The sequence below is a fragment of the Bidens hawaiensis genome, unplaced genomic scaffold (assembly GCF_021521415.1).
Source record: "Bidens hawaiensis isolate Kalapana, Puna unplaced genomic scaffold, B.hawaiensis_p1.1 tig00000001_1, whole genome shotgun sequence".
Taxonomy (NCBI): domain Eukaryota; kingdom Viridiplantae; phylum Streptophyta; class Magnoliopsida; order Asterales; family Asteraceae; genus Bidens; species Bidens hawaiensis.
In genome coordinates this window covers 111,414-183,502 of record NW_027491014.1, presented here as the reverse complement: position 1 = coordinate 183,502, position 72,089 = coordinate 111,414, and positions in this window count along the sequence as shown.

The window sequence follows — 72,089 nt, the reverse complement described above, 5'->3', positions numbered from 1 at the left end:
AATCAAAATCCCATTTTCTCGGAAGTTTGTTACAAGTTAGTTGAAAAATCCTTTGGTTTTCGGCCACTGGTAGTTTTTGGCAACCATCAGTTCTCGGCAATCATTAGTTTTCGGCCACAGGTAGTTCTCGGTAACCAACAGTTCTCGGCTCATAACAGTTCTCGGTCAAGGATTGGTCAACACCAGCGTTCTCGGTCAACTCTTAGTTACAACTTGAGTTTTCGGTCAAGTTTTGGTCAACCTCAGTGTTCTCGGTCAACCTGTTTCAACGTATTCTCAGCCCAGTCTGTTGGTTTGGGCTTGTTCTCCTTGGACTTGGACTACTGGACAGAATTCTCAATTAGACTTAATTTAATTGTACTTAATTGAAATGGCTCAGTTAACTAACACTAGTAACTCAACCAACTCGTCACATCATTAGGAACTTGACTCCATCATGGGAACTTCCACTCGTATACCCTACTTATTGTCCCATGAGGGGTTCAATGAATGGAAATTTCGTTTTTAACACTATGCTAAGATGAAAGATTCAAAAATTTAGAAAAGTATTGTAAGGGGACCTCAAAGGATCACCTACCAAAGGGCTGGTTCTAATGAGGTTCTTGTGAAACCAGTTGTTCAATATGATGATGATGATTTTGCAAAGCTTGAAGATGATGAGAAAGCCCTCTCTACTCTAACCATGGTACTCTCACCTGAGATTGCCCTTCAATTTAGAGAACTTCAATCTGCTAAAGAGTTGTGGGCTGCACTGATAGAAGTTTATGAGGGATATGAAGATATGAAGAGAAGTCTCCAAGATCTGCTGCGACAAAAGTTTAATATGTTTAATCATGTTTTGGGAGAGACATTGGAATCTCAACTTCAAAGGTTCATATCACTTGTGACTGAAATGTGAACTGCAGGAATTTATTTGCAAACATCAGAAATTAACAATAAGTTAGTGAACTCTATGCCGAAGAGTTGGGACATGAATGTTACTGTTATCAAAAAGACTAAGGATCTAAACAGAATAAGTACGAATAAAATGATAGCCACCATTAAAGCTTGTGATATTGATGATAAACAGCGGGCAATAAATCATGCTAGTTCTTGCAGTGCTGCTGGATACAACGTTGCATCTAACAGTGCTCTTATGTCTTAAGATGGTTTTTCACTGTTCAAGCTGGCTCAACAACCACCTCAGGGAAACTTCCAAATGTTCTCATCTACTCTAGGTCAATCCTCATAATCCAATTCGCCCAAACCAGCTCCAATGTTTCTTACCAAGTCTAGTCAGTACTCTAATGACTCTGGTAAAACCACTCCAAGTCAGAACTTCAGCCAGATTCCCACCATACCAAAAGAGACTCAAGAGAATATAGCTCTAATGGCGGGATTTATGAACTGTTATCATGCCTTTCTAGCCGGAGACTTGGTTCAACCTGTGGTTGCTGCTGAATTAGATCAGATTTATCCTGATGATGTTGAAGAAATGGACATCTCGTGTCAGATTGCCAAGGCAGTTTTCCGTGCAAAGAATTTTACTAAAAGAACAGATAGAAATAATTGGAACATACCTAATAACCAAAAGGTGGGTTTTAACAAAGAGACTCTCAGATGCTACAATTGTCACGAGCCAGGTCATTTTGCTCGTGAATGCACTAACCTAGCTAAGGATAGAAATACGGAAAGGGCATTAGTTCCAGTTTGGAATGCTCGGGGTGAAGCTGGAGGTAGTTCGGGTAATGGTGAAAGAAGTATGGTTGCTCAAACATTCTCTTGGGAAGATCAGATGGCTGCTCTTAACATTGGAGATCAAACTGCAAATTTTGCAACTGTTATAGACTCTGAGAAGAAAACACTGGTGAGGAGAAGGTCAATGAGCTCCAGTTTGCATACATGGCATTCACTTCTCCGGATTTATCTGAGGTACGTTTTCAACCATGTTCTTTAAATTGTGGTGAGAAAATAGAAATGTTTAAGCTTCATAATAACAGTCTAAGTAGAGATATGGAAAGAATAAAAGTAGAGAATTTTAAACTTAAAAAAATGAAAAGGGTTTTCTAGACAAAATAGAAGCTCAAAACAAGGATATTAAAAAACTTAAGTCTGATCTTAGTATAAAAGGTTGTCATTATCTAGATGCCCAACAAGAAATTGCCGAGTTAACTGCTCAATTGGAAGCTTCCAAGTTAGAAATTTTAAATCCAACTAATAAGTTTGAAAGGGCTGAACTTGATTTTAAAAAATTCGATGTTTCCAGTAATGTAGTTAACTCAATGATAGAGAATCAACTATGGTGGAAAGAAAATGAAGGTGAGGGAATAGGATACAGTCAAGTTCCCCCACCTTACAATAATAATTATGTCCCTACTACTGTCACCAAGGAAAAGGAGGAAAAGATAATAGATATGAAGTATGGTAAACAAGACAAAGGTAGTGAGCCCAACTATGCGAGTGCTGGTCCGTCCACCTGAAATATGAACGATTCTAATGCATCTACTTCATGTGCAGAAAAAGTAATTGTGAAAGAGTGGACTGATGAGGATGACGACACTAATTTTGATTTTGACAATAACTCTGTTTCTGATGTTCCTTTAAAACTTCCTGTTATGAATTTTGTTATTTCAACTGTTTGTGTGGGCTCTGTTTTAAAGAGCAAGGATTCTTGTGTGGTTGATTCGGTTGAAACTTTGAACTCTAAAAATGTGGTTTCTCATAAAAGTAAAAATTCAAAAAAATCGAAAAAATACGTTGCACCTAAATTTGTCAAGGAGGGATGCTCCAATGACAAACAAGGTGACAAGTTCAAACATGAGAACAGGAGTTCTCGCAAATTTGAGTAGACTGGTCCACACAACCAGTCCCGACAAGGAGTTGCCCAAAACGATTTTTTCATAAACGTCAAACTTGTTTTAAATGTGGCACTCCTGGTCATATTTCAAGAAATTTTCCCCATCGTCCATACGTTCCTTACTATGGATTTTATCAGAGGAATATGCCATATATGTCTCACAGCACTTACAGGCAAAGATTTAGGCATTATCATGCCAGTTCTTCTAACGATGATTTGAACCGAAGCAAATCTGGCAGGTTTAGTCCTCATCAGACCAAACCCAAAATGTTAAAAAGAAGGGACAGAAAAGGTGTTTCGAATTCGAATTCTAATCTGAACACCAAGACTAGACTAAAACCGGAGAAAAAGGCAGACTTGGCTCCATCTTCATCAAAAACACCGGAGGTTACGACAACCATTCATACCTACAACTCCAAATCATACAAACATAGATGGTTGCCTAAATCTCTGACGAAAGTTGCCACGAATTCTATGTTCGATGATCAACAGGACATGTCATAGCAATCTTTGACAACTATAGATGAATCCGGATCACCCAGTGTAAATATGGACTGGGTACCAAAATCAAATTAATCCCGCATTTGTGCAGGGACAACTATGGATGAATATCATCAGACATTGGTATGTTAATAGTGGTTGTTCTAGGCACATGACAGGGGACATTACCCAGCTACACGACATTCAAAAATTTAATGGTGGGTACGTGTCTTTTGCCGGAGGAGAGAAAGGAAAGATCACTCAAATGGGTACTCTAAGTAACGGTGTTTTAAAGTTTGAGAATGTTAATTTTGTTCCAGAATTGAAGCATAGTCTTTTGAGCGTGTCACAAATTTGTGACAAAGATTTTTCAACTCATTTCACTAAAAAGGAGTTCTTAATTCTGAAACCTGGTATAATCATACCAGAAGAGTGGATTCTTGTTCGATCACAATGAAAAGATAATGCATATGTGATCGACATGAACAAAAATGTTCCTGACGAAATAACTTGTTTGTTTTCAAAAGTGTAAGAACATAATGCAATGCTTTGGCATCGTCGATTTGGTCATGCTAATACTAAAAACATGAATCGTCTTGCTAAAAATAATTTGGTGCGTGGTTTACCAATCAAGGATTTTGTAACTGTTGAAAAGTGCGTGGCTTGTGCTTTGGGTAAACATCATCGAAAATCTCATAAGCCTAAATTAATTAATACCATCTCGTCAGTTTTTCAGTTACTTCATATGGACCTCTTTGGGCCGGTTCATGTCCTAAGTTTTTCTTGTAGCTCTTATTGTCTCGTTATTACTGATGATTACTCACGTTTTACATGGGTATTTTTCTTATTAAATAAGAGTGAAACTGCAGATCTGATCAAGAATTTTGTGGTGTTAATGGAGAATCAACTGAATGTAAAGCTGAAAGGAATTCGTTGCGACAATGGTACAGAATTCAAGAATGCAGTTTTGAATCATTTTTGTTCTGAAAAGGGGGTGCTTCATCAGTACAGCGCCCCATGGACACGTCAACAAAATGGCGTAGCTGAAAGAAGAAACAGAACTCTAATCGAGGCAGCAAGAACGATGTTGTGCGACTCAAAACTTCCACTGTTTTTCTGGGCAGAAGCTATCAATACGGCTTGTTATGTTCAGAATCAGGTGATAATCAACAAGTCCAAGATGAAGACTCCGTATGAGATTGTTTATGGTCATAAACCCACTATCGCACATTTCAGATCCTTTGGGTGTCCGTGTGTCACACCCTCAAAATCCACTAACGGAGTTTTACCGTCAGAGGGTGTGAACTAACAGGATCGGAATCATCAGTTATAATCAAACCATAAAAACGTTTAAATGAAAATAAGTGCGGAAGCGTAAAACCATAGAGAACAATGTGACATCACGCATGACGATTTAAAACCAATGATAACAGTTAAAAGTAAGTTTGCATAGTTAAAAGTTTATCAAGCAATGCATGTTCCTAAACCGCGCGCCCGCCTCGGCTACCTGAGAATAACATACAAAAAGTGTCAACACAAGGTTGGTGAGTTCACAAGTTATATAAAAATAAATCGTTTAGCGTTTGCGTTCAGCGTTTTGCGTTACAGCGTTACAGTGTCACAGCGTTTTGCGTTACAGCGTTACAGCGTCACAGCGTTTTGCGTTATAGCGTTACAGCGTTACAGCGTTTTGCGTTACAGATAGTGTTATGTCAATTATATATCGATAGGTAGCAAGTCTATACAACAAGTATTACTAAGTGTTTGACAACGAAGCTGACTCGTTTATTAAGTGCCTTGTCACCAGGTCCTCCAGACCATGGTACATGTTAGCCAAAATTACACCCGCTCGACCTCCAGTCGAGTTTAGCGTTGGGTGGGGTTTGTCAAACCCAGTAGTACTACTCAACAGTGACTCGCTATTCAAAATGTTAACCGGTTTGATGTGTAGGACTTCAAATGTTTCGTTTGCCACTTAGCCTTTACAAGTGATATATAATTTATAACAAAATCTTAAATGCGTTGTGGAGTATGTTATCTCCCCCAAGTGAAAAACGTTTGAAAACAGTTTAAAGAGGGGAAAGTGAAACTCACTGTTTGCGAAGAATTTCCCAAATTAAATCACCAAGATGTGCGTCACCGAAAAACTCTCTCTAGCGTTCTAAAACAATAAAGAGATTTTTCTAAGTGTCGGAATATTATCGAGTCTCTAGACCCGGCACATAATACCTATGCACATAACATGTTTCGTGTTTCGTTTGTGAATTGTGTGTGACTTTAACAAGTGTATTTGTGACACATTACATGTGTAGGCAATCTTATACGTGTCGTGTATTCATAAAGTACATAACTAGCCATTATTTCCCGTAAGGGCAATTTGGTCAACACTTAACAATTAACTAGCAACTATTCCCCGCGAGGGCAATTTGGTCAAATCATTACAATCAATTGGCTATTATTCCCCGCAAGGGCATTTTGGTCAAAACACGACATTTATCTTGCAATCATTCCCCTCAAGGGCAATTTGGTCAAAACATGATAATAAATTAGCAAGTATCATGTTTCATGCAATTTCACAAAACTCAGCAGCTAGTTTCACCGAGACAGAAATCCTACTTGAAAAACTGTACTATTCCACCGATCATAGCATCTCAATTAATTTACCAAAAATCATCACAGAAGCATATATGTCTTAGGTTTCCAGAACATATTTTATTACATTTTTATTCCTCATAGTTTTCTCAGAATCATCAAATCATTACAGCAAACTCATAACAGTCAAATTCATGCGCAACAGAATGTTATTTGCAATTCCCGTTAAACGAAAAATCCAATAAATGCAAGACCACTTGGGTTAGATTTCTAACTCAATAAGTCAACTTTCAGAAGTGTAACCAACCCAATTGGTCTCGTAGTTCATGAGATATATCATTTACAAAACAACCTAAAAGCAGGTCTAACAGCTTAGCTTTGCACAACGTTTTTGTAAAATCATAAAGTTAACTTCTACTTGTCCAAAAATTAAAAATTTATACTTTATAGAAACTAAAATCAACCTAGTTTACTGTAGTACCAATAATCTCAACCAATTTTCATGTTTACACTTTGTTACTGTCACTTAAACATCATATACACATTCTGTCCAGAAACTGTTTGCATCCAAACTCAACATAATAACAATCTATGAACTATCATGCATTCATATAACACTCTAGACTCCATAAACACCATCCATGCACATCAATTACCCATTACATACATGATTAGGGTTTTTGTTTGAACTCAAATCATAGACACAACAATCAACATGTAACAACATCAATACTAGTTATCAATCATCATTAATTCAACAACAATCATGTTAACACACACCATACAAGAAATCGGAAGCTTAGGGTTTGTTATTAACCCAACAAACATCAAAATCAAGTAACAAGGATGTATAGGATAATCAATTATACCTTCCTAGCACCTAGTTCTTCAATCAAACACTTGATTTCTTGCTTGTATGTGTGTGTATAGTGGACGGCAGCCAAGGGAGCAAGGGAGGGAGGGGCCGATCGGACTTGTGGGGTTAATAATAATGAGTTAGGGTTGATTGTTAAGGATATATTTATAAACATACAAGTTACACTCAAGTCCCTCCACTATCAATGTTGTTTTTCTAACCTAACTAACTAGTTTACATCTTGAGTTAACGTTTATAACCATGTTATCACATAACACATAAGTCTAACACATAATTATCACATAATTACTGTTTTGACGTTTTTCGTTTATTCATCAATCGTTTGCGTCAACTCGTTTGTGTTTCGGTGCAACTCCCGAAAGACTACACATGTTGTAAGTGTTAAGCGTCATTTAAACCCTAGTTTAAGTGTAATGAAGTGTGCGCTATAGATTCAGTGATCTTATGTTTGAATTGACGGAGTTGAGTTAACGGAGTTAACCTAAAATTGACGATTGTCACATCATTCCCATGTTAAAGAATTTTCGTCCCGAAAATTGAGTCAAGTCGTGATGAGTGTCTGAAAGGATAAGAAAAAAAAATTCAGTTTGTCATACCGTGTAACTTACTAAATCTAGAAACCACTCCAAAGTTTGGGGCCGCAGGAGATGAGTGTTAATTCGTTGGATATGCGGGAAATACAACCTATACGGTCTACAACAAGTCAAACAAGCAGATTCTAGAGTCTTATGAAGTTCGTTTGTTAGAAGAAAATGAGACTAACGCCCGTGTTGGTCCCGATTGGTTATTCGATTACAATGAACTCTTCAAACCTTTTAATGTGTCTCAAGTTCTCAACACGAATCTTCAAGTGGTCCCACAGTGGAAGCTGCAGAGGAAACTCCACAGACAGTATCCCATATTTATCCACTAATAGATGATGATGTTGGAGAGTCAACTAATGATTCACCAGTTGCTAGTACTCAGTCCAAGAAATCTCTAGAACCAGAATGCTCGCCAATCAGGTCTGAAAATGCTGCAAATGGTGAGGGGGAGACATCTATCCGTCAGATCTTCGGGAGCACATTATTTCCCGATGACATTCCAAATGAATATGTCGTCGGCACCTCCTACTCCCATAGTACGGCGACATCTGGATGGAAGAACCATCTTACTGATTTCGTTAAGAACGTGACAAATCTTCAACATAACAATGATGTTTATGATCATTTAATTCCATCAAGAATCCAGAAGAATTATCCGATTGAAAACATCACAGGTCCCATTGAAGCAGGTGTGTCCACCAGAAGTCAGACCGGACACATAAACAGTTTTATGTTTTCCTGTTTCATTTCCCAATCGAGCCAAATAATGTTGAGATGGCTCTTCAGAAACTTAGTTGGGTTGATGATATGCATGAAGAACTGAATCAGTTTGATAAGTTAAAGGTATGGAGATTGGTTAAACTGCCGGAATGAAAGAAAGCTCTCGATACAAGATGGGTTTTTAGAAACAAGCAAGATGACACTGTGGTTATTGTTTGAAACAAGGCACGACTGGTAGTTCGCGGATTTCGTCAGGTTGACGGGTTAGATTACACAGAGGTCTATGCTCCAGTGGCAAGACTTGAGGCATTTAAAATTTTTCTGGCCTATGCATCATATATGGGGTTCACAGTATATCAGATGGATGTCAAGACTGCGTTCTTATATGGTGAGGTTAAAGAGGAGAATTATGTCGATCAGCCACCGGGTTTCGTCGATTCTAAGAAACCAAATCATGTCTACAAGCTAGACAAGGCCTTGTACGGGCTACATCAGGCTCATCGGGCGTGGTATGCTACACTGACTGCACACCTTCTTGATCATGGCTACAAGAGTGGAATAATTGATCAAACATTGTTCCAAAAAACTGTCAGGAAAGATTTGATTATGGTCTAGATCTATGTTGATGACATCATCTTCGGATCCACTAATGTTGATTTGTGCAAAGAATTTGAGGGTGTAATGAAGAAAAGATTTGAAATGAGCTCGTTGGGTGAAATGACAACATTTCTGGGTTTACTGGTTCGCCAAAGTCCGACAGGAATTTTATTGCATCGAGGAAAGTATGTTGAAGATATGCTGGCAAAGTTTGAACTTCAAGATTCCAAGAGTGCTAACACTCCAATGGCAGAGAGACCGCTACTGTCATCTGATCCTGAAGGGAGTCCCGTAGATCAAACGTACAATGATTCGATGATAAGGTCTCTGATGTATCTCACAGCTAGCCGTCCTGACATCATGTTTGCCGTCTGTCAATGTGCTCGTTTCCAGGCTAACCCTAAACTCTCTCATTTAATTTCTGTTAAACGTATTTTTAGATATCTGAAGGGAGAACCAAAGCTATGTCTTTGGTATCCAAAACAATCAGAATTTCATCTTTATGCTCTTGCTGATAGCAATTATGGTGGAGATGACATAGACAGGAAATTCACATTAGCCGGTTGTCAGTTTCTTGGAGATCGCCTTATCTCATGGCAGTGTAAGAAACAACAAACGGTGTCCACTTCGACCGCCGAAGCAGAGTATGTTGCCGCATCTGCTTGTTGTTCTCAGGTTATCTGGATGCAAAACCAGTTGCTGGATTACGGTTTGGAATTTCTTGACACTCCTATTTTCTTTGATAATGATGCGGCCATTGCAATTGTGAAAAACCCTGTCCAACACTCTAAAACCAAGCACATCGATATTAAAATTCATTTAATTCGTGACTGTTTCGATCGGAACTTGATTCATCTTGAACAAGTCCACACCGACAACAATGTGGCGGACTTATTTACAAAACCGGTCGGAACAACAAAATTTAATGTGCTTGTGGGTTTTCTTAAAATGCTTCGTTTCGAGGATTGAGTCTTTTTGGGATAAATTTGTACATATTTGATTAATTCTTGCACAAATTTATGGGGAGAAAAATCAAAAATTCAAAAATAGTGTGTGTATGTTTTTCTTAATTTTTTTAAATAAAAACTACAAAAAATTAATTTTCAAGATTCATTGTCGCTTAAAATTATGTCGATTGCTCAAGTCTGAAGGACATATACCTGTATGTGGTTGGTCGGTGTTCTACTTGTAGAATCACATGATAGCCACTTACCTAATGACTGAAAGCACTCGGGGTGACTAGGATGTGTTTTGTGTTTCGTATTCTTTCACTTAAAATTATGTCGGTTACTCTGAGCTGAAAGGACATGTGTTTTCATGCATGTATGGTCTGGTTAACCATCTGTGGTTACAATGGATAGCCATTTACTTGAAGGTTTAGAGCGACCGGGGTGACTGATTTCTTAACACGTGTGTTTTATTCAACTCCCATTGGAAGTGATATTACTATTCAGTTAAATGCTTTTTAGAAGCCTCAAAATCTTTCAAAATGAAAATCGATCCAACCTTTGGAAAATGATAGATAATTTTTTTTTGTGTTCCTAACGGGTGAATTTATTAAGCTTAAAGGGCTCTATAACAGTCATTGATGTGTATGGTAGCTTTCCATGATGCGTAAAAGTTAAAGTGATATAAACTAAACTTGCTAAACTTAATGTGGAGAGTCATTTTGAAGATATGTGCATGTCTCCAGATACATCTCTCCGAATGATAGGCAAAAAACAATTACCCAGTCATACACGAGCCCGTTAGTGTCTTGATCACCAAAAATATTGTAATGTCAACCAAATATTTCTATTACTATTGAAGTAAAAAAAAAATAATTAATAAATTAGTGATTCCGTTTACTCATTATTATTGAAACTCTTAAGGTTATTTTATAAACAAGGCTTAAAGGGTCAAACTAGAACTACAGAGATGGGGGCACACAAGTAAGTCATGTCATGTCTCGAATGAAAGAGTTTCCAGTTTACTAGCACTAAGTCCAACGTTCAACCTTAAAGCCTAAGCTTTCTTTTATTTAAAATCTTTTGATCAAGCACTAGGGGATGGAGTCAAATTGGGGTGATCTGGGGATAGCCAAATACGTTTTGAGAAGAGATAGGAGGCATCACAGGTCCATGAGTGATGTCCATCTAAGGTTTATGCCGAACTGAACCTTAATCATATCACTGATACAATGAAAATCATGCTAAGTACGTTATACCTGCTATCAACCTGTCTCTTAATGTCATAATAAAGCTGAACATGAATCCTTGTCACAACCTCTTAAACGATATTATTTCATGTTCGGATCTTTTCATAAAAGAGCGACAGTTTTACTAAGAGCTGAAATTTGATCCCGACTTTATAAAATTCAGGGAGCTTCTGAGTATATTATTGAGGATTTTTTTTCGTTTTCTTGTTTCATTTTATTTTGTTTTATTTTATCTATTTTATTTATTTTTCCTCGAAACTACTCTCCTCGAAACGTTTGTATAAATTGAGCTTCTACTTGGACTTTGAAAATTTTTCGGTCAATCTAATGCTTGGGTATGTCTCTACTTGGGCTGCCTTCTGAGTTGAGCCCATTAAGGGTTTTTGGCCGATCTTGGTTACAGTATAAGTAACCTCAAAGGTTCTCTTTTATCACTTTTAGTACCATAATTAGATTAAAGAATCTTCATTTTTTTTCTCTCAAAGTATTCTAGCCGAAATCTAATCCATTGTTACTAATCATCCTTTCGTGTGCACTTATTTGTTTAACAGGTATTGAACTAAGTGATACGGGATCTATGTATCGACAGAGGCTCAATCGATGTTTCCATGAACTGATTTCATGGATAATTTGATGAAACAAAAGTGGATTTTTGAGTGACTAGGGTGTTGGTGGATTCCTTATGGTTTAATTAGATGTTTTCGATTGATTACTATGGTCTAATTGCAGGTTTAATGGAGGTATTTGGAGAGATCTCGGTGGGTTGAAGATGCTTACACGCTTCCCTAGGCGAAAACCCAAGGGTTCTTTATCCACAGTTGTCAAGAGCTGTCAGTTGATTTGTGTTGACCAAGAACTCCCCATCTTGAAAGAGAACACATGTTCTCGGTCAACATTTGACCGAGAACCCTTGTTCTCGGTTGAAGATTGGCCGAGAACCTCAGTTCTTGGTTGGTTTTATTGACTTTCATTGACCGAGAACCTTCCCCGTTGACCGAGATCTCCCCTACCAGACTGTGTACTCACTGATGGCCCAAATACTATACTAGGCTGTAATCTTGGGCCAACTAATGGATTTTGTGGGATCTCAATGATTTTTATCTGGGCCTGTTTTAAATCTTTGCCCCAAAATTGTTCTATATGTTGTCTAACTTGATACGTTTGTTGCAGAAATGGCCGATCAGAATCCGTTGAAGTTTGTTGATACGCATAACATAGCTGGCCATTTGTATGATCCACCCATGGCTCACAAGGAATTCAAGTCGATGATAGTTGGAGAACCCTGTCATATGCAAGAACCCTGTCATATGCAAGAAGATGGACACTAATTTTTGGAACAATGCGTCATTTAATCCACGAGGGCCAGACGGAGTTGTGTCAATTGACTCCAAAGTACAGAAGAAGCCAGTCATTATCACGGAGGCCATTGTAAGAGAAGTGCTGATGTTTGGGGATCAACCCGACTACCCGACAGGATTTTCTACTGCTGTAGTTACTGAAGTTATTACCAGAATGGGTTACGAAGGCACCTATCCTCCAGCTATCAAGAAGCTATTTCACCCGTATTGGAGATACCTATTGCACACGTTCTTTACATGTATCACGGGAAGAAAGGAAGGTTCAGATGAGACCAGTCACACTCAGATGTCTGCTGTTGTTGCTCTGATCATGGATTGGAATTACAATTATTCCATGTTCGTTTTCAATGAAATGATGAGCAACCTAAGAGCAAAGAAGAAGGAAATGTTCCTAATGTTTCCAAGGTTCTTACAGGTGATCTTTGATTCTCACTACACCGACCTGGTTAAATCTGTTGAGACCTTGGACATGAAGTCTATGGGACCAAATTCCTTTGGGTTGATGAAGCAGTCAAGAAAGGGAGCCAAAGTGGTTTATAGGGGCTTACACGCTCTGGTAAAATTCGGATGATTTGCTGAGACTGAGGCTTAGCCTGTTACAGCTCAGATCGCGGACGAGCATGTGGCACCCGTTCAACCACGTGCTGCAGCGTTTGAAATTTCTGATGATGAAAAAGAACACCGTCAGTCAATCAGTCTTACTTATGATGAGAAATTGAAAGCCCTTGAAGCTGCTAAACTTTTATTTCAGTCAACTGCTCTGAAGCCTCTTCAGACAGTTACTGAAAACATTGAGGAAGACTATGTTGAAGAACAAGCTGCAGATCTCATCCATCGTAACCGAAAAAGGGATGATTTGAGATCTAGCGAGTTGGATAGTGAAGTCGAAACAACCATCGTTACACCAACACCAACACCAACACCAACACCAGCACCATAATCAACCACCAGCCCACAACAACTCACTGATAAACCACAATCGTATGCTCCAGAAACGCAAACTGAACCAAATGCACCTGTTACTGAACCATCATTTCAGGATTTGCTGTCCAGTGATTTTGTTAGTGACTTTGATTTTGAGACAAATATTCCATACTCAAACCCCTCAGATATTCGCTATGGTTCATCCAGCCCATCCATTCAGGGTCAATCAAGCTCAGGCACTTCAGATAAGGTTGCCCAAATCCTTGCTATGCAAGAGAACTATTTTCAGAACAAGGGAAAAGGTGTGGTTCTTGAGAATGCACCTGTAGACTTTCATGCACTGTAACGACGATACTTTGAACTCGAGCAGGATTCGGTGGTTAAAGATGTTCGTATTCAGGAACTTGAGGCAAGTAACTCGGACAAGGACTCCAAGATTAAAGAGTTGCAATCTGGCATGGGAGGTTTAACAGCAATGTATCTCAATCTCCAACAAAAGCTATTTCAGAAATTCGGAGATGAGTTTAAAAGTAATGAAGATGTAGTATATCAAACTCCCACCTTTGATCAAGACAAAGACTCTACTGTTCGTCTAGTCGACGATATTGGTATTAGCCGACAAGAGGAATCAGAGTCTTTAAAACATTACCTGGATGCATCACCAGTCACCAAAGAGAAATCAGACAGAATTCAAAAGAAACTACTTGAAAAGGGAAACAAGAAACTGTTGGTGATGAAGAATTCAGATCAGAATGTTGTATCATCCAGAAAGGTACATTGTCACTTTTCAAAAGGGTTTCTATGACAAATCTGGTGATCGATCGGGAGTCCTATCTTGGGGATTTGATTCAGATAAGAACATGTGGTGTGTGAAAAGAAGGTCAGGAACCACCGAATATTACAAGAAAATGAAAGATTTCGGTTCCTGGACCAAAGTGGATCTGAGTGACTTAATTAATTCTCCATTCACAAATCCATCAAATGACAAGCGGGGTATAGACTTCTGGGAATTTCTCAAAAGACAAGTTGATCGAGGTTTCCCGAATATGAAGACAGCCGAATCCTTTTTGAAGAAAGCAAAGGGAGTTTAAGATCCGAGGACGGGAAAAACAATGGTGAATGTGATGTGGCCTCCCACAAAGAAAGCAACTTACAATCCTGTACCAGATGCCATTCCTGATGGTACATTGGAGAACATGAGATTCTGGTTCTATTACTCTATCACTGCCACGGTTGTTATTAAACTACAAAAGGGAAAGGGTCAATATCGAGTCGTTGATCCTAAGGATTTGTTGAAATTTGGAGAATAGGATATCAAGACGCTCAACATGTATCAGATTCTAGCTGATGGAATTTTTGAAACAGCCGCCAAAGAATATACGAGGATGGTTGCGTCTATCATCAACAAGTTTTGGGCTGGGTTAAGGTTGTTTGTTTTTACTAGTTAATCGATTCCAAGTCTTTATAATCGCATCATTGTAAGTGCTTAAGGACCAGACGTATTTCCTAATATACGTGTGTTTTGAAGCACTCTTGTGTCACCATCTCGTGTTAATTCCGGTTCTTGAATCACCGAGCATAGGTATTCTGCACCTATACTTGTTATATTGATATCGTAATTGTAGTGATCCAGATTCGGGACTTACAACGACGATGTTACGAGTCTATTAACATCGATAGTGTATCGATTCATCATGTTTTCATATAACCTGCAATTATTGACTTGAATCTTCTTTAATATTTTGTCTTTTTTGGGGAGAACAGATGAAAGTCAAAAAAGTTTCAAATATTTCAAAAATCCAAAAACTTTAAATAATCGTTACGCCCATAAAAAATAAATTTAGAAGCAAAAGGAGAAAATGATAGAACATTAGTCATCTACTCCCAAATCCAGTAAAAAAAATAAGCTTAAAAGATTGTGTTCTTATTTGTATTAGTGCATTGGCAGGCTTTAAAACAAACAACAAAGAAAAAGAAAGTGATATGAACATAAATGCTAGCCAAATCTAGTGGATTAACATATTTATGTTTAGTTAATAAATGTTTTAACTAAATTGACGGTGTATTAATCAAATGAACAATTATAACCTGATAACTTGATAAAATGGGTAACCAGGGATGATGAGAGATGATGTTACAAGTCTATTATTATCTTGAAGTTCAGTTAATATATGTTTTAACTAAAACGAGTGTGTATTTATCAAATGAACAAATATAACCTGATAACTTGTTAAAATGGGTAATTAGGGATGATGAGCGATGACGTTACGAGTCAATTAACATCGATAGTGTATCGATTCATCGTGTTTTCATATAAACTGCAATTCTTGATTTTAATCTTCTTTAATATTTTGTCTTTTTGGGGGAGTAAAAGGAAAAATACAAAAGTATTGTTACTTTAGTTTCTACAGAGAAAAGGCAAAAACATTCAAATATTACAAAAATCCAAAAACTTTAAACAACATTATGCTCATAAAAAATGAATTTTGAAGCAAAAAGAAAATATGATAGAATATTAGTCATCTAATCCCAAATCCAGTAACAAGCAAGTAAGAAAAATAAGTGATATAAAATAAATCCTAGCCGAATCTTGTGGAATAACATATTTAAGTTTAGTTAATATATCTTTTAACTAAACTGACTGTGTATTAATCAAATGAACAATTATAACCTGATAACTTGATAAAATGGGTAACTAGGGATGATGAGATATGATCTTACAAGTCTATTATTATCTTGAATTTAAGTTAATATATGTTTTAACTAAAACGAGTGTGTATTTATCTAATGAACAATTATAACCTGATAACTTGTTAAAATGGGTAATTAGGGATGATGACCGATGACGTTAGGAGTCTATTAACATCGATAGCGTATCGATTCATCGTGTTTCATATAAACTGCAATTATTGATTTTAATCTTTTTAATATTTTCTCTTTTTGGGGGAGAAAAGGGGAAAATACAAAAGTATTGTGACTTTAGTTTCTATAGAGCGAAGGCAAAAAACATGCGAATATTTCAAAAATCCAAAAACTTTAAAAAAAAATTATGCTCATAAAAAATGAACATTGAAGCAAAAAGAAAAGATGATAGAACATTAGTTATCTAATCCCAAATCCAATAATAAATAAGCTTAAAATGTTGTGTGCTTATTTGTATTAGTGCATTGGCAGGCTTTAAAACAAGCATGTAAGAAAAACTAAGTGATATGAGCAAAAATTCTAGCCGAATCTGGTGTATTAACATACTTAAGTTCAGTTAATATATGTTTTAACTAAACTGACTATGCATTAATCAAATGAACAATTATAACCTGATAACTTGATAAAATGGGTAACTAGGGATGATGAGAGATGATGTTACAAGTCCATTAATATCTTGATTTCAGTTAATATATGTTTTACTAAAACGAGTTTGTATTTATCAAATGAACAATTATAACCTGATAACTTGTAAAATGGATAATTAGGGATTATTAGCGATGACGTTAGGAGTCTATTAACATCGATAGCGTATCGATTAATCGTGTTTTCATATAAACTGCAATTATTGATTTTAATTTTCTTTAATATTTTGTCTTTTTGGGGGAGAATAGGGAAAAATACAAAAGTATTGTGACTTTAGTTTCGATAGAGAGAAGGCAAAAACATTCAAATATTTCAAAAATCCAAAAACTTTAAAAAATATTATGCTAATAAAAAATGAATTTTGAAGCAAAAAGAAAACTTGATAGAACATTAGTTATCTAATCCCAAATCCAGTAAGAAATAAGCTTAAAAGATTGTGTGCTTATTTGTATTAGTGCATTGGCAGGCTTTAAATCAAGCATGTAAGAAAAAGTAAGTGATATGAGCATAAATGCTAGCCGAATCTGGTGGATTAACATATTTAAGTTCAGTTAATATATGTTTTAACTAAACTGACTGTGCATTAATCAAATGAACAATTATAACCTGATAACTTGCTAAAATGGGTAACTTGGGATGATGAGATATGATGTTACAAGACTATTATTATCTTGAATTTCAGTTAATATATGCTTTAACTAAAACGAGTGTCGATTTATCAAATGAATAATTATAACCTGATAACTAGTCAAAAAGGGTAATTAGGGATGATGACCGATGACGTTAGTAGTCTATTAGTGTTTTTGTAAGTCCCCGTCACCGGTAGCCCTACTTTGGTGTTGGATTTACTCATAAACGCAGTTCTAAATATCAGAGTTAATAAAAACATTTGCGGAACATTAAAACATTCAACAAACATTACATATAAATCCATAACTTTTTTCATAATAAAACATATTGTCTTTCCATTTCAATATAAATACTAAAACGTCTTTAAGTCTTCAGATGCCAGACTCTTATTCTTCTGCCATGTGTCCTCATCAAGCGAGCTGCCTCAACCTATTTGCCTACTTGCATACTAAAAGTCAGCTACGCTGAGTGAATTATAGTTAATCACATAACTTACTTTACACACACATATACGTGCCCCGAAGGTACGCATTACATACATAACCTGTCTATCAATCTTTCTTACACATACATAACTGTCCTTACGTTATAAAGAGCATTCGCCCTACATACCTCGGATATTATTAGGGTCTGGTACCCTCCATCCTCGGAAATTATTAGGGTCCGGTCACCCTTCATCCTCGGATATTATTAGGGTTCGGTCACCCTTCATCCTCGGATATTATTAGGGTCCGGTACCCTCCATCTTCGGATATTATTAGGGTCCGATACCCTTTTTTTTATACCTCTTAAACATACCTTCTATATACATAATCATAAGTTTCGCACATACATCATTCATTCTTCATCTTACAACATACATATAATATCATCCATTTCCTGGCAGTACAGGCAATTCCGAAGATCGTTCATGTACCGACAAGAAATCATTCATACATTTCACATAATACATATATGGCTTACACTTATCACTTAGGATAAGTGTATTAACTTTTCACATCGAGTATGCACACAGCCCCGAAAACATAACAAGGAATGGGGCTAGAAACTCACCTGAAGTCGGTTACGTTCATCGTTAATAGTTATTCTGTGAGGCTCTGTTACCAGTAGCCCTACTTTGGTGTTGGATTTAAACATAAACACAGTTCTAAATATCAGAGTTAATTAAAACTTTACGCAGAACATTAAACTTCAACCATGATATCTTACAAAACAGTCAAATCTTGTCTTAACAAACATTCAAATTTATTTAAACATAAACATAGTCTTTAAAACATCACAACATTTCTTCGAGATGCCAGTATCTTCGATTCCATGCCATGTGTCTTCAATCATGCTAACTGCCTCAACCAATTTGCCTGCGTGCATACTAAAAGTCAGCTACGCTGAGTGAGTTCTAGTTAAACACATAACTTACTTTACATACATATACGCGTGCCCGTAGGTACGCATTACATACTTAACCCGTCCATCAATCTTTCATACACATTAATATCAAACATTACGTTATAAAGAGCATTCGCCCTACATACCTCAGATATTATTAGGGTCTGGTACCCTCCATCCTCGGATATTATTAGGGTCCGGTGCACTCCATCCTCGGATACTATTAGGGTCCGGTACCCTTCATCCTCGGATATTATAAGGGTCTGGTACCCTTTCTTCCATACCTTATTAACAAACTTTTCTATATATATAATCGTAAGTTTCATACATACATCATTAATTCTTCATCTTTCAACGTACATATAACATCAACCATTTCCTGGCAATACATGCAATTCCGAAGATCATTCATGTATCGACAAGAAACCATTCACCTTTTTAACATACTTTTCTATATACATTCGTAAGTTTCATACATACATCATTCATTCTTCATCTTACAACGTACATATAACATCAACCATTTCCTGGCAATACATGCAATTCCGAAGATCGTTCATGTATCCACAAGAAACCATTCACACATTTCACATAATACATATATGGCATACACTGTGTGACAATCGTCAATTTCAGGTTAACCTCGTTAACTCAACTCCGTAAATTCGAACTTTAAGATCGTTGAATCTATAACGCACACTTCATTACATTTAAACTAGGGTTTAAATGACGCTTAACACTTACTACATGTGTAGTCTTTCGGGATTTGCACCGAAACGCAAACGAGTTGACGCAAGCGATTGATAAATAAACGACAAACGTCAAAACACTAATTATGTGATTACTATGTGTTAGGATTATGTGTTATATCATTGTCATGATTATGTGTTATATTATTGTCATGATTATGTGCAAGTTAGGATAGAATGTTCTAGAAAAACAACACTTGAAAGATTAGGGACTAGAATGTAACTTGATTATCTATAAATATAACCTTAACACTAAACCCTAACTTATTATTATAAACCTACAACTCTAATCGGCCCTCCCCTTGCTCTTCTTGGCTGCCGTCCACTTTCACACACATATACACCATCAATTCAAGCCTTTGATTGAAGAACTAAGTGCTAGGAAGGTATATTTGATCATCCTTTACCTTCTTGTTGTTTGATTTTGATGTTTAATGGGTTAATTAAAAACCCTAGGCAGCCGATTTTCATGAGTATGTATGAGTTAACATGATGGTTGTTAAATTCATGATGATTGATAACTAGTATTGATGTTGTTGCTTGATTGATTGTTGTCCTTGATTTGAATTAGAACACAAACCCTAATCTTGTATGTATGGTGTGATTGATATGCATGGATAGTAGTTATAGTGTCTAGAGGGTTATATGGATGCATGATAGTTCATAGATTGTTATTATGTTGAGTTTTGATGTGAACAGATTCTGGACAGAATATATATACGATGTTTAACTGACTGTAACGAAGTGTAAACGTGAAAATTGATTGAGATTGTGGGTACTGCAGTAAACTAGGTTGAGTCTAGTTTCTATAAAGTATAAATTCGTAATTTTTGGATAAGTGGAAGTATACTTTTATGATTTTACAAAAATGTGATGCAAAGCTGAGCTGTTAGACCTGCTGTTAGGTTATGTTGTAAATATTATATCTCATGAACTACGAGACCAATTGGGTTGGTTCCACTTCTGGAGGTTGACTCACTGAGTTAGGAACCAAACCCAAGTGGTCTTGCATTTATTGGATTTTTCGTTTAACGGGAATTGCAAATAACATTCTGATGTGCATGAATCTGACTGATATAAGTTAGCTGTAATGTTTTGATCATTATGAACAATCTATATGGAATAAAAATAAGATAAAAGATGTTCTGGAAACCTAAGATATGTATGCTCCTGTGGTAATTTTTGGTGAATTAATTGAGACGTTATAATCGGTGAACTAGTGCAATCTTTCAAGTAGAAATTCTGTCATAACGAAACTAGCTGCTGAGTTGTATAGGAATGCATGAAATATGATAGTTTTTATATAGTTGTTGTATTTTGACCAAAATACCCTTGCGGGGAATAGTTGCTAGTTGATTGCCATGAATTGACCAAATTGCCCTTATGGGGAATAATTTCTAATAAGTATGTTATTAATACATGATACGAAAGTAATTGCTCACCCACGTATCGTATCACAATTGTACTTGTTTAAGTCACACACGATTCACAAACGAAACACGAAATCTGTTACGTGCATAGGTATTATGTGCCGAGTCTAGAGACTCGTTAAACGTTCCGATACTTAGAAAATCTCTTTGTTATTTTAGAACGCTAGAGAGTTTTCTACGACGCGCATCACTTGGTGATCTAGATCGGATATTCTTCGCAAACAGTGAGTTCACTTACCCCGCTCTTTGAACTGTTTTCAAACGTTTTTCACTTGGGGGAGATAACATACTCCGATAAACGCATTTTTGAGATAAACAAATATTTAAGATTTTGTTATAAATTATATATATCACTTGTAGAGGCTAAGCGGCACGTAACCCTTGAAGTCCCACGCATCGAACCGGTTAATATTTGGAATAGCGAGTCACTGTTGAGTAGTACTACTGGGTTTGACAAACCCCACCCGACGCTAAGCTCAACTGGAGGTTGAGTGGGTGTAATTTTTGGCTAACACTTACCATGGTCTGGGTTGACCTGGTGACGGGCACTTGATAAACAGTCAGCTTCGGTCTCGAACCACTTAGTAATACTTGTTGTATAGATTAGCTACCTATCGATATATAATTTGACATAACATTATCTGGTAACACTTAAACGCTGTAACGTGGTTACACACTTAAACGCCGTAACGTGGTTACGCAAAACACTTAAACGCTGTAACGTGGTTACACACTTAAACGCCGTAACGTGGTTACGCAAAACACTTAAACGCTGTAACGTGGTTACACCCTTAAACGCCGTAACGTGGTTACGCAAAACTTTTAAACGCCGTAACGTGGTTACGCAAAACACTTAACGAAAACGCTGAACTCAAACGCTAAACGATTTATCTTATATAACTTGTGAACTCACCAACCTCGTGTTGACCCCTTTTAGTATGTTATTCTCAGGTAGCCGAGGCGGGCGCGCGGTTTAGGAGCATGCATTAATTGTTAAACATCTTACTCTTAACATTTACATTTGGTTTTAAGTCGTCCTGCGTGACGCAACTTTTGAATTAAGGTTTTACGCTTCCGCACTTATTTTTCATTTAAACGTTTTCTTTGGTTTGGTTATAACTAATGATTCCGATCCTGCCAGTTCACACCCTCTGACGGTAAAACTCCGTTAGTGGATTTTGAGGGTGTGACAGATTGGTATCAGAGCCATTGGTTATAGCGAACTAGAAACTGCATGCATACTAGACTATAACCGCGACGACCCATTAGTTATAATAATACGCACTGCATAGGTTTGTGTAGTCTTGTAATCTTATCTCTTACCTCTTTCGCTCATACGCGCGCGCATACACGGCTTACCTGTAGGAATGTCGACGCCACCCTCATCATCATCCGATTCGATGACGCATGCTCACGGGAAGGAACCTCAGTTACCTACCGCCTCGCCACCCCGCGTAGTCCCGGAACTCGCAGCTCCCGCACCGAAGAGGTACCGCCTATCCGGAAGCCTTTACGAAAACAACGTTAGCTGGGATTGGTACCCTAACATGATCAGACGTATGGTCTACCGTGAACAAGTTCCCCCGTTGCCACACCCGAACCACCCTGCTTATCCCAACACCCTACCACCCATAACCGAACCTGTAGAGAGAGTTCTCGCAGCCGTTGTTTCATGTTTGGAGCGTGATGTGGGTTACATGCGCTACACGAGAGAGAACGTTTCCAGATTGTTAAAAGACGAAACCGAGAATAAGGAGGAGGTTGCCAGCATGGCGGCGGCAATGAAGGATATGCAAGGGGCTAGTGATCAACAAACGAAGGTTATGATGAAGATGCAAGCCGAAATGATAGACTTGAAAGAGCAACTCCAAGAAGCAAGGACCCGAACCGAAATAGCGTTAGAGCGTTGCGATATCCTACAAATGCAACTTGCCCAGAACGTAGCAGAACCTGAGGCAGAGCCCGAGGCAGAGCCTGATATAGAACCTGAAGAAGATCCCGAAGAGGAGCCTGAGGAGGATCCCGAGGAAGATCCCGAGGAGGATCCCGAGGAAGATCCCGAGGAAGAACCCGAAGAAGAACCGGAGGAAGAACCGGCTGAGGAAGAGGCACACTCGGATGTGTCCTCAGGCGACGACATCTCGGGATGATAATACCTAGATGGCTGGAAGAAACGCTGGACACGGACGTGGTAACATCAGCATGACTGCAGCTGAACTCCAAACTCTGCTGAATGACCATGTGGCGGCCGCTTTAGCCGCACACGTTCAAAATCAAACTGGGGGTCCAAATGGAACATGTACCTTCAAGAACTACTTAGACTGCAAACCCAGTACGTTTAAGGGCACTGAGGGAGCTATAGGCTTCCTGTGTTGGGCTGAGAAGGCCGAGTCGGCTTTTGAGATGTGTAACTGTCCCCCCTGCCAGTAGGGTCAAATTCCCTGCTGGGACACTTGAGGATTCCGCCCTCACTTGGTGGAATTCGAACGTCCAGATCCTTGGATTGGAACTGGCTAACGCGATGAACTGGGAGGAGTTCAAAAACATGATGCGAGAGGAGTACTGTCCGAGGGAAGAAATTTCGAAGTTAGAGTCGGAGTTTTGGTCGTTGAAAATGGTGGGTTCAGAGATTGAAGCCTACACTACTCGTTCGCACGAGTTGGCAGTGATGTGTCCGCGGATGGTGGATCCGCCGAGCAAGAGAATAGAGATGTACATTGATGGGTTAGCACCACAGATTCAGGGTATGGTGACGTCTTCCAGACCAGCCACGATCCAACAAGCGATCCGTTTGGCTCACAAACTGACGGATCAGGCTGTGACCCAGGGTGCGTTACCACCGAGGGGTTCGACTGTTAAAGCCCGTGACAACCCGAGTAATGACCACGTCAGCAACAGTAACAACAACAGCAACCCGAACAGCGGGAAGAGAAAGTTTGACAACACCAGATCTTCATCCTCAAACCTCCCACCGCAACACCACTACCGTAAGCCCGAATTTACTCGGAGTTTCAACACTCAGAATCACAACAACAACAACAACAACAACAACAACAACGGTAGCGGGCAGGTTTCGAGCGGATATGCTGGGAAATATCCAAAGTGCAACAGGTGCAACTTTCATCATGTTGGTCAGTGTGACCGTGTCAAGTGTCAAAGATGCGGAAAGATAGGTCACCAAGGGAAGGAATGTAGAGAAGACCTTGCGGCGAAGGGTGCTCCTAAGCCACCGATGACGACTAAGGGATGTTTTGAATGTGGACAGGAAGGCCATTTCCGGAAGGATTGCCCCAAGCTGAAACATAATGACAACAATGGGGGCAATGGAAGTGGCAGTAATGGTGGAGGAAATGGCAAAGGAAGAGCGTTTGTGATTGGATCAGGTCAAGCCCGCAGAGATCCGCATGTGGTGTCTGGTAAGTTCCCTGTAAACGATTGTTTTGCTTCTGTTTTGTTTGACACTGGAGCTGATAGGAGTTTTGTGTCAAAGGCCTTTAGCCAACTTTTAAACCTTACTCCAACCCCGTTAGACGCTAAGTTTCCTGTTGAATTAGCTAACGGTAAAACTGTAATAACAACTCATATACTTGCGGGATGTAAGTTGAAACTGTCAGGTCATGTCTTTGACATCGACCTTATTCCTTTTACGCTTAGTAGTTTCGATGTCGTTGTCGGCATGGACTGGTTATCCGAGAACCGAGCGGAGATTATATGCCATGATAAGATAGTCCATATTACCACCCCTTCCGGCGAGATCATTTCGGTCCGAGGCGAGAGAAGCGGCATGACCACCAGCGTCATTACCCTTATGAAGGCACAGAAGTATTTACGAAAGGGTCATCCGGCAATTTTGGCGCAGATTGTTGAGAAACCCGCGGAGGAGAAACGAATTGAAGACATACCGGTTGTGCGAGACTTCCCGGAAGTTTTCCCGGAGGATTTACCTGGACTTCCTCCTATTCGTCAAGTCGAATTTCAGATCGAGTTGACACCCGGTGCAGCACCCATAGCACGAGCCCCGTATCGGCTCGCACCGGCGGAACTTCAGGAGTTGTCCACCCAGTTGCAAGATTTGTTGGATAAAGGTTTTATCCGACCTAGCTCATCGCCATGGGGAGCCCCTGTCTGGTTTGTCCGAAAGAAAGACGGGACTTTCCGAATGTGCATCGACTACCGGGAGTTGAACAAGATGACGGTCAAGAACCGTTATCCTTTACCCCGAATTGATGATTTGTTTGACCAGCTTCAGGGATCGAGTTACTACTCGAAGATCGATCTACGATCCGGTTATCACCAGCTGAGAGTGCGCGAAGAAGATATTTCAAAAACGGCTTTCAGAACACGGTATGGTCACTACGAGTTTTCGGTTATGCCTTTTGGCCTAACCAACGCACCAGCCGTATTTATGGATCTCATGAATCGAGTATGCAAGGCGTACCTCGACAAGTTCGTGATTGTTTTCATCGATGATATTCTCGTCTATTCCAAGAACGAGACTGACCACGAAGAGCACTTAAGGATAATTCTGGAACTACTGAAGAAGGAACAACTGTATGCTAAACTCTCGAAATGTGAATTTTGGCTTCGCGAGGTTCACTTCTTAGGACATGTGATCAACGAGAATGGTATCCATGTCGATCCCGGTAAGGTAGAGGCCATCAAAAACTGGGAAGCACCTAAGACTCCGACTGAGGTGCGACAATTCCTAGGATTGGCCGGCTACTATCGGCGTTTCATCGAGGGATTTTCAAAGATTGCTCAACCCCTCACCGCTTTGACTCACAAGGGCACTAAGTACAACTGGGGTGACGCGCAAGAATCCGCTTTCCAACTGTTGAAAACCAAGCTTTGTAGCGCCCCTATTTTAGCCCTCCCCGAGGGAACAGAAAATTTTGAGGTACACTGTGACGCATCTATACAAGGTCTCGGTTGTGTGCTGATGCAACTCGAGAAGGTTATAGCCTACGCCTCTAGACAACTACGGGTTCACGAGAAGAACTACACGACCCACGATTTGGAACTCGGAGCTGTAGTGTTTGCTCTTAAGATATGGAGGCATTACTTGTACGGTACCAAGTTTACCATTTACACCGACCACAAGAGTCTCCAACATATCTACGATCAGAAGGAGCTGAACATGCGACAGCGTCGTTGGGTCGAGCTGCTTAAAGATTACGATTGTGCCATCAAGTACCACCCTGGCAAGGCCAATGTGGTGGCCGACGCCCTCAGCAGAAAAGAAACAGATAAACCCAGACGGGTGAGAGCATTGCAACTTACGATTCATGCCAGCTTACCCGATCAGATTCGCGATGCGCAACTGGAAGCGTTGAAAGATGATAATCTTCCATCGGAACTCATGCGGGGCATGAGCAAGCAACTTGAAACCAGATCGGACGGGGTCCGATATTTTGAGAACCGGATTTGGGTTCCACGATACGGAGAGTTGAGAACTCTAGTGATGGACGAAGCTCACAAGTCCCGATATTCTATCCACCCTGGCTCAGATAAAATGTATCATGATTTAAAGGAACTTTACTGGTGGCCGAACATGAAAGCCGACATTGCCACCTACGTGAGCAAATGCTTGACTTGTGCCAGAGTCAAGATAGAATACCAGAAACCATCTGGTCTACTGCAACAACCGGAACTCCCAATGTGGAAATGGGAACACATCTCAATGGACTTTATTACGGGTTTGCCTAAAACACCGACGGGATGCGATACCATCTGGGTGATCGTTGACCGGTTGACTAAATCGGCGCACTTCCTAGCGATTAAGGAAACAGACAAAATGGAAAAACTGACTCGTGTCTACATGAAGGAAGTAGTGTCGAGACACGGAGTGCCTGTCTCGATCATTTCCGATCGAGATTCTCGTTTTACCTCACACTTTTGGAAGTCGCTGCAAAGCGCACTGGGCACACGTCTCGATATGAGTACCGCATACCATCCTCAGAAGGATGGGCAAAGTGAACGGACTATTCAGACCCTGGAGGATATGTTGCGTGCATGCGTCTTAGATTTCGGAAAAAGTTGGGAACCCCACTTACCCTTGGTAGAGTTTTCGTATAATAACAGCTACCACGCAAGTATTAAGGTAGCGCCGTTTGAAGCGCTGTACGGACGGAAGTGTCGATCACCACTCTGCTGGGCAGAGGTGGGTGATAGCCAAATCACTGGTCCGGAACTGGTACTCGAAACCTCGGAAAAGATTGTTCAAATCCGAAATCGCATGGCAGCAGCACGAGATCGCCAAAAGAGTTACGCCGACAAGCGCCGAAAACCTCTCGAATTTCAAGTAAACGATCGAGTGTTACTCAAAGTCTCACCCTGGAAAGGTGTGGTTCGCTTTGGTAAGCGAAACACACTCAACCCACGATATGTTGGTCCGTACCGGATAACTGAGCGCATTGGTCCGGTGGCGTACCGACTGGACCTACCAACAGAACTCAGTGGCGTACACGATGTATTCCACGTATCAAATTTGAAGAAATGCCTATCTGATGAAACCCAAGTAGTCCCTTTGGAGGAACTACAAGTTGATGAACAGTTACGGTTCATTGAGGAACCAGTCGAGGTTTTGGATTGGGAAACCAAAACGCTCAAACACAGCAAAATTCCAATTGTTAAGGTTCGTTGGAACTCGAGACGTGGACCGAAGTTCACATGGGAACGCGAGGATCACATGATGAAAAAGTATCCTCACCTTTTTGAAGGGCTAACCAAACACCGAAAACCGCGAAACCCGGCAAACCGTCAAACATCACCGGAGGTATGAACTAAATTTCGGGACGAAATTTCTTTCTACTAGGGGATGATATGACAAACTGAAAATTTGTCTTACTTTTTCAGACACTCATCACGACTTGACTCAAATTTTCGGGACGAAAATTCTTTAACATGGGAATGATGTGACAATCGTCAATTTCAGGTTAACCTCGTTAACTCAACTCCGTAAATTCGAACTTTAAGATCGTTGAATCTATAACGCACACTTCATTACATTTAAACTAGGGTTTAAATGACGCTTAACACTTACTACATGTGTAGTCTTTCGGGATTTGCACCGAAACGCAAACGAGTTGACGCAAGCGATTGATAAATAAACGACAAACGTCAAAACACTAATTATGTGATTACTATGTGTTAGGATTATGTGTTATATCATTGTCATGATTATGTGTTATATTATTGTCATGATTATGTGCAAGTTAGGATAGAATGTTCTAGAAAAACAACACTTGAAAGATTAGGGACTAGAATGTAACTTGATTATCTATAAATATAACCTTAACACTAAACCCTAACTTATTATTATAAACCTACAACTCTAATCGGCCCTCCCCTTGCTCTTCTTGGCTGCCGTCCACTTTCACACACATATACACCATCAATTCAAGCCTTTGATTGAAGAACTAAGTGCTAGGAAGGTATATTTGATCATCCTTTACCTTCTTGTTGTTTGATTTTGATGTTTAATGGGTTAATTAAAAACCCTAGGCAGCCGATTTTCATGAGTATGTATGAGTTAACATGATGGTTGTTAAATTCATGATGATTGATAACTAGTATTGATGTTGTTGCTTGATTGATTGTTGTCCTTGATTTGAATTAGAACACAAACCCTAATCTTGTATGTATGGTGTGATTGATATGCATGGATAGTAGTTATAGTGTCTAGAGGGTTATATGGATGCATGATAGTTCATAGATTGTTATTATGTTGAGTTTTGATGTGAACAGATTCTGGACAGAATATATATACGATGTTTAACTGACTGTAACGAAGTGTAAACGTGAAAATTGATTGAGATTGTGGGTACTGTAGTAAACTAGGTTGAGTCTAGTTTCTATAAAGTATAAATTCGTAATTTTTGGATAAGTGGAAGTATACTTTTATGATTTTACAAAAATGTGATGCAAAGCTGAGCTGTTAGACCTGCTGTTAGGTTATGTTGTAAATATTATATCTCATGAACTACGAGACCAATTGGGTTGGTTCCACTTCTGGAGGTTGACTCACTGAGTTAGGAACCAAACCCAAGTGGTCTTGCATTTATTGGATTTTTCATTTAACAGGAATTGCAAATAACATTCTGATGTGCATGAATCTGACTGATATAAGTTAGCTGTAATGTTTTGATCATTATGAACAATCTATATGGAATAAAAATAAGATAAAAGATGTTCTGGAAACCTAAGATATGTATGCTCCTGTGGTAATTTTTGGTGAATTAATTGAGACGTTATAATCGGTGAACTAGTGCAATCTTTCAAGTAGAAATTCTGTCATAACGAAACTAGCTGCTGAGTTGTATAGGAATGCATGAAATATGATAGTTTTTATATAGTTGTTGTATTTTGACCAAAATACCCTTGCGGGGAATAGTTGCTAGTTGATTGCCATGAATTGACCAAATTGCCCTTATGGGGAATAATTTCTAATAAGTATGTTATTAATACATGATACGAAAGTAATTGCTCACCCACGTATCGTATCACAATTGTACTTGTTTAAGTCACACACGATTCACAAACGAAACACGAAATCTGTTACGTGCATAGGTATTATGTGCCGAGTCTAGAGACTCGTTAAACGTTCCGATACTTAGAAAATCTCTTTGTTATTTTAGAACGCTAGAGAGTTTTCTACGACGCGCATCACTTGGTGATCTAGATCGGATATTCTTCGCAAACAGTGAGTTCACTTACCCCGCTCTTTGAACTGTTTTCAAACGTTTTTCACTTGGGGGAGATAACATACTCCGATAAACGCATTTTTGAGATAAACAAATATTTAAGATTTTGTTATAAATTATATATATCACTTGTAGAGGCTAAGCGGCACGTAACCCTTGAAGTCCCACGCATCGAACCGGTTAATATTTGGAATAGCGAGTCACTGTTGAGTAGTACTACTGGGTTTGACAAACCCCACCCGACGCTAAGCTCAACTGGAGGTTGAGTGGGTGTAATTTTGGCTAACACTTACCATGGTCTGGGTTGACCTGGTGACGGGCACTTGATAAACAGTCAGCTTCGGTCTCGAACCACTTAGTAATACTTGTTGTATAGATTAGCTACCTATCGATATATAATTTGACATAACATTATCTGGTAACACTTAAACGCTGTAACGTGGTTACACACTTAAACGCCATAACGTGGTTACGCAAAACACTTAAACGCTGTAACGTGGTTACACACTTAAACGCCGTAACGTGGTTACGCAAAACACTTAAACGCTGTAACGTGGTTACACCCTTAAACGCCGTAACGTGGTTACGCAAAACTTTTAAACGCCATAACGTGGTTACGCAAAACACTTAACGAAAACGCTGAACTCAAACGCTAAACGATTTATCTTATATAACTTGTGAACTCACCAACCTCGTGTTGACCCCTTTTAGTATGTTATTCTCAGGTAGCCGAGGCGGGCGCGCGGTTTAGGAGCATGCATTAATTGTTAAACATCTTACTCTTAACATTTACATTTGGTTTTAAGTCGTCCTGCGTGACGCAACTTTTGAATTAAGGTTTTACGCTTCCGCACTTATTTTTCATTTAAACGTTTTCTTTGGTTTGGTTATAACTAATGATTCCGATCCTGCCAGTTCACACCCTCTGACGGTAAAACTCCGTTAGTGGATTTTGAGGGTGTGACACACTGATCACATAGGATAAGTGTATTAACTAATCACACCGAGTATGCACACAGCCCCGAAAACATAACAAAGAATGGGGCTAGAAACTCACCTCAAGTCGGTTATGTTCACCGTTAATGATTATTCCTTTACTCAGTTGGACACGGATAACTGTATAACAATTACTTATATCAATTATCTATCACTAGCCATATCACGTTTCTATTCTAATTATAACCGTCAACGGGCGGGGGTCCGGGGGCAGCGCCCCTGGCTGTGGGGTCTAGGGGCGGCAGCCCTTAACAGGGTCCAAGGGGCAGAGCCCCTGGCTGGGGTCGAGCTGTAATAACTAACTTAAAAGTTCAAAGGCTCAATTGTAAATAATTCATTTATTTCTATGTCCATGGACTGTTCTTGTCATTCCGCTAAACTTCTAATTCGTTACTAGTTCATAACGAATTGGCTTATCTTAGTGAACTGGTTCTTATAACGAATTGGACCTTTTAGCGAACTGGACTCCTTAACGAATCAGTTCCATAACGAACCAGCCCATATAACGAATCAGTCCATCTAATTCGTTATCTCTCTTAACGAACTGGTCATAACGAATCAAGGGTAATTCGTTACCGTTTTTCCCCTAACGAATAAGAGACGAACTAGAGCTAGTTCGTTGTGCTCCCTTATGCGAATAAGCGAACTAGGTTTAGGTCAGAATGTCAGGGAACATTCCCTGACATAATCATTATCCTCGTAGACTTTTCCGGCGCCGTCATTGCCGGAAAGCCGCCGGAAAAACGCGAACTCACCGAAAAAACGAGTTTTAACTCGTTTTTCACCGTTTTTGGCCCCGTTCGATCCAGATCTGAGCAAGGGTGATCCCTAAGCTCATCATAGGTTCGGTTTATACTAGATTCCACCTGGATCTCGTGATTTAAACGGTTACACAAAAATATCTAACCTTACTTTATAAAGAGCATTCGCCCTACATACCTCGGATATTATTAGGGTCCGGTACCCTCCATCCTTGGATATTATTTGGGTCCGGTGCCCTTCTCCATCCTCAGATATTATTAGGGTCCGTTACCCTTCATCCTCGGATATTATTACAATCCGGTACCCTTCATCCTCGGATATTATTAGGGTCCGGTACCCTTTCTTCCATACCTTTTTAACATACTTTTCTATATACATAATCGTAATTTTCATATATACATCATTCATTCATCATCTTACAACATACATATAACATCAACCATTTCCTGGAAATACATGCAATTCCGAAGATCGTTCATGTATCGACAAGAAACCATTCACACATTTCACATAATACATATATGGCATACGCTGATCACTTAGGATAAGTGTATTGACTAATCACATCGAGTATGCACACAGCCCCGAAAACATAACAAGGAATGGGGCTAGAAACTCACCTCAAGTCGGTTACGTTCACCGTTAATGATTATTCCTTTATTCAGTTAGACACGGATAACTGTATAACAATTACTCATATCAATTATCTGTCACTAGCCATATAACGTTTCTATTCTGATTATAACTCTCAACGGACGGGGGTCCGGGGCAGCCCCCTGGCTGCGGGGTCTAGGGGCAGCAGCGCGTAGAAGGGTCCAAGGGGCAGAGCCCCTGGCTGGGGTCGAGCTGTAATAACTAACTTAAATGTTCAAGGGCTCAATTGTAATTAATTCATTCTTTTCTATGTCCAGGGACTGTTCTTGTCATTTCGCTAAACTTCTAATTCGTTACTGGTTCATAATGAATTGGCTTATCTTAGCGAACTGGTTCTTATAACGAATTGGACCCTTTAGCGAACTAGACTCCTTAATGAATCAGTTCCATAACGAACCACCCATATAACGAATCAGTCCATCTAATTCGTTATCTCTCTTAACGAACTGGTCATAACGAATCAAGGGTAATTCGTTACCCTTTTTCCCCTAACGAATCAGAGACGAACTAGAGCTAGTTCGTTGTGCTCCCTTATGCGAATCAACTAATGAATCACCTTCCAATTCGTTAAGTTTCTATAGCGAACTAGGGTTAGGTCAGAATGTCAGGGAACATTCCCTGATATAATCATTATCCTCGTACACATTTCCGGCGCCGTCATTGCCGGAAAGCCGCCAATGGTTAAATGAGTTTTAACTCGTTTTTCACCATTTTTCGCCCCGTTCGATCTAGATCTGAGCAAGGGTGATCCTTAAGCTCATCATAGGTTCGGTATATACCCGATTCCACCCGGATCTCGTGATTTAAATGGTTAAACGGTGTCGGCTCGTCGTTTCGCAACAATATCTAATAGGTTTAGCTCATACAATATTAAACTATCATTACCTCTGGTCGGTGCTCGGTTTCCTTGTTGATTTCGGCTAGGGATAAGGAAGAACCAGAGAGAAATCATAAGTGTGTGTTTCGGGTGGTGTATGGAATATGTGTAGAATGAGGAGTTAAGTGGTGATTAATGGTATTTATATTAGGGGTCATGGGCTTAAGCCCATGGTCTTTCCATCTTCTTTCATACCCCAAGTCCATAACCCATATCCATTTACCCAACACTAGCCCAACTAGTATTCTTTTTATCTAAACTGATAATGACCCACAATAAAATAGATGAACTTTATTACATTATTATGATTAAAAGTAGGATGTTACAAGTCTTCCCTCCTTAAAGAGGTTTCATCCCCAAAACCTAACTATTACATAAACAAATTCGGGTAAAACTTGCGCATCTCATCCTCCGCTTCCCAAATGGGATCAGAACCCCTGCGATGCTTCCATATCACTTTCACTAAAGGTATAACATTGTGACGAAGTTGCTTCTCCTTGCGGTCAACTACCTCGATCGATTACTCAATGTAGTTCAACTGTTCATCAACCTCAAGGTCCATTAATGGCACATGAGTCGTATCATCAGCTAGGCATTTCCTTAGGTGAGAAACATGGAAGGTTGAATGAATTGCTTCTAACTCTTCGGGCAAATCCAGCATATAAGCCACTTCACCCACCCGATCAATAATATTAAACGGTCCAATGTACCTCGGGCTCAACTTCCCTCTCTTTCTAAAACGGATAATTCCCTTCCAAGGCGAGACCTTGAGCATCACATTGTCACCAACGTTAAACTCAATCGGTCGTCGCCGCCTATCAGCATAAGACTTTTTTCTGTCTTGAGCAACTTTCATTCTTGCCTTGATCTGATCGAACTTCGAAGAGGTTTCTTGCACAACTTCTAGGCTTCCCATCTCTTTCTGACCAATCTCCCCCCAACACACCGGGGTCCTACATTGTCTACCGTAGAGCATCTCAAACGCTGGCATACCAATACTTGAATGGTAGCTGTTGTTATATGCGAACTCTGCTAGATGCAGATGATCATCCGAACTCCCTCCAAAGTCTAAAACACAAGCATGTAGCATATCCTCATGGGTTTGGATCGTCCTTTCGGACTGCCCATCGGTTTGAGGATGATACGCCGTACTGATGTTCAATCTCGTTCCCATAGCTTCATGGAACTTCTTCCAAAACCTCGAAGTGAATCGAGTATCTCTATCAGACACGATCGATAACGACACTCCATGCTTGGCCACAACCTCTTTTATGAACAAATTTGCTAACGTTTCTGACGAGATGGCCTCTCGTATGGGCAAAAAGTGAGCACTTTTGGTCAAACGGTCCACTATCACCCAGATGGTATCATGATGCTTAGCTGTACATGGTAGCTTAGTTATGAAGTCCATGGTGATGTGTTCCCATTTCCATTCTGGTATCTCTAGAGGCTGCATCTTCCCATAAGGTTTATGGTGCTCTGCCTTGACTTGTAAACAAGTTAAGCACTTAATAACATAATCTATCACGTCGTTCTTCATATTCGGCCACCAGTAGTCTCTCTTCAAGTCTTGATACATCTTGGTGGATCCTGGATGAATCGAATATCTTGACTTGTGAACTTCATCTAAGATTCGACCTCGGAGATCTCCATGGCCTGGGATCCACATACGGTCAAACCTAGTCTTAACACCATGAGTGTTTTCCATCAACTCGTCTTTCTAACCGAAAATCCTTTCCTTCTTCACTAGCACTTCGTCTACCAGTACCTCTGACTGCAACTTGATGATTTCTTCAAATAGACTTGAATTCATAATCAGCTTGTAGGACTTCACTATTGCAAGGACTTCCTCACTCTTACGGCTTAGTGCGTCGGTGACCACGTTAGCTTTACCAGGGTAGTATTTAATTTCGCAGTCGTAATCCTTTATCAATTCTAACCACCTCCTCCGTCTCATGTTCAATTCTTTTTGCTCGAATAAGTACTTTAAACTTTTATGATCTGTATAGATAGTACACTTAGTACCGTACAGATAATGCCTCCATATCTTTAAGGCATGCACTACTGCTAGCTCCAAATCGTGCGTCGGATAAGTACTCTCATGTACTTTCAACTGTCTAGACGCGTAAGCTATCACCTTCCCTCGTTGCATCAACACGCAACCCAACCCTTGATGCGAGGCATCTGCACAAACAACCAAATCCTCATCACCATCTGGTAGAGTAAGCATTGGAGCTTGTGTGAGTCTTTTCTTCAACTCTTCATAAGCTTCTTCTTGGAACTTTCCCCAACTGAATACTACCGACTTTCGGGTCATACCGGTCAACGGTGCGGCTATCTTGGAGAAACCTTCGATGAATTTACTATAGTAGCCATCAAACCCTAAGAAGATTCCTATATCAGTCAGATTCTGTGGAGTCTTCAAATTTGTTATCGCTTCGATCTTAGCTGGGTCAACGATAATCCCTTCAGGATTAACCACGTGACCTAGAAATTGCACTTCTCGCAACCAGAACGCGCATTTCAAAAACTTAGCATACAACTTCTCTTTCTTCAGAGTCTCCAATACCTCTCTCAAATGCTCTGCATGATCAGACTCACTCCTAGAATAAATCAATATATCGTCAATGAAGACAATAACTGACTTATCCAACATTGGCCGACACACCCTATTCATCATGTCCATAAATGCTGCAGGAGCATTTGTTAGACCGAATGACGTCACGAGGAACTCCTATTGTCCATACCGCGTTCGGAACGCTGTCTTAGGGATGTCTGCCTCCTTCACCTTTAGCTGATGATAGCCTGATCTGATCTATTCGTGAGAACCAACTTGAACCTTGCAGTTGGTCAAACAGATCATCAATCCATGGCAAAGGATATCTATTCTTTACCGTAAGCTTATTCAACTCGTGATAGTCTATGCACATTCTCATACTTCTATCCTTCTTCTTCACGAACAATACTGGAGTGCCCCAAGGGGAAACACTTGGCCTTATGAAACCTTTGTCGAAGAGTTCTTGCAGTTGGGACATCTGTTGGATCCCGTATTACCAATCAATAACAATAAACGGATATCAGATCTGTGTATATAAGATTAATACGAGTAAGGATCTAGCTCATAATTAACATCGATTAAGTGTTGTATATATGTGTATATATTATCAATAAGTTATCAATAGCGTTTGTAAAATATTAGGTGAAGCTTGAGAGAGATCTGGACAGCAAAGCCTTTCAAAACTTTCTCTCAAAAACATAAATTAAAGTGAACAATAGTTCACTATATATAGAAGGCGACTTGGTTCGCTAACTCCCCTAGCGAACCAGCTTCCCCTTCGTTACATAACTTAACATAACGAACCGTCCCCTGATTCGTTAACATCCCCTAACGAATCAGGAGGGAATACATTATAATGTCTTAGTTCGCTAACATCCCTAGCGAACTAGACTTAACTTAACGAACTAGTCTTAGTTCGCTAACATCCCTAGCGAACTAGACTTAACTTAACGAACTAGTCTATAATAAACATTAAATATTACATTAAATTATCAAATAAACATTAACGATAAATACAAAGACTCCAGACGCAAAACCGTGCACTAACAGACACCCCCTCGTCTTGAGCTCTTTGTGTTTAATTTATTTGAAGCGCTTGGACTGCCAGTCTCTGCAACTGTGAATTCCATTTTCATGACTCGTTGGAATTGCATAGCCAGGTCGTAATCTTCTTGGCGTTCAAACAAAATCTGCTTCCTGTATAGCAAGTCGTTGTCTGTCTCTGATAAATTAACCAACCACATCGGTTCGATTATCTTGATGAGCTCAGTCTGCAGCCCTCGACCATGAACAATAACGGCCTCGCCAGTACGATTGTCATAGTACCAACAGTTGAAAGACAGATAAATATCTTGAGGCATTGTCTTCACAGGAACCTTTTGCATTGTCTTTGGCGGCTTCACTTCCAAGACAAGTTTCTTCCAGCAGTTCCTTGGATCAATATCTTCAATGCGCTTACGTCTTGGGACCTGGGGCTTGAAGAATTTGAAGCCATGATTGACCTCGAACAGTAAGTGTTGATGAAACCACTCAGCCGTTCGGTGATTCCCACGATTTATAAATGGACGTCTCGTGAGGGTACGTACATCCCAACGCGGTAGAGTTAAAACATCCATTATCCTCTCGTAATACTGACACCCTTTTCCCACTTGACTATACATACTTTATGGTCTGAATCTTAAGGCCAGGAGACAATATCACCATGTACCTTAGAAACAGTCTTGAAGGTAGTCACCTGATTCGCCTCAATCCAAGAAGCAGCGGTATCTTTTCTTTCTTGATCTACATACCGATAAGCACTGATAATCTTACCCACTTTCTTACGTTTGAACCATCTTTCTATGTCATCATCAGTAACTTCTTTGAGTGAAGGAACTGTTCACTGCACAACCTTTTCTAGTTCGTCCTCAGTCTCTTTAATTACATCTTCATGAAATAACGGAGCACCTTGATCAACGTTTGCGTGTTGATACAAGTCCGGGTACTCTTCAGCTATCACATCCTCCATCTCAATCTCCTCGTTCTCATAAATAAAATCCGTATTCATAAATAACGGATCTACTTCCATTTCTTCTTCATTGATCACTTCGACATCGGGCTCAGTCTCTAAAGCAGTCAACTGATCGTCATTCAGCCCAAGCAGAATCGCAATCTGCTCCCGTGTCAAAGATCTAACAATAAACTCACCGACCTCTATCTCATCTCTGTTCACCACACTTCTAACCACCCTTGATCCATCAATAAATATCACCATGTTAGCCTCAATCATTTCAATTGGCTTGGCAACTGTTGGATCTTGATTGATATTTATCTGCTTGTTCGAATCATCAACGCCACTAACACCTGCACAAGAGGATGAGCCATGCGATTGTTTAGGCTCACCTCCTGCATCAGATTCGTCAAAATCATCATCGTCATTTTTGAGTTTCTTGAGGACATCTTCTTTACAAGTTAATTGTAAAATTAACTCTTCTTGTTCCTTTAATTTCACCCCCTGAGACTCAACAATCGTACGTAACGACTTAGTCTCCTTCTGACAGAAAGAAATATAACTCATCATTCGTCGTTGATTCTCCATGAGTCGTTCTTGTGTTTGATGATCAGCTGCCATTTGATTTTCAAATAGATGTAGCAGATTTAGCAGCATTTCAGTTTGACGACCTGGTGGCAGATTGTATACAGATGGATGAACAGGTTGAACAGGTCCTTGAGGTCGAGTAATCCTAATAAAAGATACATCACTAGGCGGAGGTGGAGAAAGAGTAGTTGTTGGCTAATGAGGAGGTCTCATTGATGTGGTGGAAGATACTGTAGAGAACACAGCAGGAGGCCTCGGTATCTCGGTCAACGCCATTTGAGGAATAAGACGGAGCCTCTCATGTGACACCATCGTCGTCGTCAAGGTAAGCATCGGAGTGCTAGTAGTTAGCGGCACCGCCGAGCTTTGAGTAGTTGATTGACGTGGTGGTGGAGTTCCAATAATTACCCTAGCCCCTGCAGACACATGGGGCTTCTTTGATGGTTCACCAGTAGCTACAGCTTTCCCCTTTCGTTTTCTTTCTAGCTGAGCTTTCATGGTGGCAGCTAGAGTAGCATCGACTGCATCTTGTTGTTCTTTAAGAGCTCGTTCACCAGCTCCACCATCACCATCATTATCATCATTGTCACTATCATCATTGTTCCCACCTTCTCCCCCTTCACGCTCGGAATCCGAATCATCATGGATCCAGCGCTCATTAGGAGGACATACGTAATCCGGATTGATTATATGACCAATCATCCGTTTATCCTGTGGCTTGTCTTTTCTATAGATTAACATACGATGCACCGTTTTAGCTTTCATATGTTCCATATCAAGAACATCGTTCACCAACGATCGATCAATCACCAAATTCGGTATCAAATCCTGAATACTTAGCTGTAAAAAGCGTGGATACATTAAGAATTTCTTTGACGGTAGAGTTTGCTGAACTTGTTCTTTCAGATGATCAAAGATGAGTTCTGAATAGTTGAAGGGCTTGTTCAGGATTAGAGCAACAAATGCCGATTGCAAACTTAGTCTACACTCATCAAAACCACCGTGACGTCCACTCATACAATGAAGTAAAACATGCAGCAGATACTTGTAAGGTGGACACAACCCATTCTTGTTCAACATAGACTTACGAATATCACCCCCATAATTCAAACGTGTGAATAAACCCCTAGCCAATGTCCTGTCAAATTCACTCGGGTAATCATCATTATCGTTAAATTGAAGTACCCGACGAATGACCTCAACATCAATCGTAATAGGGATCTGATTAATTGTAGCTCGAACCCAATTATTTTCCTTAACAAATTCTGCCGTGTTCCAAAACTGCCTGATTATACTAAGATACACTTTAGGTTTAGCAGTGATTGCATAATGTATCTTCGAACGTCGTAAGAACGTCAACATAGCTCCAAACATTCTCAAATCAGTCACATCTTGCTCAACATAAGCACAAATGTTGTGCTTCTTATCGAACGGCAATAAGATCACTTCAACTTGTTGATCTTGTTGTTGTGGTTGTCCTTGTGGAGGTTGTTCCTGTGGCGGTAGATTTTGTTGTTCTTGGTCAGCCATGTTTTAATGTATAAATAAAACCGAATAGATATCACAATCAATAATTCAAAGATATGTGTGATCAATCTAGTTACTCGTATTAGATGATTAAATCCTTAAATTAAATTAAATGAATATTAAAATTAATTTATTTAATTGAATAAAAATTAATTTATTTAAAAAAAATGTCATTCGTTGAGAATCACACTGATTCGTTACAATGAGATAACGAATCAGGCGATTCGCTATCATGTAATACGTTAACGAACCGAACATAGCGAATCACTATTGAATTTTGACGAACTACACACTAGTTCGTTATATTTTAAGGCGAATCAAAATCTGATTCGTGTAACATCTTATTCGCTAAGCTAGTTCGTGTAAAATCTTAACGAATTGGACACGAAACAGTTCCAATTCGCTAAGACTAACGAATGGTCATAATTAAGACTTTTTCTTTGACTTCACAAAGTCAAGGTCAAAATTAGGATGGACACAGATAGTCAACAGGATGAACCCAGACAATTAGGCCATAACCATCGTCGAATCATCACGCTAATGAGCTCATTATACTCGGAATTACACTTGTAATCGAAGATGAATGAGATTAAGACTCAAAATCTCTAAGTACATAGGTTAGACGAACCCACAGTAAACACCAATGTCATAAAACAATAATTATCCTGGCAAACAACAATCAATTCATGATTGAAGCGCACCAAGGGTATCAGAATATGATTCCAATCACAATGACATAAGAAACATACCGTTATTAACATAAATTACACACAAATGGGTTTTAAAATACCAGAAACCCTTAAACTCCTATAATTTCATAATCTAACTATCAACACATAGCCATTTTTGACGACAATGATATCGCCATAATTAGTTATACCTTAGAAACTCAAATATGTCCTTGAATTATTCGAACAAGAAAGTCGAAATTTCAGAGAGAATTTGAGCAGGTTTCTTAAAAATGAAGAAAGAAGACGAACAGTGGAAGACTGTTCGTTTTATTGTCTTATATAACAGTGCACATAACCCTAGGTACACTAGTATGAATCAGACGATTCGTGTAATTTAAAGTTAACGAATTAGCCCATTCGCTAACTCATTCGTTACCTTATGTTGGCGAATCGTTACGTGATTCGTTAAATTAAAGGTAGCGAATCAAGACATGATTCGTGTCATGATTCGTTATATTAAAGGTAGCGAATCAAGACAAGATTCGTGTCATGATTCGTTAAATATGTATAATGAAGGGATGATTCGTTACAGAGTGCGGAAGCGAATTATGTTAGCGAACCAGAAGCTAGTTCGCTATGAATCACCTAGTTCGTTATCCATAAATAACGAATTGGATTTTAATGAAATAAACTCTTTTATTTAATTTTTAAATTAAATAATTTAAATGAATAAATTAAAGAATTAATTAAAGAATTAAATAAATAAATAAATTAGGTTATCAAGAAACCCTTTTATCCCGACAACCAAATACGTTAAGAATGTTTCAGATTTTCGAAACATAACTTAAAATTATTTAAGTATTTTGTACAAAGAAGACGAAAATATTTTTGGTATTTTGTAAGAAATTAACGAATGTATTTACAAAAGAAAATGGACAATCTTTTTGTATTTTTCAATGATTTTTCAAAAACAATACATATTTTTGTATTTTTGACGAGTTTGAGCAGAGAATCATATTGACCAAATTGCCCATCACAGTTTTATATTTCAGCGATATTATGACTGGCGATAAGTCGGTAATTGGTATTGTTGTCCACATAAATCTAATAACACACATTCAAGTATTTTTGTGATATGATTAAATAGTTCAATTAAAGCACAGAATATCATAAACTATCAGCCTCTAATCACGGTTCAAGCTTAATTTGATTTTTGCCAAATCACCCCAACTTGACTTAAACCATTATATTGTTGATCAAAATTTTAAACCAATTGTAGAAATTTTGAGCAATGCATCAAGTTTCCTTTACTGTGAGTGAGTATGCACGAGTCCATCTGTCGGCTTACATACATTGTATCCCATGGGGTCCGTTTCTTAATGGTATTAAGACGCACGCAAGGGAGGAACAATTGTATGACTAACAGCGGATTTTGATCAAGTCAGTAATTTAAATTGTACGAAGTACAGCGGTGATAAAGTTTAATGACTTTGGGTTTGCTCTAGAAGGCAAGTGAAATATTCATGCTTATGAATACCCAGATGGTTAAGCCGCATAAAGACTCACAGTGTCCAGAATCTTAACGCTTGTTATTTGCTTTATTTGATTTTTGGGTGATCAACAAATATAAGGCTTGAGTATAACTGGTTATTACATTTCTGCATCCTCACCGAGACTTTTGCTAGAGACTAACACCCCTTTCAATTTGGCGTTTCTTTATGTTTATGTCACACACTTTACTCTACTGGGTTGTTTTAAGACCTACCAATGCACCAATGCAATTAAGCACACAGTCTTTTAAGCTTACTTTTTGCTGAATTTTGGGTCAAGATAATCAATGTACTATCATGTTCTCTTTTTGTTTCAAAAACTCAAAATTTTGAAGAGCATAAAATAAAGAAAAGATAAATTTAATCGCCCCAGTTAACTTAAGTTAATAAATAAATGGCAAACCATCAATTCACGAGTGAATCATAGGACCAAGACATGCAAGCATGCTTCATAAACTTAAATAACCGACGTAATTTTCAGCGAGTGTGACAATCGTCAATTTCAGGTTAACTCCGTTAACTCAACTCCGTCAATTCAAACTTAAGATCATTGAATCTCTAACGCACACCTCATTACATTTAAACTAGGGTTTAAATGACGCTTAACACTTACTACATGTGTAGTCTTTCGGGATTTGCACCAAAACGCAAACGAGTTAACGCAAACGGTTGATGAATAAACGAAAAACGTCAACATAATAATTATGTGATAATTATGTGTTAACATATGTGTTACTTGATTATATTGTGTAATGCTAGACAAGAAACAAGAACTAAGTTAGTTTAAGCTAGGAAAAGTAATACTTAGAAGTGGAGGGGCCAAAGTGTAACATAGTATTCTATAAATAATAACAATAAACTAAACCCTAACTTATTTCTTTTCCTCCCCACTCAAAACCGATCAGCCACCCTCTTGGTTCTCCTTGGCTGCCGTCACCCTCACACACACATACAACCACCAATTAAAGCTTTTGATTGAAGAATTAGGTGCTAGGAAGGTATAATTGATTATCCTATACATTCTTATTACTTGATTTTGATGTTTGTTGGGTTAATTGTAAACCGTAGCTGCCGATTCTATATGTATATATAGTTATTATGATTGTTGATGATTTGATAACTAGAATTGATATTGTTACATGTTGATTGTTGTGTCTATGATTTGAGTTCAAACAAAAACCCTAATCATGTATGTAATGGGTAATTGATGTGCATGGATGGTGTTTATGGAGTCTAGAGTGTTATATGAATGCATGATAGTTCATAGGTTGTTAATATGTTGAGTTTGGATGCAAACAGTTTCTGGACAGAATGTGTATTTGATGTTTAAGTGACTGTAACGAAGTGTAAATGTGAAAATTGGTTAAGATTATTGGTACTACAGTAAACTAGGTTGAGTCTAGTTTCTATAGAGTATAAATTTGTAATTTTTGGACAAGTAGTAGTTAACTTTTATGATTTTACAAAAACGTTGTGCAAAGCTGAGCTGTTAGACCTGCTGTTAGGTTGTTTTGTAAATGTTATATCTCATGAACTACGAGACCAATTGGGTTGGTTCCACTTCTGGAAGTTGACCTATTGAGTTAGGAACCTAACCCAAGTGGTCTTGCATTTATTGGATTTTTCGTTTAACAGGAATTGAAAAATAACATTCTATTGCGCATGAATTTGACTTTTATTAGTTTGCTGTAATGATTTGATGATTGTGAGAAAACTATGTGGAATAAAAATATAATAAAATATGTTCTGGAAACCGAAGACATATGTGCTTCTGTGATGATTTTTGGTAAATTAATTAAATACTATGATCGGTGAAATAGTACAATCTTTCTAGTAGGATTTCTGTCTCGGTGAAACTAGCTGCTGAGTTGTGTAAAAATGCATGAAACATGATACTTGCTATATAATTGTTATGTTTTGACCAAAATACCCTTGCGGGGAATAATTGCTAATTGATTGCCATGATTTTACCAAATTGCCCTCATGAGGAATAATGGCTAGTTAATTGTTATTTGTTGACCAAAATGCCCTTACGGGGAATAATTGATTGTGAGGTACTTTATGAATATATGACACGTATATGATTGCTTACACATGTAATGTTTCACAAATATGCTGGTTAAAGTCACACACGATTCACAAACGAAACACGAAAGATGTTATGTGCATAGGTATTATGTGCCGGGTCTAGAGACTCGATAATATTCCGACACTTAGAAAATTTCTTTGTTGTTTTAGAATGCTAGAGAGAGTTTTTCTGTGACGCGCATCTTGGTGATTTAATTTGGGAAATTCTTCGCAAACATTGAGTTTCACTTTCCCCTCTTTAAACTGTTTTCAAACGCTTTTCACTTGGGGGAGATAACATACTCCCCAACGCATTTAAGATTTTGTTATAAATTATATATCACTTGTAAAGGCTAAGTGGCAAACGAAACATTTGAAGTCCTACACATCGAACCGGTTAATATTTTGAATAGCGAGTCACTGTTGAGTAGTACTACTGGGTTTGACAAACCCCACCCAACACTAAACTCGACTGGAGGTCGAGCGGGTGTAATTTTGGCTAACACGTACCATGGTCTGGAGGACCTGGTGACAAGGCACTTAATAAACGAGTCAGCTTCGGTGTCGAACACTTAGTAATACTTGTTGTATAGACTAGCTACCTATCGATATATAATTGACATAATACTATCTGTAACGCAAAACGCTGTAACGCAAAACGCTGTGACGCTGTAACGCTGTAATGCTGTAACGCAAAACGCTGAACGCAAACGCTAAACGATTTATTTTTATATAACTTGTGAACTCACCAACCTTGTGTTGACACTTTTAGTATGTTATTCTCAGGTAGCCGAGGCGGGCGCGCGGTTTAGGAACATGCATTGCTTGATAAACTTTTAACTATGCAAACTTACTTTTAACTGTTATCATTGGTTTTAAATCATCCTGCGTGACGTCACATTGTTCTCTATGGTTTTACGCTTCCGCACTTATTTTCATTTAAACGTTTTTACGGTTTGATTATAACTGATGATTCTGATCCTGTTAGTTCACACCCTCTGACGGTAAAACTCCGTTAGTGGATTTTGAGGGTGTGACAGATTGGTATCAGAGCCATTGGTTATAGCGAACTAGAAGCTGCATGCATACTAGACTATAACCGCGACGACCCATTAGTTATAATGATACGCACTACATAGATTTGTGTAGTCTTGTAATCTTATATCTTTACCTCTTTCACTCATACGCGCGCACATACCCGGCTTACCTGAAGGAATGTCGACGCCGCCATCATCATCATCATCCGATCCGATGACTCATGCTCACGAGAAAAGAACCGCAAATACCTACTGCATCGCCGCCCCGAGTAGTCCCGGAACTCGAAGCTCCCGCACCGAAGAGGTACCGCCTATCCGGGGGCATATACGAAAACGACGTTAGCTGGGATTGGTACCCTAACATTATCAGACGTATGGTCTATCGCGAACAAGTACCCTCCTTACCCCACCCGAACCACCCTACTTATCCCAACACCCTACCACCCATAACCGAACCTGTAGAGCGAGTTCTCGCAGCTATTGTTTCATGTTTGGAGCGTGATGTGGGTTACATGCGCTATACGAGAGCGAACCTTTCCGGACTGTTAAAAGACGGAACTGAGACAAAAGACGAGATTGCCCGCATGGCAGCGGCAATGAAGGAAATGCAAGAGGCTAGTGATCAACAGATGAAGATTATGAGGAAGATGCAAGCCGAGATGATAGACTTGCAAGAGCAACTCCAAGTAGCAAGGACCCGAACCGAGATAGCTCGAGAGCGTTGCGATGTCTTACAAATGCAAATTGCTCAGAACGCAGCCGAACCTGAGGCAGAGCCTGAGGCCGAGCCTGAGGCAGATCCAGAAGAGGAGCCTGAGGAGGAACCTGAGGAAGATCTCGAGGAGGAACCGGAGGAAGAACCGGCTGAGCCAGAGGCACACTCAGAGGTGTCCCCAGACGATGTGCAGATGTGCAAATTCTTGGATTGAAACTGGCTAACGCGATGAACTGGGAGGAGTTCAAGAACATGATGCGAGAGGAGTACTGTCCGAGAGAGGAGATTTCGAAGTTGGAGTCAAAATTTTGGTCACTGAAGATGGTGGGCTCGGAAATTGAAGCCTACACCACCCGTTCTCACGAGTTGGCTGTGATGTGTCCGCGGATGGTGGATCCGCTGAGTAAGAGGATTGAAATGTACCTTGATGGGTTAGCACCGTAGATTCAGTTCATGGTGACGTCTTCCAGACCAGCCGCGATTCAACAAGCGATCCGTTTAGCTCACAAACTGACGGATCAGGCTGTGACCCAAGGTGCGTTACCACCTAGGGGTTCAGCCATCAAGACCCGTGACAACCCGAGTAATGACAACAACAACAACAGCAACCCGAGCAATGGAAAGAGGAAGTTTGACAACACCAGATCCTCATCCTCGAACCTCCCACCGCAACAACACTATCGTAAGCCCGAATTCACTCGGAGCTTTAACAATCAAAGTCACAACAACAACAACAACGGTAGCGGGCAGGGTTCGAGCGGATATGCTGGGAAATATCCGAAGTGCAATAGGTGCAACTATCATCATGTTGGCTCGTGTAACCGTGTCAAGTGTCAGAGATGCGGAAAGATGGGTCACCAGGCGAAGGAGTGTAGAGGAGACCTTGCGGCAACGGGTGCTCCTAAACCACCTATGACGATGAAGGGATGTTACGAATGTGGGCAGGAAGGTCACTTCAGGAAGGATTGTCCCAAGCTGAAACAGAACGATAACAATGGGGGTAATGGAAGTGGCAGTATTGGTGGAAGCAATGGCAAGGGAAGAGCGTTTGTGATTGGGTCGGGTCAAGCCCGCAATGATCCGCACGTGGTGACTGGTAAGTTCCCTGTAAACGATTGTTTTGCTTCTGTATTGTTTGACACTGGAGCTGATAGGAGTTTTGTGTCGAAAGCCTTTAGTCAACTCTTAGACTTAACTCCAACTCCGTTAGATGCTAAGTTTCCTATTGAATTAGCTGACGGTAAGACTATAGTAACGACTCATGTACTTGCGGGATGTAAGTTAAAACTGTCAGGTCATGTCTTTGATATCGACCTTATTCCTTTTACGCTTAGTAGTTTCGATGTCATTGTCGGAATGGACTTGTTATCTGAGAACCGAGCGGAGATTATATGTCAAGACAAGATAGTTCACGTTACTACCCCTTCCGGCGAGATCATTTCGGTCCAAGGTGAGAGGAGCGGCATGACCACCAGCATCAATACCCTTATGAAGGCGCAGAAGTACCTACGAAAGGGTCATCCGGCAATTTTGGCGCAGATCGTTGAGAAACCCGCGGAGGAGAAACGAATTGAAGATATACCGATTGTGCAAGACTTTCCGGAAGTTTTCCCGGAGGATTTGCCTGGACTCCCTCCTATTCGTCAAGTCGAATTTCAAATCGAGTTGACACCCGGTGCAGCAACCATAGCACGAGCCCCGTATCGGCTCGCACCGGCGGAGCTTCAGGAACTGTCCACTCAGTTGCAAGATTTGTTGGATAAGGGTTTTATCCGACCTAGCTCATCGCCGTGGGGAGCCTCTGTCTTGTTTGTCCGAAAGAAAGACGGGACTTTCCGAATGTGCATCGACTACCGGGAGTTGAACAAGGTGATGGTCAAGAACCGTTATCCTTTACCCCGAATAGATGATTTATTTGACCAGCTTCAAGGATCGAGTTACTACTCGAAGATCGATCTGCGATCCGGTTACCACCAACTGAGAGTGCGCGAAGAAGATATCTTAAAGACGGCTTTCAGAACACGGTATGGTCACTACGAGTTTTTGGTTATTCCTTTTGGCCTAACCAACGCACCAGCTGTATTTATGGATCTCATGAATCGAGTATGCAAGGCGTACCTCGACAAGTTGTGATGGTTTTCATTGATGATATTCTCGTCTACTCCAAGAACGAAGCTGACCATGAAGAACATTTAAGGGTAATTCTGGAATTGCTGAAGAAGGAACAACTGTATGCTAAACTCTCGAAATGTGAATTTTGGCTTCGCAAGGTTCACTTTTTAGGACATGTGATCAACGAGAATGGTATTTATGTCTATCCCGGTAAGGTAGAGGCCATCAAAAAAAAAAAAAAAAACTGGGAAGCATTGAAGACTCCGACTGAGGTGCGGCAATTCTTAGGACTGGCCGGCTACTACCGACGTTTCAACGAGGGATTTTCAAATATTGCTCAACCCCTCACCGCTTTGACTCACAAAGGCACTAAGTACAATTGGGGTGACGCGCAAGAATCCGCTTTTCAACTGTTGAAAACCAAACTTTGTAGCGCCCCTATTCTAGCCCTCCCCAAGGGAACGGAAAATTTTGAGGTACACCGTGACACATCTATACAAGGTCTTGGTTGTGTGCTGATGCAACTCGAGAAGGTTATTGCTTATGCCTCTCGACAACTACGGGTTCACGAGAAGAACTACACGACCCATGATTTGGAACTCGGAGCTGTGGTGTTTGCTCTTAAGATATGGAGGCATTACTTGTACGGTACCAAGTTTACCATTTACACCGACCACAAGAGTCTCCAACATATCTACGATCAGAAGGAGCTGAACATGCGACAACGCCGTTGGGTCGAGCTGCTCAAAGATTACGATTGTGCCATCAAGTACCACCCTGGCAAGGCCAATGTAGTGGCCGACGCTCTCAGCAGAAAAGAAACAGATAAACCCAGACGGGTGAGAGCATTGTAACTCACGATTCATGCCAGCTTACCCGATCAGATTCGCGATGCGCAACTTGAAGCTTTGAAAGATGATAATCTTCCATCGGAACTCATGCGGGGCATGAACAAGCAACTTGAAACCAGATCGAACGGGGTCCGATATTTTGAGAACCGGATTTGGGTTCCACGGCATGGAGAGTTGAGGACTCTAGTGATGGACGAAGCTCACAAGTCCCGATATTCTATCCACCCTGGCTCAGATAAAATGTATCATGTTTTAAAGGCACTTTACTGGTGGCCCAACATGAAAACCGACATTGCCACCTACGTGAGCAAATGCCTGACTTGTGCCAGAGTCATGATAGAATACCAGAAACCATCTGGTCTACTGCAACAACCGGAACTCCCAATGTGGAAATGGGAACACATCTCAATGGATTTTATCACGGGTTTACCTAAGACACCGACGGGATGCGATTCCATCTGGGTGATCGTAGACCGGTTGACTAAGTCTACACACTTCTTAGAGATTAAGGAATCGGACAAAATGGAAAGACTAACTCGTGTTTACATGAAAGAAGTGGTATCTAGACACGGAGTGCCTGTCTCGATCATTTCCGATCGAGATTCTGGTTTCACTTCGCACTTTTGGAAGTCGCTGCAAAGCGCACTAGGCACCCGTCTTGATATGAGCACAACATACCATCCTCAGACGGAGAATATGTTGCGTGCCTGCGTGTTGGATTTCGGAAAAAGTTGGGAACCTCACTTACCTTTGGTAGAGTTTTCGTATAATAATAGCTACCACGCAAGTATTAAAGCAGCGCCGTTTGAAGCGCTGTACGGACGGAAGTGTCGATCACCACTCTGCTGGGCAGAGGTGGGTGACAGCCAAATCACTGGTCCGGAACTGGTACTCGAAACTTCGGAAAAGATTGTTCAAATCCGAAATCGCATGGCAGCAGCACGAGATCGCCAAAAGAGTTACGTCGACAAGCGCCGAAAACCTCTCGAATTTCAAGTGAACAATCGAGTGTTACTCAAAGTCTCACCTTGGAAAGGTGTGGTTCGCTTTGGTAAGCGAAACAAACTCAACCCACGATATGTTGGTCCTTACCGGATAACTGAGCGCATTGGTCCGGTGGCGTACCGACTGGACCTACCAACGGAACTCGGTGGCGTACACAATGTATTCCACGTGTCCAATTTGAAGAAATGCCTATCTGATGAAACCCAAGTAGTCCCTTTGGAGGAACTGCAAGTTGATGAACAGTTACGTTTCATTGAGGAACCAGTCGAGGTTTTGGATTGGGAAACCAAAACGCTCAAGCACAGCAAAATTCCAATCGTTAAGGTTCGTTGGAACTCGAGACGTGGACCGGAGTTCACGTGGGAACGCGAGGATCAAATGATGAAAAAGTATCCTCACCTTTTTGAAGGGCTAACCAAACACAGAAAACCGCCAAACCCGGCAAACCGTCAGACATCACCGGAGGTATGAATTAAATTTTGGGACGAAATTTCTTTCTACTAGGGGATGATATGACAAACTGGAAATTTTTTCTTACTCTTTCAGACACTCATCACAACTTGACTCAAATTTTCGGGACGAAAATTCTTTAACATGGGAATGATGTGACAATCGTCAATTTCAGGTTAACTCCGTTAACGCAACTCCGTCAATTCAAACTTAAGACCATTGAATCTCTAACGCACACCTCATTACATTTAAACTAGGGTTTAAATGACGCTTAACACCTACTACATGTGTAGTCTTTCGGGATTTGCACCGAAACGCAAACGAGTTGACGCAAACGGTTGATGAATAAACGAAAAACGTCAACATAATAATAATGTGATAATTATGTGTTAACATATGTGTTACTTGATTATATTGTGTAATGCTAGACAAGAAACAAGAACTAAGTTAGTTTAAACTAGGAAATGTAATACTTTGAAGTAGAGGGGCCAAAGTGTAACATAGTATTCTATAAATAATAACAATAAACTAAACCCTAACTTATTTCTTTTCCTCCCCACTCAAAACCGATCAGCCACCCTCTTGGTTCTCCTTGGCTGCCGTCACCCTCACACACACATACAACCACCAATTCAAGCTTTTGATTGAAGAATTAGGTGCTAGGAAGGTATAATTGATTATCCTATACATTCTTATTACTTGATTTTAATGTTTGTTGGGTTAATTGTAAACCCTAGCTGCCGATTCTATATGTATATATAGTTATTATGATTGTTGATGATTTGATAACTAGAATTGATATTGTTACATGTTGATTGTTGTGTCTATGATTTGAGTTCAAACAAAAACCCTAATCATGTATGTAATGGGTAATTGATGTGCATGGATGGTGTTTATGGAGTCTAGAGTGTTATATGAATGCATGATAGTTCATAGGTTGTTAATATGTTGAGTTTGGATGCAAACAGTTTCAGGACAGAATGTGTATTTGATGTTTAAGTGACTGTAACGAAGTGTAAATATAAAAATTGGTTGAGATTATTGGTACTACTGTAAACTAGGTTGAGTCTAGTTTCTATAGAGTATAAATTTGTAATTTTTGGACAAGTAGAAGTTAACTTTTATGATTTTACAAAATCGTTGTGCAAAGCTGAGCTGTTAGACCTGTGTTAGGTTGTTTTGTAAAGGTTATATCTCATGAACTACGAGACCAATTGGGTTGGTTCCACTTCTGGAAGTTGAATTATTGAGTTAGGAACCTAATCCAAGTGGTCTTGCATTTATTGTATTTTTCGTTTAACAGGAATTGCAAATAAAATTCTGTTGCGCATGAATTTGACTGTTATGAGTTTGCTGTAATGATTTGATGATTGTGAGAAAAATATAAGGAATAAAAATGTAATAAAATATGTTCTGGAAACCTAAGACATATGTGCTTCTGTGATAATTTTTGGTAAATTAATTGAATTGCTATGATCGGTGAAATAGTACAATCTTTCTAGTAGGATTTCTGTCTCGGTGAAACTATCAGCTGAGCTGTGTAAAAATGCATGAAACATGATACTTGCTATATAATTGTTATGTTTTGACCAAAATACCCTTGCAGGGAATAATTGCTAATTGATTGCCATGATTTGACCAAATTGCCCTCATGGGGAATAATGGCTAGTTAATTGTTATTTGTTGACCAAAATGCCCTTACGGGGAATAATTGATAGTGAGGTACTTTATGAATATATGACACGTATATGATTGCTTACACATGTAATGTGTCACAAATACGTTGGTTAAAGTCACACACGATTCACAAACGAAACACGAAACATGTTATGTGAATAGGTATTATGTGCCGGGTCTAGAGACTCGATAATACTCCGACACTTAGAAAAATCTCTTTGTTGTTTTAGAGAGAGTTTTTCTGTGACGCGCATCTTGGTGATTTAATTTGGGAAATTCTTCGAAAACACTGAGTTTCACTTTCCCCTCTTTAAACTGTTTTCAAACGCTTTTCACTTGGGGGAGATAACATACTCCACAACGCATTTAAGATTTTGTTATAAATTATATATCACTTGTAAAGGCTAAGTGGCAAACGAAATATTTGAAGTCCAACACATCGAACCGGTTAATATTTTGAATAGCGAGTCACTGTTGAGTAGTACTACTGGGTTTGACAAACCCACCCAACGCTAAACTCGACTGGAGGTCGAGCGGGTGTAATTTTGGCTAACACGTACCATGGTCTGGAGGACCTGGTGACAAGGCACTTAATAAACGAGTCAGCTTGGGTGTCGAACAATTAGTAATAGTTGTTGTATAGACTAGCTACCTATCGATATATAATTGACATAACACTATCTGTAACGCAAAACGCTGTAACGCAAAACGCTGTAATGCAAAACGCTGTGACGCTGTAACGCAAAACGCTGAACGCAAACGCTAAACGATTTATTTTTATATAACTTGTGAACTCACCAACCTTGTGTTGACACTTTTAGTATGTTATTCTCAGGTAGCCGAGGCGGGCGCGCGGTTTAGGAACATGCATTGCTTGATAAACTTTTAACTATGCAAACTTACTTTTAACTGTTATCATTGGTTTTAAATCGTCCTGCGTGACGTCACATTGTTCTCTATGGTTTTACGCTTCCTCACTTATTCTCATTTAAATGTTTTAATGGTTTGATTATAACTGATGATTCCGATCCTGTTAGTTCACACCCTCTAACGGTAAAACTCCGTTAGTGGATTTTGAGAGTGTGACAGCGAGAAAATAATCCAAAAACGTCTGCAAAAATCTTTTTGGTTTTTCTCTGTACAAAGTTTAAAAACACAATATTTTTGTCTTTTTCAATTATCTTATAAACAAAATAAACTTCACAATCTTTTTGGTTTTTCAAAATTTTTTAAAATGTTTTTGGTTTTTCTAAATATTTAAAGGAAAAGCATTAAAGAACAGAAATCACAATATTTTTGAATTTTGAAATTTTTTTTTAATATTTTTGGATTTTATCTATACAAACGAAAACACACTCTTTTTGTATTTTCTAGATTTTCACCCCCTAAAACCAAAATAAATTTTAAAAGAAAGATATGACAGAAAATTAAGATAGTCATCCTTGTTTAAGGATATCAGCAAGGGTCTTCAATCCATTTAAACCAAGCAAAAAAATTTAAAACGTGTTTTATCAAACGCTTTGGTAAATAGATCGGCTTTTTGAAAATCTGTGTGCACTTTCTCAAGATCGATTAATTTCATTTCATAGCAATCCCGTATAAAATGATATCGAATTTCGATATGTTTTGTTTTAGAATGTTGTACGGCATTCTTGGTGATACTAATAGCAGCAGAATTATCAATCAAGATGGGAGTAGTAAGAAACTTCAAACCGTAGTCGCGAAGATATTGTTGTATCCAAAAAACCTGGGAACAGCAACTCGAGGCTGCAACATATTCAGCTTCGGCGGTTGAAGTGGAGACCGTTGTCTGCTTCTTACACTGCCAGGAAACAAGCCGGTTTCCTAAAAATTGACATCCTACAGTCGTATATTTGAAATTGATCTTGCATCATCCATAGTCTGAGTCTGAGTAGGCGGTAAGATCGAAAGTATTATCTTTGGGGTACCACAACCAGATGTCTGGATTTCCCCGTAGATATTGCAAAATACGCTTGACCGCTGCCAGGTGAGTCACTCGGGGAATAGCTTGGTACCTAGCACAAAGACAAACAGCAAACATAATATCAGGGCGAGAGGCCGTTAAGTACATTAAAAAACCGATCATGGCACGAAATAGGGTAGGATCAACGGAATCCTCCAATTCATCCGGTGATAAATTGTGCCCTACTGGAAGAGGAGTAGAAGGGATTTTTCCGGTAGAAATCTTGAATCGGCTCAAGACGTCATTCACATACTTAGTCTGGTGAATAAAAATTCCGTGAGCAGACCGGTGAACCTGCAACCCTAAAAAGAAATTCATCTCTCCCATCGAGCTCATCTCGAAATTTGTTTGCATGGACTTCTCGAACTCCTTGCACAATGTTTCGTTTGTAGACCCAAAAATAATATCGTCAGCATAAATCTGGACTAGAAGAAGATCATCACCAACAGTTTTATGACATTATCTGTCAGATGGTCGGCAAGCGTGCCATACCAAGCTCTCGGGGCTTGATGTAGACCATACAGGGCCTTGTTTAATCGGTAAACACGGTCTGGATAATCAGGATCTTCAAAACCAGGTAGTTGTTGAACAAACACTTGCTTGTGTAATTCACCATTGAGAAAAGCACTTTTAACATCCATTTGATAGACCTTGATATTCTTATTAGCTGCATAAGCCAGGAAGATTCGAATCGACTCTAATCTTGGAACTGGAGCATATACCTCTGTGTAATCAATGCCCTCTTGCTGATGAAAACCCTACACCACTAGACGTGCTTTGTTTCTACCAATCACCCCTCGATCGTCCTTCTTACACTTAAATACCCACTTTGTCGGAATGGCTTTCTTAACTCTAGCAGGTTTGTCTATTAAATCCCAAACGCCCAAACGTGTAAACTGCTGTAATTCCTCTTGCATAGCTTCTACCCAAGAAGGATCTTCAAGTGCCTTACGGGCTGACGTTGGCTCAACTTGAGATAGAAAGCAATTGAATTTAGCAATATTCACAATTCCCGAAGAATGTAAGTTAGTGTAAGCACACAATATGTTATTTTCACTTGACGAAGCAACTTGATAACGTGTACGAACGCCCATATCAAGTTCTCCAATAATATTTTCCTGTGGATGATATCCATGAATCCGAAGAGTGGGATTCTCAGGAACAATAACATTATCAAATAAGGTAGTGTAATGTTCACCCAACTCAGGAGATGAAACATTATCACTGTCAAGATCAAGTAGAAACATTATCAATAGCAACTGGAGAAACAACTTGAGATTCTTCAGTTGGAGCATCTGGTTGAGCTTCAACTTCATTAGAATTTGAAGATCGTGGAATGATCAATGATCTTCAAAGTATGTTCGAACCAGATCTTCATCAATGTGTTCAGTCGAAGGAGTAAAAGAATTAAATAAACTATCGTAGTCAAACATCCAGTCTGGACCTTTCCCTTGAGATGGAGTTGTGTACTTCTGACAGTCCACGTGGTACCATTCTTCAACACAGCCAGATGTGAAGTTAAAAACCTTTTTCTTTGGAGATGCATATCCCATGAAATACCCTTCGATAGCTTTTTCTTCAAATTTACTCGAATCCTTCTTCAACATTGTACACGGACAACCAAATGGTTCCAGGTACTTGTCTTCTTGAGTCATTTCACTGTTAGAACTCGATTAAGCGTATAACAAGCTGTATTCACTGCCTCATTCCAAAATTGAACAGGAAGCTTTGAATCAGCGAGCATTGTACGTGCAGCTTCAATCAGAGTTCTATTTTTTCCTTTCAGCAACACCATTTTGTTGAGGTACATAAGGTGCACTATATTCTCTGTGAATTCCCTTTTGAATACAAAAGAAATCCAATATAGTGTTTTTGAATTCAGTACCATTATCACTTCGGATTCTCCCCACCTTTTGTTTATACAATGATTCGATCTTAGTAATAAGGTTTTGTACCAAAACTGGTGTTTGATCTTTTGAACTCATAAATAACACCCATGAATATCTTGAATAATCATCTGTCACTACAAGAAAATACTAATCTCCAGAAATACTCGCACGATTCACTGGACCAAACAAATCCATATGAAGTCGTTCAAGAGGAGTATCAATGGAATTCAATAACTTAGAGGGATGTGTCATCTTCTTCTGCTTGCCCTTTTTGCATGCAACGCAGTGATCAGATAACTTATAATTCTTTAACGAGACACCCTAAACTAAGTCATTTGCCATTAAATAATTCATCTTTCTGACTTGTATGTGACCCATTCTACGTTGCCATAGAATCGAGTCTTTCTCAGTTGCTTTAGAGACAAAACATGTTTCGATCGATGTTGATATCTTAGAATTCATATTTAAGACATAAATATCATTTGATCGTGGTGATCACATGACAACCATGTCCTCGGGAATAACATAACCCGATTTCAAGATAAGACACTCTTTGTCAGTAAATATCGTAGTGTACCTTTTATCACAAATCTGCGATACACTCAATAAGTTATGATCAACCATGTCGCAATAATTCACATTCTCAAACGTAATGTGACAATTTGAAACTTCACCCTCTTGTGTGATCATGCCCCCAGAATTCCCAGCAAACGCTACATAACCTCCTTGAATATTTCCTACGTTGGTTAATAGGTTGAGGTTCCCAGTGATATGACGAAAACATCCGCTATCCATGATCCAGTTTTCACCAGAAATGGTCTTGGATGAACCCTACACACAAACAAAAGTGATTAGGTCAAAAAGGCAGCCCAGGCCTCGGTCTTGGGCACCTTTTGGTTTTTTCTTTGATCATTAACTTTAACAGATTTCAACTGTTGTTCAGCCACTTGTGAATAAGTTACCGGCTTCCTAGACTTTCGTCTTAAGTAAGCTGCCTGAACAATGTTTGAATTCTTGTTTTGACATATAGGTTCAGTTGGAATGAATTTTGGTTTCATTTGACCGTGTGTCTCATTGATATGAAAAACCTTCCGAGGATTCACATCAGAGAACAAAATATGAGTATCATCAGCATACGACACAGGTCGTTTCAAAACCTCCTTGACCACTAGAATTGGTTTAGATTTGTCCTTGATAAAAGGATGAAGATTCTGATAGTTCTGTTGACTACAATTCCTCACAACATGACCTTGTTGACCACATAAAAAACAAGTTCGCATGTCTACATGATGATGTTTAGAAGTAATTGGAATAAATGATGCCAATGATTGATGATGACTCACATTTTTAGTCATGCTCTTAACAAACTCATCAGATAAGTCAGATTTCTTCTTTAAATAAAAATCTAAATTAGAATAGTTCGAAAAGCTTTTTAGTGTATCTGTTCCAGTTGACTTCACAAAGTTAATCTTCTTAGCTTGTTTTAAAAATTGTTTTGCCTTAGTCAATGGATCAGATTGAACTGAAGTTTTTGTTTGAGCATACACACGTTCAAGTTCTTGAATTTTTGAAGTTTCATTGACAAAAACACTCTCAATTAGTTCAGGTTTAATGATACTGATTGGAATGTCTTTTTTAGTGAACATTGCGTCCATTCTCTTTAACTTAAAAACTCTAGCCGAAGAAGACTTAGAACTCGGAGGATTAATGAAACGCATTAAGTCCTCGTTAGAAATTTCTTTGTTCTCACTGGTTTGGTTTTCACAGTTTCTTCCTTGTTCATTTGAGATTTGAATGAACCATAAACAGCTTCCTCAAACTCTTGAGGTTCGCAAAGAATATGATTAGAAATAGGAATGTTCTTATTCTTGTGTATTATCTCAGGTTCAAACACATCTTCAATAATTACTTTTTCAACATTTTCAACAAAGACCTTTTTACTTTCCACATGAGGTTTTTGAGGAGCAACTTGGGATTTGACAATTTCAGGTTTAACCAATTTAGGTTTTTCAGAAATCACAGATTCTTTTTTAATCAAATCCTCTTCTTTTCTTGCAAAATGGTTAATTTTATAATCATTATGAAAAGGTGGTGGAATTTCAACAAAACCAATACCTTTCTTAGAATCTTTTTGTTTTCCAGATACTTCAATAATTTCATTCAACAGAAAAGATGAATTCCTAAATTTTCCCAATTTGATCTTCAATTCAAGAACCTCATTCTCAAGCTCAGTTATCTTAGAACGATGTTTCAAAATTTCCTGAAACTTTTGGTCATTAATGGTCATTTTCACAGATAACTCGGCTTTGAGATCGTGGTTACTTGTCAACAATGCTTCAATCTTTTTATCACGCCCTCAAAATCCACTAACGGAGTTTTACTGTCAGAGGGTGTGAACTAACAGGATCGGAATCATTATTTATAATCAAACCCTAAAAAAAAGTTTCAAACCATGAAAACGTTTACGAGTAGTTAAATGCGGAAGCGTAAAACCATAGCAAACAATATTACGTCACGCAGGACGACTTAAAACCCAATGATAACAGTTTAAAAATAAGTTTGCATAATTAAAATGTTTCAAGCAATGCATGTTCCTAAACCACGCGCCCGCCTCGGCTACCTGAGAATAACTTACTAAAAGTGTCAACACAAGGTTGGTGAGTTCACAAGTTATATAAAAATAGAGCGTTTAGCGTTTGCGTTCAGCGTTTTGCGTTAAGCGTTTTGCGTTACAGCGTTTTGCGTTAAGCGTTTTGCGTTACCAGATAGTGTTATGTCAATTATATATCTATAGGTAGCTAGCCTATAAAACAAAATCTTAAATGCGTTTCGGAGTATGTTATCTCCCCCAAGTGAAAAGAGTTTAAAAAGTTTAAAAAGGGAAAGTGAAACTCACTATTTGCGAAGTATTCCCAAAATAATTCACCAAGATGCGCGTCACAGAAAAACTCTCTCTAGCGTTCTAAAACAATAAAGAAATTTTTCTAAGTGTCGGAATATTATTGAGTCTCTAGACCCGGCACATAATACCTATGCACATAACATGTTTCGTGTTTCGTTTGTGAATTGTGTGTGACTTTAACAAATGTATTTGTGATACGTTACATGTGTAAGCAATTATTTACGTGTCATGTATTCATAAAGTACATCAATAGCAATTACTCCCCGTAATGGCAGTTTGGTCAACACATAACAATTAACTAGCCATCATTCCCCATGAGGACAATTTGGTCAAATCTTGACAATCAATTAGCAATTATTCCCCGCAAGGGCAATTTTGTCAAAACATAACAATTATATAGCAAGTATCATGTTTCATGCATTTTCACAAAACTCAGCAGCTAGTTTCACCGAGACAGAAACCCTACTTGAAAGATTGTACAATTCCACCGATCATAGCATCTCAATTAATTTACTAAAAATTATCACGAAAGAATATATGTCTTAGGTTTCCAGAACATATTTTATTATATTTTTAATCCACATAGGTTTCTCACAATTATCAAATCATTATAGCAAACTCATAACAGTCAAATTCATGCGCAACAGAATGTTATTTAAAATTCCTGTTAAACGAAAAATCCAATAAATGCAAGACCACTTGGGTTAGGTTCCTAATTCAATGAGTCAACTTCCAGAAATGGAACCAACCCAATTGGTCTCGTAGTTCATGAGATATAATATTTACAAAACAACCTAACAGCAGGTCTAACAGCTCAGCTTTGCACAACGTTTTTGTAAAATCATAAAAGTTAACATTTACTTGTCCAAAAATTACAAGTTTATATTCTTTAGAAACTAGACTCAACCTAGTTTACTGTAGTATCAACAATCTCAACCAATTTTAACATTTACACCTCGTTACAGTCAATTAAACATCAATAACACAATCTGTCCAGAAACTGTTTGCATCCAAACTCAACATATTAACTATCTATGGACAATCATGCATTCATATAACACTCTAGACTCCATAAACACTATCCATGCACATCAATTACACATTACATACATGATTAGGGTTTTTGTTTGAACTCAAATCAAAGACACAAGCAATTAACATGTAACAATATCCATTCTAGTTATCATATCATCATCAAAACAACAACAATCATATAAACTACATACACACATAAAATCGGCCCTTAGGGTTTTCAATTAACCCATTAAACATCAAAATTAAGTATAAAGGATGCATAGGATAGTCGTTTATACCTTCCTAGCACCTTAATCTTCGATCAAAGACTTGAGAACTTGATTGTATGTGTGTATATAGGTGGCGGCAGCCGTGAGGGAGGGGGGAAAGGAATTCCGATCGGGGTAGCGGAAAAGAAAAGAAAAAAAGTGAGTTAGGGTTTATTATTATTATTATTTATAATAATAATATGTTACACTTTGGCCCCTCCACTTCTAAGTATCACTTATCTAGCTTAAACTAACTTGTTTACATCTTGAGTTAGTGTTTATAACGATTTTATCACACAACACGTAAGTCTAACACATAATTATCACATAATTACTGTTTTGAAGTTTTTTTTGTTTATTCACCAATCGTTTGCGTCAACTCGTTTGCCTTTCGGTGCAATTCCCGAAAGACTACACATGTAGTAAGTGTTAAGCGTCATTTAAACCCTAGTTTAAATGTACTGAGGTGTGCGTTATAGATTCAATGATCTTAAGTTTGAATTGACGGAGTTGTGTTAACGGAGTTAACCTGAAATTGACGATTGTCACATCATTCCCATGTTAAAGAATTTTCGTCCCGAAAATTTGAGTCAAGTCGTGATGAGTGTCTGAAAAAGTAAGAAAAATTTTCAGTTTGTCATATCATCCCCTAGTAGAAAGAAATTTCGTCCCGAAATTTAATTCATACCTCCGGTGATATCTGACGGTTTGCCGGGTTTCGCGGTTTTCTGTGTTTGGTCAGCCCTTCAAAAAGTTGAGGATACTTTTTCATCCTTTGATCCTCGCGTTCCCACGTGAACTCCGGTCCACGTCTCGAGTTCCAACGAACCTTAACGATTGGAATTTTGCTGTGCTTGAGCGTCTTGGTTTCCCAATCCAAAACCTCGACTGGTTCCTCAATGAAACGTAACTGTTCATTAAGTTGTAGTTCATCCAAAGGGACTACTTGGGTTTCATCGGATAAGCATTTCTTCAAATTGGATACGTGGAATACATTGTGTACGCCACTGAGTTCCGTTGGTAGGTCCAGTCGGTACGCCACCGGACCAATGCGCTCAGTTATCCGGTAGGGAACAACATATCGTGGGTTGAGTTTGTTTCGCTTACCAAAGAGAACCACACCTTTCCAAGGTGGGACCTTGAGTAACACTCGATCGTTCACTTGAAATTCGAGAGGTTTTCGGCGCTTGTCGGCGTAACTCTTTTGGCGATCTCTTGCTGCTGCCATGCGATTTCGGATTTGAACAATCTTTTCCGAAGTTTCGAGTACCAGTTCTGGACCATTGATTTGGCTGTCACCCACCTCTGCCCAGCAGAGTGGTGATCGACACTTCCGTCCGTACAGCGCTTCAAACGGTGCTGCTTTAATACTTGCGTGGTAGATGTTATTATACGAAAACTCTACCAAAGGTAAGTGAGGTTCCCAACTTTTTCCGAAATCCAACACGCATGCACGCAATATATCTTTCAGGGTCTGAATAGTTCGTTCACTTTGCCCATCTGTCTGAGGATGGTATGCTGTGCTCATATCAAGACGGGTGCCTAGGGAGCTTTGCAGCGACTTCCAAAAGTGCGAAGTGAAACGAGAATCTCGATCGGAAATGATTAAGATAGGCACTCCGTGCCTAGACACCACTTCTTTCATGTAAACACGAGTCGGTCTTTCCATTTTGTCCGATTCCTTAATCGCTAAGAAGTGTTCAGACTTAGTCAACCGGTCAACGATCACCCAGATGGTATCGCATCCCGTCGGCGTCATAGGTAAACCCGTAATAATATCCATTGAGATGTGTTCCCATTTCCACATTGGGAGTTCCGGTTGTTGCAGTAGACCAGATGGTTTCTGGTATTCTACTATGACTCGGGCGCAAGTCAAGCATTTGCTCACGTAGGTGGTAATGTCGGCTTTCATGTTCGGCCACCAGTAAAGTGCCTTTAAGTCATGGTACATTTTATCTGAGCCAGGGTGGATAGAATATCGGGACATGTGTGCCTCGTCCATTACCAGAGTTCTCAACTCTCCGAACCGTAGAACCCAAATCCGGTTCTCAAAATATCGGACCCCGTCCGATCTGGTTTCAAGTTGCCTGTTCATGCCCCGCATGAGTTCCGATGGAAGATTATCATCTTTCAAAGCTTCGTGTTGCGCCTCGCGAATCTGGTCAGGTAAGTTGGCATGAATCGTGAGTTGCAATGCTCTCACTCGTCTGGGTTTATCTGTTTCTTTTCTGCTGAGGGCGTCGGCCACTACATTGGCCTTTCCAGGGTGATACTTGATGGCACAATCATAATCCTTAAGCAACTCGACCCAACGACGCTGTCGCATGTTCAGCTCCTTCTGATCGTAGATATGCTGGAGACTCTTGTGGTCGGTGTAAATGGTAAACTTGGTACCGTACAAGTAATGCCTCCATATCATAAAGGCAAACACCACAGCTCCGAGTTCCAAATCATGGGTCGTGTAGTTCTTCTCGTGAACCCGTAGTTGTCGAGAGGCATAAGCTATAACCATCCCGAGTTGCATCAGCACACAACCGAGACCTTGTATCGATGCGTCACAGTGTACCTCAAAATTTTCCGTTCCCTCGGGGAGGGCTAGAATAGGGGTGCTACAGAGTTTGGTTTTCAACAGTTGAAAAGCGGATTCTTGCGCGTCACCCCAATTGTACTTAGTGCCTTTGTGAGTCAAAGCGGTGAGGGGTTGAGCAATCTTTGAAAATCCCTCGATGAAACGTCGGTAGTAGCCGGCCAGTCCTAGGAATTGCCGCACCTCATTCGGAGTCTTAGGTGCTTCCCAGTTTTTGATGGCCTCTACCTTACCGGGATCGACATGGATACCATTCTCGTTGATCACATGTCCAAAAAAGTGAACCTCGCGAAGCCAAAACTCACATTTCGAGAGTTTAGCATACAGTTGTTCCTTCTTCAATAATTCCAGAATTACCCTTAAGTGTTCTTCATGGTCAGCTTCGTTCTTGGAGTAGACGAGAATATCATCAATGAAAACAATCACAAACTTGTCGAGGTATGCCTTGCATACTCGATTCATGAGATCCATAAATACGGATGGTGCGTTGGTTAGTCCAAAAGGCATAACCGAAAACTCGTAGTGACCATACCGTGTTCTGAAAGCCGTCTTTGAGATATCATCTTCGCGCACTCTAAGCTGATGGTAACCAGATCGCAGATCGATCTTCGAGTAATAACTCGATCCTTGAAGCTGGTCAAACAGATCATCAATTTGGGGTAAAGGATAACGGTTCTTGACCGTCACCTTGTTCAACTCCCGGTAGTCGATACACATGCGGAAAGTCCCGTCCTTCTTTCGGACAAACAAGACAGGGGCTCCCCATGGTGATGAGCTAGGTCGGATAAAACCCTTATCCAACAAATCTTGCAACTGAGTGGACAACTCCTGAAGTTCCGCCGGTGCGAGCCGATACGGGGCTCGTGCTATGGGTGCTGCACCGGGGGTCAACTCGATTTGGAATTCGAGTTGTCGTACAGGAGGGAGTCCGGGCAAATCCTCCGGGAAAACTTCTGGAAAATCCCGCACAATCGGTATATCTTCAATTCGCTTCTCCTCCGCGGGTTTCTCAACAATCTGCGCCAAAATTGCCGGATGACCCTTTCGTAGGTACTTCTGCTCCTTCATGAGGGTAATGACGCTGGTGGTCATTCCGCTTCTCTCACCTCGGATCGAAATGATCTCGCCGGAAGGGGTAGTAATGTGAACTATCTTGGCGTGACATATAATCTCCGCTCGGTTCTCGGATAACCAGTCCATGCCGATAACGACATCGAAACTACTAAGCGTAAAAGGAATAAGGTCGATATCAAAGACATGACCTGACAGTTTTAACTTACATCCCGCAAGTACATGCGTCGTTACAATAGTCTTATCGTCAGCTAATTCAACAGGAAACTTAGCATCTAACGGAGTTGGAGTTAAGTCTAAGAGTTGGCTAAAGGCTTTCGACACAAAACTCCTATCAGCTCCAGTGTCAAACAATACAGAAGCAAAACAATCGTTCACTGGGAACTTACCAGTCACCACGTACGGATCATTGCGGGCTTGACCCGACCCAATTACAAAAGCTCTTCCTTTGCCATTGCTTCCACCACTACTGCCACTTCCATTACCTCCATTGTTGTCGTTCTGTTTTAGCTTGGGACAATCTTTCCTGAAATGACCTTCCTGTCCACATTCGAAACATCCCTTCGTCGTCATAGGTGGTTTAGGAGCACCCTGTGCCGCAAGGTCTCCTCTACGTTCATTCGCCTGGTGACCCATCTTTCCGCATCTCTGACACTTGACACGGTCACATGGGCCAACATGATGATAGTTGCACCTATTGCACTTCGAATATTTCCCAGCATATCCGCTCGAACTCTGCCCGCTACCGTTGTTATTGTTGTTGTGATTCTGATTGTTAAAGCTCCGAGTGAATTCGGGCTTACGGTAGTGTTGTTGATGTGGGAGGTTCGAGGACGAGGATCTGGTGTTGTCAAACTTTCTCTTTCCGTTGCTCGGGTTGCTGTTGCTGTTGTTGTCATTACTCGGGTTGTCACGGGCTTTCGCGGTTGAACCCCTAGGTGGTAACGCACCTTGGGTCACAGCTTGATCCGTCAGTTTGTGAGCTAAACGGATCGCTTGTTGAATCGTGGCTGGTCTGGAAGACGTCACCATGCCCTGAATTTGCGGTGCTAACCCATCAATATACATTTCAATCCTCTTACTTGGCGGATTTACCATCCGCGGACACATCACCGCTAACTCGTGAGAACGAGTAGTGTAGGCTTCGATTTCTGAGCCCACCATCTTCAGCGACCAAAATTTTGACTCCAACTTTGAAATCTCTTCTCTCGGACAGTACTCCTCTCGCATCATGTTCTTGAACTCCTCCCAGTTCATAGCGTTAGCCAATTCCAATCCAAGGATCTGTACGTTCGAATTCCACCAAGTGAGGGCAGAATCCTCCAGTGTTCCAGCAGCGAATTTGACCCTACTGGCAGGGGGACAATTACACATCTCAAATGCCGACACGGAATTCTCAGCCCAACGCAGGAAGCCTATAGCTCCCTCAGTGCCCTTAAACGAACTGGGCTTGCAGTCAAGGTAATTCTTGAAGGTACATGTTCCACTTGGACCTCCAGCTTGATTCTGAATGTGTGCGGCTAGAGCGGCCGCTGCATGGTCGTTCAGCAGAGTTTGGAGTTCAGCTGCAGTCAAGTTGATGTTACCACGTCCGTGTCCAGCGTTTCTTCCAGCCATTTCCTAGAATCACAGTATAAAATGTTAAACATGAGTTTTTCTTTCATATACAACACACCATAAATGCAATAAAAAGATAGGTAAGAAAGACATAAGAAACAACATCACATCACAACCATATATTAATCAAAATAAATATTCATGACTAAAACCATTGTATTCGTTACAAAGTATTTCCAATCAATCCTTAAAATCATAGAAAATAATAGTTCGGATGGAGACAACCCCTCCATCTAGGTGTCATCATCACTAGATGTCATCATCTGAGGACACCTCTGAGTGTGCCTCCTCCTCAGCCGGTTCTTCCTCCGGTTCTTCTTCGGGTTCCTCCTCGGGATCCTCCTCAGGCTCCTCTTCGGGATCTTCTTCAGGTTCCTCTTCAGGCTCTGCCTCAGGCTCGGCCTCAGGCTCTGCCTTAGGTTCGGCTGCGTTCTGAGCAATTTACATTTGTAACACATCGCAACGCTCTAAAGCCATCTCGGTTCTGGTCCTTGCTACTTGGAGTTGCTCTTGCAAGTCTATCATCTCGGCTTGCATCTTTCTCATAATTTTCATCTGTTAATCACTAGCCTCTTGCATTTCCTTCATTGCCGCTGCCATGCGGGCAATCTCCTCCTTAGTCTCGGTTCCGTCTTTTAACAGTCCGGAAACGTTAGCCCTCGTATAGTGCATGTAACCCACGTCACGCTCCAAGCAAGAAACGACAGCTGCGAGAACTCGCTCTACAGGTTCGGTTATGGGTGGTACGGTATTGGGATAAGCAGGATGGTTCGGGTGAGGTAACGGGGGAACTTGTTCCCGATAGACCATACGTCTGATCATATTAGGGTACCAATCCCAGCTAACTTCGTTTTTGTACATGCCTCCGGATAAGCGGTACCTCTTCGGTGCGGGAGCTTCGATTTCCGGGACTACACGGGGTGGCGATGCGGTAGGTAACTGCGGTTCCTTCCTGTGAGCATGAGTCATCGGATCAAATGAGGATGAGGGTGGCGGCGTCGACATTCCTACAGGTAAGCCGTGTATGCACGCGCGTATGAGTGAAAGAGGTAAAGAGATAAGATAACAAAGACTACACAAATCTATGCAGTGCGTATCATTATAACTAATGGGTCGTCGCGGTTATAGTCTAGTATGCATGCAGCTTCTAGTTCGCTATAACCAATGGCTCTGATACCAATCTGTCACACCCTCAAAATCCACTAACGGAGTTTTACCGTCAGAGGGTGTGAACTAACATGATCGGAATCATTAGTTATAATCAAACCATAAAACAAAGTTTCAAAACCATGAAAACGTTTACGAGTAGTTAAATGCGGAAGCGTATAACCATAGCAAACAATGTTACGCCACGCAGGACGACTTAAAACCCAATGATAACAGTTTAAAAATAAGTTTGCATAACTAAAATGTTTCAAGCAATGCATGTTCCTAAACCGCGCGCCCGCCTCGGCTACCTGAGAATAACATACTAAAAGTGTCAACACAAGGTTGGTGAGTTCACAAGTTATATAAAAATAGAGCGTTTAGCGTTTGCGTTCAGCGTTTTGCGTTAAGCGTTTTGCGTTACAGCGTTTTGCGTTAAGCGTTTTGCGTTACCAGATAGTGTTATATCAATTATATATCTATTGGTAGCTAGCCTATAAAACAAAATCTTAAATGCATTTCGGAGTATGGTATCTCCCCCAAGTGAAAAGTGTTTAAAAAGTTTAAAAGGGGAAAGTGGAACTCACTGTTTGCGAAGTATTCCCAAAATAATTCACCAAGATGCGCGTCACAGAAAAACTCACTCTAGCGTTCTAAAACAATAAAGTGATTTTTCTATGTGTCGGAATATTATCGAGTCTCAAGACCCGGCACATAATACCTATGCACATAACATGTTTTGTGTTTCGTTTGTGAATTGTGTGTGACTTTAGCAAATGTATTTGTGATACGTTACTTGTATAAGTAATTATTTACGTGTCATGTATTCATAAAGTACATCACTAGCAATTACTCCCCGTAAGGGCAGTTTGGTCAACACATAACAATTAACTAGCCATCATTCCCCATGAGGGCAATTTGGTCAAATCATGACAATCAATTAGCAATTATTCTCCGCAAGGGCAATTTGGTCAAAACATAACAATTATATAGCAAGTATCATGTTTCATGCATTTTCACAAAACTCAGCAGCTAGTTTCACCGAGAAAGAAACCCTACTTGAAAGATTGTACTATTCCACCAATCATAGCATCTCAACTAATTTACCAAAAATCATTACAAAAGCATATATGTCTTAGGTTTCCAGAACATATTTTATTATATTTGTATTCCACATAGGTTAATCACAATCTTCAAATCATTACAGCAAACTCATAACAGTCAAATTCATGCGCAACTGAATATTATTTAAAATTCCCGTTAAACGAAAAATCCAATAAATGCAAGACCACTTGGGTTAGGTTCCTAACTCAATGAGTCAACTTCCAGAAGTGGAACCAACCCAATTGGTCTCGTAGTTCATGAGATATAACATTTACAAAACAAACTAACAGCAGGTCTAACAGCTCAGCTTTGCACAACGTTTTTGTAAAATCATAAAAGTTAACATTTACTTGTCCAAAAATTACAAGTTTATATTCTTTAGAAACTAGACTCAACCTAGCTTACTGTAGTATCAACAATCTCATCCAATTTTCACATTTACACCTCGTTACAGTCAATTAAACATCAATAACACAATCTGTCCAGAAATTGTTTGCATCCGAACTCAACATATTAACTATCTATGGACCATCATGCATTCATATAACACTCTAGACTCCATAAACACTATCCATGCACATCAATTACACAATACATACATGATTAGGGTTTTTGTTAGAACTCAAATCAAAGACACAAGCAATTAACATGTAACAATATCCATTCTAGTTATCATATCATCATCAAAACAAAAACAATCATATAAACTACATACACACATAAAATCGGCCCTTAGGGTTTTCAATTAACCCATTAAACATCAAAATTAAGTATAAAGGATGCATAGGATAGTCGTTTATACCTTCCTAGCACCTTAATCTTCGATCAAAGACTTGAGACCTTGATTGTATGTGTGTATATAGGTGGCGGCAGCCGTGAGGGGCGGGGTGGGGAAAGGAATTCCGATCGGGGTAGGGGAAAGGAAAAGAAAAAAAGTGAGTTACGGTTTATTATTATTATTATTTATAATAATAATATGTTACACTTTGGCCCCTCCACTTCTAAGTATCACTTATCTAGCTTAAACTAACTTGTTTACATCTTGAGTTAGTGTTTATAACGATGTTATCACACAACACGTAAGTCTAACACATAATTATCACATAATTACTGTTTTGACGTTTTTTTTGTTTATTCACCAATCGTTTGCGTCAACTCGTTTGCGTTTCGGTGCAATTCCCGAAAGACTACACATGTAGTAAGTGTTAAGCATAATTTAAACCCTAGTTTAATAGTAATGAGGTGTGCGTTATAGATTCAATGATCTTAAGTTTGAATTGACGGAGTTGAGTTAACGGAGTTAACCTGAAATTGACGATTGTCACACTTTTCTCGAGATCTCCTTTGAGATTCAAGAGATTGTCGATAAGTATCCATAAAAGAAGCAATTTCTCTTATAAGATTATCATTTTGATTTTTCAATGCTTCTAACTTCGATTTGTTAGATTCACAGTCAACACATGATGCTTTAACTAATGAAGTAGTAGAAATAGAATTACTAACCTCATTGATCTTAGCCATGCAAGCAAACTTTGATTCAGAAGGCTTGTCGCAAGAGTCGTCAGAATCATATCCAGAATCATTATCAAAAGACATCTCACTACCAGTAGCATCTTGATAATCTTTATGTAACATAGCCAAATTTGCTTGAACATCATTGCATAGTAACCGTTGTGACCAATCAGTTCCATCTGCTAACATTGCTTGGGTTGTAGAAGAAGATGGTTTCTTTTCAGCATCACTTCCTCGTGGTGTACAAGCATTTTGACTTTGACCACGAGGTCCAGTGTATTCTTTCCTTGGCTTGTCACATTCCTTCGCGAAATGCCCAAATTCTTGACAATTATAACATTTTACTTTTAATTCGTCAAAACCCAACTTCTTGTTTAAAGCTGGAAGATCTTTTCCAGTTCTCTGCATGAATCTTTTAACTTTACGAACGATCATAGCCATGTTCCATTTCAAATCCATGATTTCTAGATCATCTGGATCTATCTGATCATAGTCCTCATCTGTTAAATCACTTGTGGCAATTTTACTACTCACTAAGTTTTCATATGAAGACATAAAAGCCGTCAGAAAAGCAAAGTTTTGCTCAGCTTCCTTCATATTAACACTAGGTTGTGTAGCAAATGGATTTGTATTAGTTGAACTTCCAGAACCACTTGAATTACCAGCAGAGTAGAAACAAACTTTTGGATCATTAAACATTGTTGATTCTTTTTCACTTGCCGCATGAGTAAGAAAAGCAGTGATTGGAGAGATTGTTGAACTAAGAGGCATACTTCCACCATAGAAAGCTGGATCTTGATTTTCTTTGGAGGATTTTTGACACTTAAGATCATATTCTCTAGCTTCGATCTTTTGTAGAAATTCAAGTGTCGTCAAGTCTTCATTCAGAAGATAATCATTCTCTTTCAAAACCATTAGAAATGTTGAGTAGGAACTTGGAAGCACACTATTAATAGTGTCAATTTTATCTCTTTCAGAAATTTCCATTTTCATCTTGTCCATTTCAGAAATTAAATGACTAAATCTTGTAGCCATCTCTTCAACTATTTCTCCTTTCAATAAATTAAAGTTTCGAAACTGAAACTTGAGCATCACTTTCTTACTTTCAGCAATGTTTCCCATGCTTCTCATACGCAGATGTTGAAATAAAGACGGACATCTCTTGATACTACCAACTTGATGAAAGATATTTTCTGGTAATGCCATAGTCAAAGTAGAATATGCTTTTATCTCGATTTCTAAAGCTTTCTTCTCTTCTTGTGAGTATTGAGAAATAACTTTAGGAGTATATCCAATAGTATCGTCACCAATCATTGGTGAAACATAAACTTCATCAAGACAATATAAGAAGTCAGGATGGACAGATCCCAAATGTGCACGAAACCGAGGTTCCCACTTGGCAAAGTCACTGAACTTCATCAATCTTAAACATTTAGAATGTGAACCTATCTCGGTATCAAGTTGCAACATCTGTTGCATCAACATGTTTTGAGACACTAATGCATACATACCAGCCATCTTTGATAATTGAATCAAATAATGAAATATCTTAACGAATTAGTGAACAGTTGTAGCGAACTGTGAACAGTTGTAGCGAACTGTGAACAGTTGTAGCGAATCAATCCTTAATAAAATTAAGACTGATCAGTAACGAAGTATCTTAACGAATGAGATGAGTGTTTTAACGAATCAAAAGTCAACTTAACGAGCAACTTAACGAATCACAAATAAGGTTAACGAATCACCCAAATGGCGAAACAGATAACGAATGTGATGAAGGTTTAACGAATCACAAGTCAACTTAACGAATTGACCAAACGAATTGACCAAGTCAACTTAACGAATTGACCAAACGAATTGACCAAGTCAACTTAACAAATTGACCAAACGAATTGCACCGGATTAGTTTAGCGAATCTGATGATAATCAATAACGAATCGCCAACATAAACTTAGCGAATCACTAAGGAATGCTTAACGAATCAGCTACAGTGGATTAACGAATCACACTATAGCGAATCAGGTTGTTACAACCGTTTGTAACAAACTCTGACACCTTATGCCACGTGGCACAGGTTGTTATGACACAAATCCCAAGAAGAACACGTGTCACACGAATCAGTTAATCTAGTTAACGAACTAGATAACACGAATCAATAACTTACACGAATTGGCTAACGAACAAGGTAGCGAAGTAACACTGTTGATAACGAATCACAGATAAACATATAGCGAATCACCAGGAAGAAGATAGCGAATTACGTTCATCTTCAAATCTTCAAATCTTCAAACAAGTTTTCCAGAAATTTTGAAGATTAACCCAAAAACCCAACAATACCAAATCTGTAATACAACCTCGTTACTCAACCAAATTGCACAAATAACCAATCAAAATCCTCGTAATCAAATTCCGAATCCAATACACATTATCTCGTAATCGATTAACACCTTAACCAAATCAAATTGGCCAAAAACAAACAAGTTTTCCAGAAATTTTGAAGATCAACCCAAAAACCCAACAATACCAAATCTGTAATACAACCTCGTTACTCAACCAAATTGCACAAATAACCAATCAAAATCCTCGTAATCAAATTCCGAATCCAATACACATTATCTCGTAATCGATTAACACCTTAACCAAATCAAATTGGCCAAAAACAAACCCCTGTTTCGGACTTAAACCGAAATCAAAATCAAATCACTCAAATACAAATCAAACCACAATTCCTCTTAACCAAACCTCCACAATACCTTAATCAACACGAATTCAATCTAATTCGTCCATAATTCGTCCAAATCAAATACAAATTGATTCAAAACCAAACAAAACAGAAAACTAACAAAAATGAAATAATTAGAACACCAAATCAACTGTAAAACGAGCACCAACAGCTCAAATACCACTTGTTGGATCCCGTATTACCAATCAATAACAATAAACGGATCTTAGATCTGTGTATATAAGATTAATACGAGTAAGGATCTAGCTCATAATTAACATCGATTCAGTGTTGTATATATGTGTATATATTGTCAATAAGTTATCAATAGTGTTTGTATAATATTAGGTAAAGCTTGAGAGAGATCTGAACAGCAAAGCCTTTCAAAACTTTCTCTCAAAAACTTAAATTAAAGTGAACAGTAGTTCACTATATATAGAAGGCGACCTGGTTTGCTAACATCCCCTAGCGAACCAGCTTCCCCTTCGTTACATAATTTAACATAACGAACCGCCCCCTGATTCGTTAACATCCCCTAACGAATCAGGAGGGAATACATTATAATGTCTTAGTTCGCTAACATCCCTAGAGAACTAGACTTAACTTAACGAACTAGTCTTAGTTCGCTAACATCCATAGCGAACTAGACTTAACTTAACGAACTTGTCTATAATAAACATTAAATATTACATTAAATTATCAAATAAACATTAACGATAAATACAAAGACTCCAGACGCAAAACCGTGCACTAACAACATCAGTTCTTTCATCTCG